Below are 69,206 nucleotides of genomic sequence, written 5' to 3'. Positions count from 1 at the left end.
CAGGAACGATAATAATAATAATAATAATAATAATAATATTAATAATAATTGATAGTTCTGCAGGTGGGTAGCTATGGTGGAATGAATTGCCTGCACGAAAGACATGATTTAATCAACCCTTGGAGCAATCCATTCTCCTGTCCTTGCTTTGAGGACCTGTGGGAATTTGGGTTTGTGGATTAACTTGGCTGTATGGAATTTTGCTCAGCCCTATCTGGACAAGCCAGAGACGGTTTTTTCTGCATGCAAAGAAAGTCTTGTTAAACTATTGTGAGGCCTGTGAAGACGCTGATCCTTTGGTCTCTGCAGAATCTCAACCACTTTGTCACAGGGTGGATTGACTGGAACTTGGCTCTCGACATGGAAGGGGGTCCCAACTGGGTAAACAACTTTGTAGATAGCCCAATCATTGTGAACCCCCTTAAAGATGAATTCTACAAACAGCCCATGTTCTACCACATAGGACATTTCAGGTAAACTGGGCCGAGACTTATCCTGTTTCCAAGGGGTTGGGGAAGGGGGGAGTGAGAAGAACTATAATGTGGTTGCAGTGAAGTGGACTCATCCCGTGGAAGGGAATTCCACAGGCTGCCGGGGAAGGTGTCAGCCTTCCCAGGTAGACCAGACAGGAAACACGACCCTAATTCTATTTCGTTGTAAGTCTACATTAATAGTATCTTGCAAGTCTGAAAGTCCAATTCTCCCCCCGTCTCCCTTACAGCCCAAGAAATTAGGGGGTCCCTCCTGAGCCTCTTTCCCCTCCCATTATGCAGCTGCGGGCTCAGCTGTCTCTTGTCTGACCACTCCCTTGGCAGCATCTCCTGGCCCTGTCTCCCAAGGTTTTTTCCATATCCCATTACATCTGAGATCAGCCTTCCCAGGTGGACCAGATGGGAAACACAATCAGATGAACTAATTCTACTTTATTGTAAGGCTACATTGACAGAATCTGAAGGTACAAATCTCCCCCCGTCTCCCTCACAGCCCGAGAAACCAGGGAGGGTCCCTCCTGAGCCTCTTTCCCCTCCCATTATGCAGCTGCGGGCTCAGCCGCCTCTTATCTGACCATTGGCAGCATCTCTTCGCCTGATTCCCAAGGCCTTTCTTCCATATCATTACAGAAGGAGACAGTTTTTATGCTAAGGATAAAAACAGTTCGTGAAATTGGATTAGGCTACAGTGTTCTCGTAAAAAATATAACCCTGCTCATATTTTTGTGCAGAGTTGGGAAGTCCGATCCATCAGGAAAGTGTGTAGGTTCCAGCAATAATGATAATTATCTCCCAGTGGGATCTATTTCAACTGCTCCTCTTTCGGCTGCCAGCCAATCAGTCATTTCCACAGTCACATTCCATTTCCCACTTCTTCCTGTATTATTAATTCCCCCCCAATTATTCAAAGTTAATCATTATTCCATGCTACTGGATACGCCCTTTCTGGAACAAGGAAGGGATTCTGTTTCGATTCTCTCCTGACTTGGTGGACCAGTTTATTTAATAAGGAACGGGATAAAGTGATAAGACAGCAAGTGAGCTGTCCAGAGAAGCAACCTGAAGATAGAATTTCTTTCCTTTTTTTAAACGCCCCAAACTTTTGTGGCACTTGAGCCAAACTCAGGAGGTCTCCAAGCTTATTATTTTCCCCCTGGATATGGAGGGTCCATTTTCGCCAACAGCGGCAGAACTGATATAGCTTGCTGATTGTAGAATGGACAATGATGGAACAGGATTAGCAATCCCCACCCAAGGATGTCGGCTAACTTCTTCTCTCTTCTGGCCAGCAAATTCATCCCCGAAGGTTCTGTGCGAGTCGCTCTCACTTCCAGCTTCTTCACTGACACCTTCCTGCTAAAAAGTGCAGCTTTCTTGCGGCCCGACGGCATTGCAGTGGTTGTGGTGTTGAACAAGTAAGTGGAGAGGATCTGGGAAGGGAATTGTCCCCATATTGAAAATGTTCAGGGCCAGAAGGTCCCTGGCATGAAGTTTGGGATATGTAATGGCATGTGGGAAAGACCTTGGGAGACGGGGTGAAGAGATGCTGCCGATGGTCAGATAAGAGGCGGCTTAGCCCTCAGCTGCATAATGGGTGGGCAAAGAGGCTCAGAAGGGACCCTCCCTGGTTTCTCGGGCTGCAGAGGAGATGGGAGAATTGGACTTTCAGACTTGCAAGATCCTGTTAATGTAGCCTTACAATAAAGTAGAATTAGTTCATCTGGTCGCGTTTCCTGTCTGGTCTACCTATTAAGGCTGACATCAATCTTGCAAGTCGGAAAGTACAATTCTCCCCCCCACCCGTCTCTTTACAGCCCGAGAAACTAGGGAGGGTCCCTTCTGAGCCTCTTGCCCCATCCACTATCCAGCTGCGGGCTCAGCATCCTCTTATCTAATGGTTCTCTTCGCCTGGTGTCCCAAAGTCATTCTCACATACCATTATGGGATAAGCTGAGAGGGTTATCTGTCTGTCTGTCCATCCGTCTTAGGGGGTATGTGGGTGGTAGCAAAAATTTGAGAAATAAATACATTTTTACAAATAACTCAAGGTGGGGAATAGACCTAATCTTCCTCCTCCTATTTTCCCCACAGCAACAACCCTGTGATTGGGCTGAGAGGGAGGGACTGGCCCAAGGTCACCCAGCCAGCTTTCATGCCTAAGGTGGGACTAGAACTCACCATCTCCTGGTGTCTAGCCTGTTGCCTTCACCACTAGGCCAACACGGCTCTTTGTTTTGCCTCTTGCACTCAGTTCCCATTCGGCGAATCCATTCACTGAGGATTAAATCTGTGAGGTTCCAAGAACTTAAACCAAGCTTTGCTGGATCGGGCCAAGCCTTATCCTGATCCGGCTTTTTACTTCTCCACTGGCCAGCCAGACCTCAGAGATGCTCCCTCGCTCCCCGTTGACCAGAATTTTTGCTTTCTTTCCAGGTCCTTTCTCGGTGTTACTTTGACTATCTTGGACGATCAGGTGGGTTATATTAAGGACCTTGTGCCAGCTTACTCCATCCAAACCTACCTGTGGAGACGGCACGTTTGAGGTCCTGAGACTTGGAAGGAAATTTGCTGGTCGCTGAGGAACAACCGGCTCTGCAGAGAAGCATTCACAGATGCAGGCACCTTCCTGGGATGAAGCATAGGGTTCCACGATGCTCCATCTGGAGCCAATGATGCTGGGACCGAATAAACTCCTGTCCTCACAACCCTTTCCTGTTCCCCCTGTAGCTTCACCGTGATTTTGTTGTTGTTGTTTATTCGTTGAGTCGCTTCCAACTCTTCCTGACTCCATGGACCAGCCCACGCCAGAGCTTCCTGTCGGTCGTCAACACCCCCAGCTCCCCCAGGGACGAGTCCGTCACCTCTAGAATATCATCCATCCACCTTGCCCCTGATCGGCCCCTCTTCCTTTTGCCCTCCACTCTCCCTATCATCAGCATCTTCTCCAGGGTCTCCTGTCTTCTCATTATGTGGCCAAAGTATTTCAGTTTTGCCTTGAATATCATTCCCTCAAGTGAGCAGTCTGGCTTTATTTCCTGGAGGATGGACTGGTTTGATCTTCTTGCAGTCCAAGGCACTCTCAGGATTTTCCTCCAACACCACAGTTGAAAAGCATCCATCTTCCTTCGCTCAGCCTTCCTTATGGTCCAGCTCTCGCAGCCATATGTTACTACAGGGAACACCATTGCTTTAACTATGCGGACCTTTGTGGTCAGTGTGATGTCTCTGCTCTTAACTATTTTATCGAGATTGGTCATTGCTCTTCTCCCAAAGATTAAGTGTCTTCTGATTTCCTGGCTGCAGTCAGCATCTGCAGTAATCTTCGCACCTAGAAATGCGAAGTCTTTCACTGCTTCTACATTTTCTCCCTCTATTTGCCAGTTATCAATCAAGCTGGTTGCCATAATCTTGGTTTTTCACCATGATTTATTGAGCATTAAATGTGAATTAAGCCAACCTCTGGTTCAGAAAAGTCAGGACAGGAAAATGGGTAGAAGGGATGAGAGTGGGCCTTTGCACATTGACCATGCTATGAGGCAATAGGGGTTTGTTTCTTGCTGGGATGTGTCCAGATTACCTACTGCAGGAAAGCAAGGTGGGGGTTTTCTATCAAGTGGTATTAAGCAACCTCCCAGTCTGTCGGACATCAGGCCCCATCATCCTGAGCCAGTGGCCATACTGGCTAGGGAGGAGGGGAGTTAAAATAGCCCAGTTTCACGAGTTTTATGGGGGAAAATGTCCATTGGGGATAACAGCATTACAGGTAGACCTCGACTTACGACCACAATTGGGATCGGAATTTCCATCCTAAGTTGTTGCAGTCGTAAGTCGAGTCACCATGTGACTGGACCCGATTTGACAACCATTTTTACAGCAGTCGTTAAGCAAATCCAGCTTCCCCGATGGGCGTTTTTTGCTGGAAAACAGCAAAAAAGTCACAAAGCACGATCACGTGACCGTGGGATGCTGCAACCGGTTGTAAACCCGAGCCGGTTGCCAAGCACCCGAAATGTGATCACATGGCCGCGTGGGGGGGGTGCAATGTTTTGTGATGCTTGGAAGTGCTTTACGGGCTGTCATAACTCTGGATCGTTGTTAAACAAACGGTCGTAAGTTGAGGACCACCTGTACTGCTGGGTTTTTGCATTCCCACATTGCACTTCTCAAATTGTGTGGAATAAGTGAGTCACTGGACAGTTCTAGCTTTATATTCCAAATTCAATAGGCAGATTTTTTGGCAAGCTCTGAAATCACAAAGCTAAATCTCTCCCTTGTTTTGCTATCAGCTCCCACTGTTGGGAGCCTGACATTTACAGACATTTTGCTCCTGACATTTACCTAATTTACACCTTTATCCACATAAAGCTGACATCTACAAGCATTTTGCCCCTATACATGGAAGCTCCATTCAGCTTTGTTGGCTAGATCGACAGATCTCCAGAAGTCAGCATGGCCAGGCTTTAATACCCCTCTTAAAAAACAAACAAACAGAAAGAAATCTCTTATGACAAATGAATCCTAGAGGTTAAACACAAATTTTCTAAAAGAAAGGACACTAATCATGGGCATTCTTCCATCTTCAACTTTTAAAGTGTACAACTGGAATATAACCTTCCAGGACAGAAGATTCCAGGCTAGAAAAAGGGGGCTGGGGGGGCTGTGATTAGTTTAGAGCAGTGTTTTTCAAACTTGGCAACTGTAAGTTGGGTGGACTTCAACTCCCAGAATTCCCCAGCCAGCATGCTGGGATCCATGCTCAGCAGCATGCTGGGTGGGGAATTCTGGGAGTTGAAGTCCACCCATCTTACAGTGGCCAAGTTTGGAAACACCGGTTTAGAGCGAGAAATAAAAGCAAATTGTTCCACCCGGAGGAAAGCACTGCTATATGCTTTGTCCTGCAGGGAGTGCTATAGCCCCAAGAATCAACAGAATTTCAAAACGTTGCTAGTCCATAAGAGGCAAGTGGCCTTGTCCAAAAAGTCCTTCAAGTTGGTCAGTCCTTAACAATCCCACCCTGAAGCCCACAGGTGCATTGGCTGATCCCTGATCCCTGATAAAGTTGGCAACTGCAAACACATTTGACTCTTGCCATATCTTATGATTGTTAACTGATAATGGTTTAAGAGGGGTTTTCTGCCAAAAACTTAGATTAGCTTTGTTGTTGTTTATTCGTTCAGTCGCTTCTGACACTTTGTGACTTCATGGACCAGCCCACGCCAGAGCCTCCTGTTGGTCGTCAACACCCCCGGCTCCCCCAGGGACGAGTCCGTCACCTCTAGAATATCATCCATCCACCTTGCCCTTGGTCGGCCCCTCTTCCTTTTGCCCTCCACTCTCCCTAGCATCAGCATCTTCTCCAGGGTGCCCTGTCTTCTCATTAGGTGGCCAAAGTATTTCAGTTTGGTCTTTAATATCATTCCCTCAAGTGAGCAGTCTGGCTTTATTTCCTGGAGGATGGACTGGTTTGATCTTCTTGCAGTCCAAGGCACTCTCAGGATTTTCCTCCAACACCACAGTCCAAAAGCATCTGTCTTCCTTCGCTCAGCCTTCCTTATGGTCCAGCTCTCGCAGCCATATGTTACTACGGGGAACACCATTGCTCTAACTATGCAGGCCTTTGTTGTCAGTGTGATGTCTCTGCTCTTGACTATTTTATCGAGATTTGTCATTGCTCTTCTCCCAAGGATTAAGTGTCTTCTGATTTCCTGACTGCAGTCAGCATCTGCAGCAATCTTCGCACCTAGGAATACAAAGTCTTTCACTGCCTCTACATTTTCTCCCTCTGTTTGCCAGTTATCGATCAAGCTGGTTGCCATAATCTTGGTTTTCCTGAGGTTTAGCTGCAAGCCAGCTTTTGCACTTTCTTCTTTCGCCTTCATCATAAGGCTCCTCAGTTCCTCTTCGCTTTCCGCTGTCATGTTCCCGTTCCGATGTTTATGGTTCCTCGTAACGTTTCACACGTCATATCTGCAGTTGCGTGCCTGCCTGGCCACGCTGGTAAATTTCCTTTGTGCTGACTTGTGATCTTCTGGAATGTATGTTTGGGTTATCTCTGCTGTTCAAGGTTACTTTCTCAGGCCGATTCTAACGGTTGCTAGCGTCTGGGGTGGGTGGTTGCTATGCTAGCCTGAGGGGAGGGTTCGCAACGGGAGCAAGGCTTTTTAAGTTTGTAATTGGCGCGCTTTTGCTCATTCTCAGCTTTCTTCATACTTTGCATACTATTCATTCAATAAATTAGTTTTCTCTAGTAACTACTGATGAGACTCCTTTTATTGAAATAGGCAATCATTACATCTGCCATCAAAGTGGTATCATCTCCATATCTGAGATGGTTAATGTTTCTTCCAGAGATTTTAACTCCAGCCTTGGATTCCTCAAGCCCAGCTTGTCGCATGATGTGTTCTGCGTACAAGTTGAATAGGTAGGGTGAGAGTATACAGCCCTGCCGTGCTCCTTTCCCAATCTTAAACCAGTCCGTTGTTCCGTGGTCTGTTCTGACTGTTGCTACTTGGTCGTTATACAGATTCCTCAGGAGGCAGACAAGACGACTTGGTGTCCCCATATCAAATGATGATGATTGGAAAGGGCTAACCCAAAACTCTCAGCATTTCAGGCCAGGCTGCCCTAATTAATGAACTCATTGATGCCTTAATTAATTAATGGCCTAATTTATCCCAGAGTTCCCAGTATTTCTGGGAAGGCCACTCTGATTAAAGTCACCACTGGTTTTCCTACAACAGGATTTTTCAAACTTGGCAACTTTAAGAAGGGTGGACTTCAACTCCCAGAATTCTTGGCAACTTGGCAGCATGCTGGCTGGGGAATTCTGGGAGTTGAAGTCCATGCATGCTGGCTGGGGAATTCTGGGAGTTGAAGTCCACCCTTCTTAAGGTTGCCATGTTTGAAAAACATTGTCCTAGAAGCACCTCCATTAATAAAACCCATCTCTTAGTCACATTTCACCAGTAGAGACACGGAATATCTTTGCAGCCTCAATTGGTATGTTTATTTGCACACTTCCTTTCCCTCAGAAGTAGCAGGAATGATTAATTTAGTTTGCACTTTTAATAATGGCAGATTTAACATGCCCCTCTCTGAATTAATTTGGAAACTGGAAGGTTTTTTACGTTTTTTTTTAAACAGATCTTCTCTAAAGGAAAATGTAAGGGAAGCATGTGCCCCAAAAGATATCTATTTAAGGAAATTTCAGGGCTTGCCAAAAAAGGGCATATATTAGAGAAAATTGCATACTGAATGTAGAGAGGAATTAAAAAAAACTTTGCAAACTTGTGTGGAAAGAGGATGTGGGAAGCAAACTTGAACAGGATCGTTTTTGATTGCCCTTGTTAGCTGAGCTGGGAACTGGAGTGAATTTTAAACTGCAACAGAGTTATATGAACCTTTTGGAGAGATTGAAACAGCTAAGTTTGCACCAGGTGGGGACAGAACCGATGAAGACGGTCAGTTTTAACCCCAACTTTCAGAAAATGCATCAACGGATGGAAATAGGTCTTACCAATTGATATATTATTGAGTCAAGTTTTTTCATGCGAAGAATGGGGCCAAACGCTTGATCAAAGTCACCTTTAGCTTTAAAGCTGTTCTGCTAAGAGCCTTGGCTGAAATATCTGGACTCAATTCCTTAACCCCCAGAGTATCCATTTCTTTCCATCGATGTCAAATCACTCTTTGATGTGGATTTATGCTGCGTCCTTGCAAAAGGCATTTTGAAATGCCTTTGTATTCTAAAAAGGAGGAGATGGAACGTGTTTTTATAAGATTTAGCTTTAATAATAAGTTGCAAGGCTGAATTAACTTTCCATTGGTATTATTTTCTCCCTGTGCCTACATTCTTTTCCCTTTTCCCCCCTTACGTTTAGTGTCATGGCTGAAACGTAGTTGCTTCCACTGTTATCCCCAATGTATGGTTCTCTTTTCTCGCTGGCTTGTTAGATTTGGCTAATAAAATAAAATTTAAACATGAAAAAGCATGTGATTGGATTAGAGGATCTAGTAGGATATGTAGCTGAACAATAACTGGATTTTGGCTCTGGAATGTGGCAAGGTGTTGGATGCTGTGTTTCCAACTGAACATGCACAGAGTTCACAGTGGCAGCATTGCTGAATGGGACAAACACATTATGCTTCCCAGACTTTGCCACACCTTTTTACTAGTCCCACACAGATTGTCTCTGTGTCTCTCTCTCCATTTCTCTCTCCCTGCAAAATAGGAAAAAAAAACCTGTCCAAGGAGCACCTGGATGATTACTGCAGCCAGGGAGAGAATTACTTGGATGTTATCACTTCAGAAAAAATCATCCATCATCCTGAGGCCTTTCGGCAGAAATGGAGGCAGAAAAATCTGACTTAATCCCAGCCCTCCACCCGCTTAAGTTTCTAGTCCTCATGGCTCCAAAAGATAAGGTTTGAAATGGTGGGAAGCTACACAAGGGGATGTTCTCAGAATAGGGATAAAGGATGTTTAGACTGCCTAATCAGGATGAATTTGTGTGTCTCTTGCTGTTGATGCCCAAACTGGGGGGTTTGGAAGGGAGCATTTGGAAGCCTCCCCACTCCCCCCATTTCAGAAGAAGGGCTTTGCAGGATCAAGCCAGGGGATCCTGCTTCCAGCTGAAGCAAGGTATTGCTTGCTCCAACCTTTGGCATTCAGTGGTAGACTGCCCCTAGCGTGGGAGGCTCCTAACTTTCCAAAATGCCTTTGTCGTTTTTAAGTGTTTAAAATTGAATGTAGAATTTTAATCTAATTGCTTTACATTTCTTTTTTTTTTAAGACTAAAGATGGTTTTGTTACAAAAAAAAAATAAAGATATTAAATAAAAGATTGGGGGAGGGGAAAACACCTTTGTCATTCAACGCACTGAAAATACATGCCTGAACCAAGAGTTAGGAAATATTCAGGTGTTGTGCCAAACTGGTTGCTTAATTACTGCTTTGCTTAGCAACCAGAATTCCGGCCCCAGTTGTGGTTGTTAAGCGAGGACTGCCTAAACCCCTTTTCTGCATAACTGCAGAAAATTAGAAGCTGTCAGCGTCTAATTGCAAAAGACGCTGACAGCTTGTAGAGGCTCTTCTTAAAGACTCCAAGCCACCTTTTCTCCCCTTCCTTTCAAACATCCAAATCTGCCATCCAGTTATGAAGAATTCTGCTAATTTTAGGCCTGTGCACATTTTTTTAAAGACCTCTGATAGAATCCCGAACCAGCCTTCTGCTTGCCTTCTGTCATTCCAAATCAGAGGAACTAGAAACTTACTTTTCCTTTTAACGTGAGGCAGTCAAGAATATCCCTGAGTTTTTCATTCCTCCCTTCTGTGAGATTTTGATCTACATTGAATTGCAAACCAGTGCAATGCTGGGGATTGCTTTGCATAAGGCCTCAGGCTGAGCATCAGCACCTCTTTCTGGCGAGGCTGGACCGATTTCCTGGTTTCACAGGCTGGGCGTGGGTGCAAAACAGCCAACCTCTTGGAGCAGGGCTTGCAAAATCGGATTCCAGAGAAACTGTGCATTCAACACTGAAGAAAGAGAATTTCCGGCTGAACCAGCCAGCCGAGATCTTGTGGCAGCTGTTTCTTGCAGTGCGGAGAGACGCAAGAGATCAGCTCCGGACGGTCTCCTGGATAGAGAGGACCCTTTTTCGGATCTTGGGTGAGAGAGGTGAGTGCTGAAGAAGGTGGAATCCCTGCTTCCCATCTTTTCCTCAGGGGGATCAGTCCGTGAAACCTCCTTGTTCAGGAGGAGTCTACCTCTGTCTATGCAACAGGGAGAGGCTAAGATCTCTTCCTGCCCCGCTTTGGGGCTATCTGGAGATGGCTTAATGGACTGGCGTTGCAGTCAGAGATAGATAAGCTTCCCATAATTTGGGGGTGTCAACCTTGCCATGCATCCCAGTAAAAGCCATCGAGGCTAAGAATGCTGGTAATTGTACTGCCAGCCATTAGCTGAGGAAGGCGGTTTAATCAAATCTGTATCTGGTTTAATTTCTCCCATTAAGGGGGAACCCTCTGGAGAGACAGATACCATGCTTTGGATAGGAACAAGAAACCTATTTTTGGTCATGTTTAATTGGGTGTAACGGACTAATTTGCAACGTTTACGCGCTGTGTCTGTGTGTGTGTATAAATAATTTCTGGAAATGTTGAATGGCATTTTTTAAATTGGGACTAGATGATGGGGATTATTTCCAGTAAAGTTTAATAGTTCATCGGGATTGGATTTTAGGAGAGAGGTTAGGAGGAACTTGTTTAAGTGGGAATGGAGAGATAAATAGTTAAGATGTGACTGCTGATGACCCTTACTGGGCTTTTGCTGATTAATAAGGAGAGCTGAAGATTTAGGGATGGGTTTATAGAAAATGGGGTGAGGTGTGGAATGAAGAAGTATTTGGTTGTATTTTAAGAGCCTGCCTGCCTGGCTTCCCTCCCTCCCCTATCCCTCCCTCCCTTCTTTCTTCCTTCTTTTCTCCCCTATCCCTCCCTCCCTCCCTCCCTCCCTCCTTCCTTCCTTCCTCACCTATCCCTTCCTTCCTTCCTTCCTTCCTCCCTCCCTCCATCCCTCCCCTGTCTATCCCTCCCTCCCTCCCCATCCCTCCCTCCCTGCCTCCCCTGTCTATCTTTTCCTTCCTTCCTCCCTCCCTCCCTCCCTCCCTCCTTCCTTCCTTCCTCACCTATCCCTTCCTTCCTTCCTTCCTCCCTCCCTCCCTCCATCCCTCCCCTGTCTATCCCTCCCTCCCTCCCCTGTCTATCCCTCCCTCCCTCCCCATCCCTCCCTCCCTGCCTCCCCTGTCTATCTTTTCCTTCCTCCCTCCCTCCCTCCCTCCCTCCCTCCTTCCTTCCTTCCTCACCTATCCCTTCCTTCCTTCCTTCCTCCCTCCCTCCCTCCATCCCTCCCCTGTCTATCCCTCCCTCCCTCCCCATCCCTCCCTCCCTGCCTCCCCTGTCTATCTTTTCCTTCCTTCCTCCCTCCCTCCCTCCTTTTTTCTGCACTTTTCAAATTTATATGTATGTATACTATTATTATTTTTAATGTATTTCTGTATTAGGTTGTTGTATTACTTTTACTTTTGCTTTTACCAGTTTGGTCTAGTGGTTAAAGCTCCAGGCTAGAAACCAGGAGGCTCTGAGTGTGAGTCCCGCCTTAGGCCTGAAAGCCGACTGGGTGACCTTGGGCTGGTCCCTCCCTCTCAGCCCAATCAGGCGTGGTAGGAGAGTTCTAGTCCCGCCTTAGGCCTGAAAGCCGACTGGGTGACCTTGGGCTGGTCCCTCCCTCTCAGCCCAATCAGGCGTGGCAGGAGAGTTCTAGTCCCGCCTTAGGCACGAAAGCCGGCTGGGTGCCCTTGGGCCGGTCCCTCCCTCTCAGCCCAACCCACCTCACACGGTTGTTGTGGGGAAAATAGGAGGAGGAAGGAGGATTAGGTATGTTCGCCACCTTGAGTTATTTATAAAAATAATAAAGGCAGGATAGAAAATTTAAAAACAAATCCTTAATAAAATTATTGAAAAAGGGAACAAGGAGCTTCCTGGGTTCTGTTTCAACTGGCCCTTTATTGTGATCCATGAGGACTAGAATCTTTGATTCTCCAGGGAGTGGGAGAACGCCAGGTTTGATACTTAAGGACGACTGGGAAAACTGTCATGCTGCTTGGGAATCTAGAGGTATCATTATCACTCTTTTGCCTGGAGCCATGAGGACTAAAATCTTATTTCATCTTTAGGGGAAAGCCATTGTCACAGGCAGTGCTGAAGGTTCGGGATTGGATTTTCAGGGAGGGCTAAAAACTATCTGGAAAATTACTGCGGAATCAGAATAAATAAAACTAGACTTAATGGCTGGTTTGGCTGGCTAAGGCCTTTCTTTTATAACTCACCATCCCCTGATGCTTAACCTGTTTACAGAAAACCTTGCTGCATTTCCCTTGTTGCAAAAAGTGTCACAATTTCCATGAGAAAACTTGCCAGCTTGCTCTCGAGTTTTGGGGCAGTCAAATTCCTTATTTTCATATGTTCTTTCTGCCTGTTGGGCTTTGGGGAAAATGGGCTTGGAGATGGCTTTTCCGCAGCTTCCAGGCTCATCACATGGAATTGGGGAATGAGGTATTTTATTTTGCTATTTTTGTGGCACAAGCAAGCCCCGGAGGAACATAGGAAGGCTGGGCAGCCCTGGACCAGCAAGACAGGCTGGGGATTATGGGAAATGACCTCCAATTCACCTTGAAGGCACCAGCCATCAAAAAACAGGTGTCCTAAAATCATCTTCTCTGGCTAAAATCTGTCCCTTCCTTGCAAGGACATTTCTCCGATTAAATTTTGGCTCCCCCCCGCCACTGATTCCTTTGTTCCCCCCTGCCTCCTTGCCTGCTGAAGAGCTTCAAAGGGCCCCAAAGCCTGCATGTTTTTTTTGGGGGGGGGTGCTGGGATTGTCCTAATAACAGACCACCTGCATGGACTGAAGTTGTCACCTAAAACATCTGCAAGAAAACAAACAGGATCAGAGCACACTAAGGACCACTCTCCCATGCAATTATTTATTTTTACATGGGTTGCTGGGCAGTTTTGTATTTCAAGGACCCAAACTGTGTTCGGGGTTCTTTGCAGATGAGAACAATCTGCAGGCATGGGGAGGAATTTGAGAGCAGAGACAAGGCTGCCATGGGGCTTCTGTGAATCCATTCCCCAAAATCACAACCTTATTGCTTGCATGAAGGAAGGAAGGAAGGAAGGGAGGGAGGGAGGGAGGGAGGGAGGGAGGGAGGGAGGGAGAATTGGAAGGAAGGAAGGAGAATTGGAAGGAAAGAAGGAGAATTGGAAGGAAGGAAGGAAGGAAGGAAGGAAGGAAGGAAGGAAGGAATAAACGAATGTTGTGAGCCACCCAGAGTTGTGTTTAAGATGGGTGGCCATCAAATAAACAAATGTGCAATTCTTTCTTCTTTCTGTTTTGCTCTCAGGACACGGCTTTTTCACACCAAGGGACCTTGGGATACACAGCCATGCGTTGGGCGGTTCTGCGAATCCTCACCTCGCTGTTGCTTCTCCAGCTGAGTTTTGCCATAACAGGTGAGCGTTTGAAAGCAAGTGTCAGCAAGTCCCGAGGGCTGCCTCCCCTTGCACAATAAATTCCCTTATGAAATGCTCTCCAGAGTTGTCATTTGGCGTGACTCCCATCAAAACAGGGTGGCAAAAGTCCATCTGGGGGATTACGGGGAAAGCACTCCGGAAGGGAGCCTCCGAGTTCAAAGGCAATACGTTGATGGAGATTCTGTCAGCCAGGTGGAATTGTCTGTAGGGTTGACTCATGGCAACTGGATTTCTTTCTTCTTGGTTGAAACATTCAAAGGCAGTCTATCTGTCATCTGGATAACTTCTAGTGCTGTGGGCTAATGTTCCTGCAGTGAAAAATAATAAACCAGCATCTTCTTTCTCCCAATTTTCACTCATTTGAAAGGGAGAACGTTCGCCTTTGAAATCTTTTTCACAGAAGAAAATTTCAGTGAAATGCTTGTGAATGGAGTGCAGGTTTCTTTATTCATTTCATGTCAAGGTGGAGTAGGGGTGTGTGTGTGTATGTATGTATGTATGCATGTATATTTCTCATTGTGCAAGCCTCTCTTGTGTAATTTGCATCCTTTTAACTTCCCTCAGCTTTATTTTATGTTTAGTAACCTCCTTTCCAAACCACTGCATTCCCACCGTCTCCAAGGGCTTCTGTTCATTTGCATGGGAGAAAACCATTGTTGAGAAAGTGAGACAGACAGGGTGGCTGCAAAGGGGTGGGCAAATGGATCACAGGAAAGCCCTCCGTCAAAAAAAAACACCACCCAGAGAAGCAGGTTTCCCCAGGACTTCAACTCCCGGAATTCCCCACCCAGCCTGTGGACTTCAACTCCCAGAATTCCCCACCCAGCATGCTCTAAGACGTGTGGACTTCAACTCCCAGAATTCCCCACCCAGCATGTTCTAAGACATGTGGACTTCAACTCCCAGAATTCCCTAGCTGGCTAGGGAATTCTGGGAGTTGAAGACCACCCATCCTCAAGTTGCCAAGGTTGAGAAACACTGCGTTAAGGACTTGTTTCCTTTGTCTTCATCAAGCAAAAAGCCAACCTCTTTTCCCTTCTTCTTCCAGGGGGATGGCCATGTACTCCCAGGAATTTTGGGCAAGGCTCCTTGGTGTGTGAATGTGGTGCCGATTACTGTGACACGTTGGGGCCCATCTCTCTTCCCCCTCTGGGGTCTTTTGTCAAGTATGAAAGTAATAAAGCCGGGCGCCGTGTGGAACGCAGTGAAGGGCTGCTCCTGAAGAATGCTCCCAAGACAGGTGAGACCAGATTAGACCCCCAAGTATGAAAGCCTTCTCTTCATTTTGTCCTCATAAGAACCCTGCAAGGTAGGCCTGGATGACAGAATGCAATTCACCCAGTTCTCGTCAGACATTCTTTAATCTGTTGACTGGACGCAGTTGCTTTTAGGCAACTTCCCAACGTCCTATATTATTTTTATCGTAACGTTGGTCTCTATTTGAGCTGTTGATGAGAAATGGCAAGATGCTTCTGCTTTTTCAGGTATGTGTATATATTTTAGCCCAAAGGAGCTGCTTTCTCTGGGGTTCTGAACTGCTGAGGATAAAGGTGATCTAGGTAGCGCCTAATACATACGGTGACCCTATTTTCTTGGAAAAAGATCAAGGACCCACCTGAAAAAGGGGTAAAACTGAAAAAGGTTCATAGGGATAAAAAAAAAAAGGATATTTTCATAAGGATAAAAAAATTAATTAAAAATATTCATTTAAAAAATTAATTGTTGATGTTTATAACTTTGCTTTCCAAAGGAAAATTCAAGAGCCGAACCAAGAAAAACTTTACAAAAAAGGCATATTTGAAAAAAAATATCTAAAATCAAACAGGATATGTCAATGTATCTTAAAACAACAGTTCAGTCTCCATATTTTTCCCATGCACATGAAAGACTGGGCATGAAGTGGGACCATTTGTACGGTCAAAGTGAGATGACCAAAAGAAAGGACAAAAATGATGTTTTGGAAAAATAAATAAATTGAAAGGACCACTTTCTGAAATAAAGGATTTATGACAATACACTAATAGGTAATTAAAAAGCAGTTTGAGGCTGGGAAGTGGGTAAATTTTCCAAACAGCAGGCATGTTCCCTATATTGGGATTCTGTTAGTTGCTGTTGACATGTAAATCCCAATAATCTGTTTAACCTTACCAACTCACCCTCAAAACATGCTAAACCTGTTTAGTTTTAATCTTGTTTAGATTTGGTGGGTGTCCAAACCCACTGCGTCACCTTAGTTGAAGACAGCTCATTTTGCACAAATCCAGAAGATGGATCAACTTGTGAAACATGTTCAGTGTGTTATGCAAATGCAGCTGTTGTAAAAATGGATGAATAATTTAATAGCCAGGTGTGTGGGGTTGGGTGGGGATGAGGGAATAAGAAAGTATAATCCTATATAAAACTCCCCCCACACTTTTCTTCCTTTCTCTAGAAAAGCTTGTTCTGAAACTCAAGACGTCCCAGAAATATCAAAAAATCAAGGGCTTTGGCGGGGCGCTCACAGATTCAGCTGCTATTAATATCCTGGCCTTGTCTCCAAAGAGTCAGAAAAACCTGCTCAAATCTTATTTCTCCGCCGAAGGTAAATAACATCAAACAGGGTAGCAAGGCTGGGCTCTCCAGTTTTAGTTATTAATTCACACTTTTGATTCAGCAGTTCCTTGAGTTATCTCAGTTTAAGTAATCTTGTTTCAGCATCTGGACTGGGGAGTGTTCCCAAAGGGAGTTCCTTGGCGTGGCTGGAAAATCTCAGTAGATTAACCAGGCCTGTACTGGGACAACTGGTCTCTTTGCCAGGGTGGCACTGGGACCAGAGGCCTACGAGGCTGCTGGCCGTGGTCCTGAAACCAAGCCAAGGCCCCATTCACAAAGGGTAGAGGTGTTGTCCAAGGTCCTGAAATGCCCCCAGTGCAGATGCAGATGCAGATGCAGGCTGATTGGGGACCTTCCCTCATCTGTTGCATGAACTACAACTCCCATCATCCCCCATTGGGGTCTAGGTTGGCTGAAGAGGTGGAATTCAGCAATTTAGACAGCTGTAGGTCTGAGAGTGGTCTGGGCCAGTGAATCCCCTTTTGCACCTTTATGCCTAACCCCACTCTCTGTGCTTCTGCTGCGCTTTTGATTCAGGGATCGAATATACCTTGGTCCGGGTGCCCATGGCAAGCTGCGATTTCTCAGTGAGGCTATACACGTATGCTGACGTGGATAACGATTTTGAGCTGAAAAACTTCAGCCTAACGGAGGAAGATATAAAAATGAAGGTACATCATCTTAAGATCGGCAGATATATGCATGTTGAAACACCCACAGTCCAGATTTGCATCTAGAATGACATTTCTCCAGATGAAGGCTGGAACAGTATATTTAATCCAAATCATTGAGTCAGATCTATGAAGTTTTGTTTTTTTTAATGGCTGTTGCACCAAGCTGTTCAGAGCCATTTCTCACCCTTTGAAAGACTTGACTGATGATACGCCTTGATTTTCCATGTTTTGATTTGGGCCAATGACAAGAATTGAATTTTTTATGTTGCCTGGATTTATATTTGATTGATTGATTGATTGATTTAATTTTTATCCCGTCTTTATTATTTTTATAAATAGGTCAAGGTGGGGAACATACCTAATATTCCTTCCTCCTCCTCTTTTCCCCACCACAACAACCCTGTGAGGTGGGTTGGGCTGAGAGAGAGGGACTGGCCCAAGGTCACCCAGCCGGTTTTCATGCCTAAGGCGGGACTAGAACTCTCCTACCATGCCTGATTGGCTCTTAGGCTGAGAGAGGGGGACCAGCCCAAGGTCACCCAGCCGGCTTTCATGCCTAAGGCGGGACTAGAACTCTCCTACCACACCTGATTGGCTCTTAGGCTGAGAGAGAGGGACCGGCCCAAGGTCACCCAGCCGGCTTTCATGCCTAAGGCAGGACTAGAACTCTCCTACCACACCTGATTGGCTCTTAGGCTGAGAGAGAGGGACCGGCCCAAGGTCACCCAGCCGGCTTTCATGCCTAAGGCAGGACTAGAACTCTCCTACCACACCTGATTGGCTCTTAGGCTGAGAGAGAGGGACCGGCCCAAGGTCACCCAGCCGGCTTTCATGCCTAAGGCGGGACTAGAACTCTCCTACCACGCCTGATTGGCTCTTAGGCTGAGAGAGAGGGACCGGCCCAAGGTCACCCAGCCGGTTTTCATGCCTAAGGCGGGACTAGAACTCTCCTACCACGCCTGATTGGCTCTTAGGCTGAGAGAGAGGGACCGGCCCAAGGTCACCCAGCCGGCTTTCATGCCTAAGGCGGGACTAGAACTCTCCTACCACGCCTGATTGGCTCTTGGGCTGAGAGAGAGGGACCGGCCCAAGGTCACCCAGCTGGCTTTCGAGCCTAAGGCGGGACTAGAACTCACAGCCTCCTGGTTTCTAGCCCAGCACCTTAACCACTAGACCAGACTGGCTGTCTGCTTTTTAATTACCTACCTTACCTACCTTAAGATACAGGATTCATGAAAGGCATTTATTTTCCCAATTTCTTTAAAAACATCCATGTAAAAGGATGTGCCAATTAGGCATTACCATCAAAGACAACACTACATTCCAATTTTCTAACTCCTCAAAAGCTGACCCTTTTTACAGAGTAATTTTAGCAGCGTGCTGCCAATTATTTTCATGATCAGCTCCTGATGATTTGCCAATAGAGATTGAAAAGGAATTCTATTTCCGTTGTTTTTTGCCGCACCCTTTCAGGTTCTGTTGTTCCTGTCCTTTGTTTATTTTTATTTTTAATTCTTTAATTTTAATTTTTAATTCTGCATTTTGTAGACTTTTTATTTGCCAAAACACAAAAAAACAACAAACAAACCCACCACACACCAAGGGGACTAGAAATTTGTCTTTGGTTTTATTTTAGCTAGGCACGGGCCATGTCCCCGTGTATATTGGGAAGGCAGTGGTTTGAAAAACAGCCCTGCTGCATGGAGTTTCCTTGGCTGAAGGCTTAGGTGGGGACAATGGGAATTGTAGTCCTCTGAAGTTGGAGGGCTCAAGGTTGGGGGAGCTGAACTGGGTGTGTAAATGGGGGACATAGGAAAAGAGGGAAGAATGTGCTCCTGAATGGCCTCCTTATTGCACCAAGATTAACCAAGGCTGAGCTTAACACGAAGGTAAAACTCTGTGCTCTGTCTTCCTGCACTCCAGATCCCCATCCTCCAACAAGCCCAGGCAGTAGCACCTCGGCCCCTCTCCCTCTATGCCAGTCCCTGGACATCTCCGGTGTGGATGAAAACCAACGGAGCCATGACAGGCCGAGGCACCCTCAAGGGGAAACCGGGGGACAAGTATCACAAGACCTGGGCGAACTATTTTATCAGGTAACCATGAAGAAAGGGGCAGCTTTCCCACAGTCCAGGCTGCACCATCTCATGGCTTTCCCAGACCAGTGGGGCAGATGGGCAGTCGTTGGGAGACTAACTGTTCTGAAGGCTCCCCAACTGCTCCCTGCTCAGATAGACTGCTCTTGCCTGATGCCTTTGACTTGCTTCTTTTCGAAGGTATGAAGAGCCAAACCTGTGCAGCAGCCCTGCTTGGCATGACCAGCTGCCCGCCTAAGCCTCTGGGCTGGCCAGATGCCCTCCTGTTTTGCATTTCCAATTGTCCAAACCTGACTGGCATGTTAAGTGTTGTGATCCTGGTTTAGGCTGTGCATGTCTAAATGCTGCTCACTGTATGCCTGGCTTCTTTGCCTGCTACCCGCGTGACTTGCTTTGTTAAATCCTACAAGCATTGTGTTTCTCAGTAGCTGGGGTACAACGCTGGGACCTAAGTAGGGTGCTCATCTCCTGCTTGTTGGCTACAGGTAGTCCTCGACTTACGACCGTTCGCTCGACAATGGTTCAAAGATACGACAGCCTCGGGAAAAGTGCTTTACGACCCTTACTCACATTTATGACCGTCATACCACCCCTGTGGTCACATGATTGCAATTCGGGTGCTTGGCAACCAGCTTGTATTTATGGCCGGTCGCAGCATCTTGTGGTCATGTGATCACAGTTTGCGACCTTTTTCGCTGCTTTCAGACAAAAAACGGCAAAAAAACGGCTTATTGTAAACCACCCAGAGTCCCCCTTTCTTGGGGGAGATGGGCGGTAATAGAAGTTTGAAAAATAAAATAAATAAATAAAAAGCATCCATCGGGGAAGTTGGGTTTGCTTAACGACCTGTGATTCACTTAATGACCGCTGTAAAAACGGTCGCAAAATCGAGTCCAATCGTGTTGTGGCTCACCTTACGACTGCAATGACTTGCGATGGAAATTCCGGTCCCAGTTGTGGCCGTAAGTCGAGGACTACCTCTTCTCAGAAGGGGAGGGGGATTTGGCATCTGGTTAGCCACTGCTGGCCCCGAATATTGGTCTAAATATTCCAATATTTAGGAATATTCCTAAATATTCCTCCTCCAGCAAGGCTGTTCTGAGCCAATGCCAGGAGCAGCCTATGAAGGTTGATTTCTGCAAGAAACGGTTTTGTCTGGATCCAGCGACTTAACCCTACTCCCTGTTCCCCACCCAGGTTCCTTGATGAATACGCCAAGTATAATCTGACTTTCTGGGCCATCACCGCTGGGAACGAGCCGACGGCCGGCGACATTATCTTCTACCCTTTCCAGTGCTTGGGTTTCTCACCTGAGCACCAGCGGGATTTTATCGCCCAGGACTTGGGCCCTGCTTTAGCCAACAGCAGCTACAAGGGCATCGAGCTGATCATTCTGGATGACCAAAGGGTGATGCTGCCTTACTGGGCCGAAGTGGTAAGTTGGCAACCACAACAGACTGAATTAAGCTGACTGTTCAAAAAAAACGTTTTAGGTTTTCGGCGTGCCAAACCTTTAATATCCTTTGGGCCCATCCCATTTTCAAACTGCCAGCATGTTGATGCCTTTTGTTTTCAATTCCTTCCTGTGGATGATTCAAGATAAGTGTGTTTAACTGTGTAAGTTCCATTAAGCAGCTGTTTATGCTGGCAGGGAAAGGTTGCTGCTCTTAATACACCAAGCTTGGAATTATTAACTATTCAATAGATTGATCACCTGCTTCAAGTACAGAATCACAGTTTTGTGGGCTGGGAAGTGAATTCGTTCCTATGTTTGCACACTTCTGGTCCAACAGCTTAACCACACCAGCTCTCCTTAGCCCACCGCCCCACATATTCCCAAAATGCACTTAATTGCACTGCTGAACAAACCCCATTATGGGTTCATAAAGTACATTGAATTTTATTTTATTTCTTTGCTGGCAAATTAAATTTATTTTATTTGCTTTGTGCCCAAGATCAAGAGAGAGAGAAAGAGAAAGAATAAAGTGCGTATGCAAGCGGTAGGCAACAGGGTCATTAAAAAACACTAAGCAATGAAATAAAATAATTTGTAAGAGAATGCAAGGTCAAATTCAAACCTCAAAATTGGTTGAATCATAACCCAACTAACTAGTCAACTGGGTTTGCAGAATGGGCAAAATCACTGAAACAAACAAACAAACCAAGATTGGCTTTTTGGCTGTTTAACTGATCTGCTAAAGCATCTTGTCTGATCCTGATCTGTGTGACTTTGCATCTTATTTAATCTGATGCTGTTTTTCCATTTCCACCATGCGGTCTAGAAAACTGTCTAGGGCAGTGTTTCTCAACCTTGGCAACTGTGAGACATGTGGACTTCAACTCCCAGAATTCCCTAGCCAGCAAAGCAAGAGGGTTGAAACATGGTTTCTATATATGGAGTTTGTTCTTGAATCACAATGTTGCAGAAAACCTTTAGTTAGGGCTTCCTAACTTTTTTCTTATAAATACTATCAGAAGTTGGATTTCTTGCAAGCCAACCTGTCCTGACTCCCAGGAAACACTCTGAGACAGGGAACTGTTCTCTAATGTTTATTGCTAATACATAACAGGAATCCTAACAAACTGAACAAGCGTGGGAAAAACCCAGCCATATAAACCCCGCAGGTTAAGGCGGTCCCAATCTGTGCCTCTTGGAATGGCTGCCCAATTCCTCAGTGCTACGCATGCGCTTAACAGTCCGGAAGGGAGCCCCCTGCTCGCCTTCCTTACTCACAACCTAAGGGTTCCAGTTTGCCTATTGCATGATGCCAGAAAATAATCCTTCGTGCTGATTATTTCTCCAGGTTCTCAAAGACCCCAAGGCTGCCCAATACATCAACGGGATCGGGATCCACTGGTATCTGGATTTTTTGGCGCCTATTGATCTGACGCTCTCCATCACCCACCACCTCTTCCCGAAATATTATCTCATCTCCACAGAAGCCTCCACGGGGTCCTATTTTTGGGAGCCCCGAGTGGTGCTGGGCGGCTGGGATCGCGGCAGCAAGTACAGTCACAGCATCCTTGCGGTAGGGCGGGGACCGTTGTCATACTTTGAATTTGCTGTTGTAGGAAAAGGGGGGGGGGCAGAGCAACAATGTTTTTGCCTTCCTCTGCAGAACCTCAACAACTACGTCACTGGATGGACGGACTGGAACCTCGTTTTGGATATGGAAGGGGGGCCCAATTGGAGCAAGAATTATGTGGACAGTCCTGTGATCGTTGACAAGGACAAGGATGTCTTCTACAAGCAGCCGATGTTCTACCACATGGCTCATTTCAGGTAAGCCCAGATTCTGCTTGCCCGTCCCGGGAAGTGCCTGCATACAGAACAGCAAGCATGTGGTGTGTTTTTAGTGACGTTTCTAGCTTGGCTTGCTTCCCCCCAACGTTTTACCCTCGCAAAAGCCCTGGGAGGTAGGTCTTGTCTGGCGTCATCCAGCAATGGTTCATTCCTTGGTGAAATAGTGGGGGTCCTCACCCAACCCATCAGGTTAGTAATCCAGAACAGGGCTTAATGAATAAGTTAGGTTCAGTAATTTGTGTGAATTGATCTGGCTGGGAATTTGAACTTGGGGTTGCGCCTGAGTGAAATTGAGGTGCTGACCTAGAGGCTGGGGAACTCTGGGGATTCTGGACAAGGACTCCCATGAACCTCTATTGTGGCAAGCAATGGGAGGCAAAATCTAAAATAGCTACATGTAATGGTATGTGGGAAAGACCTTGGGAGATGGGGCAAAGAGATGCTGCCAAGGGAATGGTCAGATAAGAAATGGCTTAGCCCACAGCTGCATAATGGGTGGGGAAAGAGGCTCAGAAGGGACCCTCCCTGGTTTCTCAGGCTGTAAAGGAGACGGGGGGAGAATTGGATTTTCAGACTTGCAGGATTCTGTCAATATAGCCTTACAATAAGGTAGAATTAGCTCATCTGGCTGTGTTTCCTGTCTGGCCTACCTGGTAAGGTTGACATTACCGGAGCACTGCGGTGCCTTGCTCTAAACACTCAGCAACCCGTGTCTTTGTAAAATTGAAGGGCTGGGCTTACCGGTTTACAAATGGTAATCAAAGCAGGCATCTTTAGCTCCCAGGGACCCATTTAGCAGAAAGCAAATAGTTCTATTATTAGGCCAGGGATGATGTGTGCTGGCATCAAGCAGTAGATCAGAGGAAGCCAAGATGGTGCCTACAGACATCAATGTGCTCCAGCCATTTCCTTTGAGATCCACCATGTTCCTGGGACAGGGAACATGATTTTTTATTATTTTCTTTTAAAAAAGGGAGCTGCAACTCGGAGAGACGTGGTTTGAGTCAACCCACACCATCACTCCTGGATGCTTCTGCTGCAACAGAGCAAGAACCTTGCAGAATAAATCCAGGAGAACGTTAACATGCGGAATCCCTTGTGCATTCCTTTAGCACAGAGCCAGATTCCCTGCCCCCCACCCCCCTTGCTTTTTAGAATAGATTTTAATTGGCCAGCAGTTAGGAAAAAGCCATGGAGTACTGCTTCATTATATGATTATTGCAGTGAGATTATTATAGGCATAGAGATGGAAAGATTTGACACCCCCCACTCTGGAGAAATGGTGGGTGATGTTGACAGATGTTGCTCAAATGGATAAATGGTTAGATTAGAAGAATTTGATTAGAGGAAAGACACTCGCTACATTTATTGGTGACTGGAAACCACTTATGGGCTTTTTGCCTAAAAATGAAAAAAAAAAAAGAATTTGAAAAACACTTTTTCCCCCGTCATCTTTTCAGCCTCCTTTTGTGAGCGATGCGCTGAGGTTCAAACCAAGCTTGGACTGGTTCTTTCCCTTTCTTCTTGATAATGCCCACTTCTGTGACTCTCTCCTTGTGCAGCAAGTTCCTTCCAGAGGGGACACAACGCGTCGAAATCCAGAAAAACTGGTGGAGTGGTTTGGAATTCTCTGCTTTTCTACGTCCGGACGGCTCGGCAGCAGTCGTGGTCTTGAACAGGTGAGTAGCAGGTAATAGGGGCACATGCCGTCACTGCAGGGACATCCATGGTGGACATGCTGCCCCCAAAAACTGGAGTTGTGCCAGCCCTTCGAGGGAGGCCAGGCCAAGAAACAGGCGTGCAAGGGAAGTAACAGTGAGCAAACCTCATGGTTAAATAGTTGGGTGTCTCCTGCAAATCATTTATTTATGTTTGTTTTTTTATCCCGCCTTTATTATTTTTATAAATAACTCAAAGCAGGGAACAGACCTCCCTCCTCCTATTTTCCCCGCAACAACCACCCTGTGAGGTGGGTTGGGCTGAGAGAGAGAGGGACTGGCCCAAGGTCACCCAGCCGGCTTTCATGCCTACGGTATCAGAGGGATGGATTACTGATTGTTCAGGTATCTTCCAGTGGATCCCAACTGATCCCCTTGTGCTTTAAACAGGATGTTTTTCTAACCCATACTTAGTTTTACCATCACAAAAGTTGCACTTTGGTGCGCTCCCATGAAATCAGATGCACTTTGGCTAATCGCAAGCAGCTGGGTTCCAAGTTCTGGGGGCGTGAACGGATGGTGCATTCCAAACACACTTAAAAGGCCAGGAAGTTAATGGATTTGTTTACAGGTAGTCCTCGCTTAACGACCACAGTTGGGGTGGGAATTTTGGTTGCTAAGTGAAGTGGTCATTAAGTGAATCCAAGCCAATTTTACCACCTTTTTGTGGTGGTCATTAAGCGAATCACCACAGGTGTTAAGCAAGCCATGTGGTTGTTAAGCAAATCACATGGTTCCCCATTGATTTGGCTTGCCAGAAGCCATCTGAGAAGGTCAAAAATGGCTATCACATGACCACAGGATGCTGCGGTGGCCATAAATGCGAACTGGTTGCCAAGCGCCCAATTTGTGATCATGTGACCACGGGGATGCTGCGACAGTTGTAAGTGTGAGCACTGGTCATAAGTCAGTTTTTTCAGTACTGTTGTAAGTCTGAACCATCACTAAACGAATGGTTGTTAAGCGAGGACTACCTTGTTTCTACCATCAACAAGCTGCCTTGCTTACACAACCCCAAATGAAACATGCGGTTTTGTATCTGCAAAGGTCTTGTTCTGCATTTAGACTTCCTCATTTTGTGTCCAAACACCTTCCTCTTTTTGCGGGATGTGGCCTTGAGTATCGAAAGCTTTTCCCGTTCCTTCTCACTGTGATCCTTCTTCCTCTGCAGATCCTCCAAGGATGTACCTTTTGGGATTTCTGATCCCGGTGTGGGCTACATTGAGACTGTGGCTACAGCTGACTCGATCCAGACTTACCTCTGGCAGCGTCCCACAGAAGAACAGGAAGCCTAGAGTTTGGTGCCCATCAAAACCCACCCGGAAGCAATTATCTGGAATTAAATATCTGCATGAGGAGGTAGAAAAAATAGCGGGGAGCGGGACAGAATCCTGGGGAAGGGTCTGCTGACTCGGCGGAAAACCCTGCATCAACCGGAGATCGAAAGGCGTGTTGATGTGGCCCCAAATCCTACCGGAACGGTGATCCGTTGAATTAAGAGCTTTTCCTCCATTATCTTCCCGCATCTCCTTTCCCGAGGTCATTTTCAGAATAAATCTTTTTTTTTTCTAGGAACACCCCTTGCTGGCTTTTCTTGGCTAGGATGAAGGCTGTCGGGTTGCAAAGAGCTGGGCTAGATTAGGGCCAACTTCCTAGAAGCCAATGCCGCATTGCAGCGGAGCGATTCTGTCCCCAGTGGGTCCTCTGTTCATCCATGGGTTATTTCTAAGCCTGGAGGTTGCATGGATCCAGAATCCTAGTCCGTTTTTAAAGCTCTTTTCCTGGTGTGAAACTGACTACAGGCAGTCCTTGTTTAACAACCATTCATTTAGTGAGGGTTCAGACTTACGACGGTGCTGAAAAACCCATTTACAACCGGTCCTCACACTTACTACCATCGCCACGTCCCCCTGGCCACGAGATCACAATTTGGGCACTTGGCAACCGGTTTGCACTTATGACTGTCACAGTGTCCCGTGGTCACGTGATTGCCATTTTTGACCTTCCTGGCCAGCTTCTGGCAAGCAAAATCAGTGGGGGGCTGCATGACTCACTCAACAACCACTGTGGTTTGCTTAACACCCGCAGTGATTCACTTCACCACCACCGCAAAAAAGGTCGTAAAATCGTGCTAGATTCGCTTAATGACCACTTCACTTAGCAACCAAAATTCCTGTCCCAACTGTGGTCGTTAAGCGAGGACTACCTGCAGTACTGTCCTCTAGACGTTCCTGGACTACATCTCCCACAATCCCTCAGCATGGCCCACCCTGGGGCTGCTGGGAAGTAGGTTTACCCAGCCTTTCGAAGTGCACAAGGTGGTCTTACGTCATCACCCATCATCCTCATCGCAAGCTGGAGGGTATCATTTGGGGACCCCCTTGAATAAAGCAGGCTGGACCTATGCCCTGTAGCCCAGACCTAGCAGCATTCTGCGCCATATATAAGACTCACTCTGAAAAACATGAGGATACTTGGATGTCTGCAGAGTCCAATCACTAGCAACGTTCTCTCCAAAACCATGTTTTTCCAAATCCCAGCAGAGCCCTGCTGCACCATTTTGTTCTCTTAGCCTTTATTTTCATAGGGATGTTTTGTGACTGCTAAGTGGAACCTCCATAGTCTGAGGCAGTCTACCTTTGGGTAAGATTTGCAGGGAAGGACCGCTGCCGGAAGTCTGCCTCAAGGAACACTTGATCTGCACCGTTTTTCCCCCCTCCAACAGAGCCTTAAAATAAACCAGGTCAAGGGGTTCCTGAGCATACCTAAACTGCAACCTCTTCTAACAAAGTAGAACCATGCTGCTTCCGCCAGGGGAGGGCAACCCATCCCAAACCGTAGCAATTCAGAATACGAAACGTGCCTTACTCGGGGGTCCCCAGTCACAACTCCATGCCCATTGAGCAGGGATTAAATTTCCCCCTCAATTTAATCCATGGCGGTCAAGAATGCCATTCACAACCTCACAGCGGGGGGGGGGGGGGAGGCTCAAGGGAACAGATGAAAACCTTCCCTGTTTCTCGCTCCCCCTGCCTCGTCCCATAGCAAACCACAGACCACCCTGCGTGCCTGTAACTGAACGGGGATTCAGAAACCCCAAGATCTAAAATATATACATATATACAGTATAAGTAGGTATGTATGTATGTATGAATGAATGAATGAATGAATGAATGAATGAACGAGTGATGTCTGGAAACTGGCAAGGCCTGTGAGACAGACGGGAAGAAGGTGGTGGGGGAGCGAAGGCCCAAATAAATGGGTCAGCCACAGCATCTCCATTGCTGTTCAGGAATTTGGCAAGGAGGGAACGGATGACGCTGCCTTCCCTTGTCGAGGGAAGCGAGCTCTGGCCCAGGCAGTAATCCAGCTTCCATTCTAGGCCAACTTGGGATAAATAAAATTGATGCCAGCCTGGCCCACCGGAGTGGAGGGGCTTGGAAGGAGGGAGAAACGGGAGGCCACAGAGGCCGGTCTGGCCAGCCGCCATCCTGTTTTTTCCAGCGTACGCAGCATGCTTTGAGGGGCTAGACAAGGTGAGAATAACGGGATGGATTTGCCCTGCGGAACTCACCCCCACAAGACGTAAGGAGCCTCCTGAAAAGGTCCCTAGGCATTACGCCTCACAGTACCGGGCTACCGACTAATTGAATGCTTCTACAGTTCCTTTTCCCTCTACCTGGATAGATGGTGCTGTCTGGGCTAAAACCTGGAGCACCTCTTGAGACGATCATGACAGGAACCTCCAGCAGCAGAGGAAGTCTATCCCTGCAGGGCTCAAACCACAGGCGGCTAGGGAGAACCCCGCCTGAGCTAGACATAGCCAAACTTTCGACGGACGCAAAAAGGAAAAGAAAAAAAAAAAAGGCATGTCTTGAACTGAGCTCCCCTGCAGGGCACTTTGAAGAAATCCAGCCTTGCGCCAAGGATCTTTACAGATAAACTGCCCCTGCGCTTGGAGGTTTCACTTAGCCGCTGAACTTTCAGAGATCCGTTCCTTTTCCTGAAACAGGTTAACTGCCTTTTTCTAAGCCGGGGTCCCGCCACCATTACCAAGCCCCCCCACAAAAAACAGCTCCCCTTTCATCCAAATAGAGCTGAGCAGCAAAGCACAGACCAGTGGCTCAAACTGCAGCAAACTCAAGATTTATTGGCCACGGCTGGGCCCTCTCCCCCTGGAATGGATAAAAAGGAAGTTTGCAAAGAGGCAGGGGTGCAGGGCCCAGCGTGGCTGCACAAAAAATAAAGTCCGTGGGGCTGAGCACGGCCCTTCGTCCCTCACTCCTCTTCCTCCTCCTCCTCCTCGGCATCCTGAAGGGTGATTGCGTGCCGGCCGGTGTGGCGTGGGGCCTGCTTCTGGATGGAGACGATCCCGCTGAGTAAGGCGTAGCCCACCATGGCCACCAGAGCCACCAGCACGGAGAGGAACTGGTTCCGACGCTTGTGGGTTTCCTCCTCGGTGTCACTTCCGTCCCCAGCTGCCACCTTGGGGATGTTGGGCGGGGGGTCCCCTGCAGAAGAGGCAAATGCCCGTCAAAAAACAGCTCGGATCCGGAGGCAAACATTGCATTAAAAAACAAAAAAGACAGGGAAGGATGGATGATCGACCCCACTGGCCCAGCTTCCCAGTCTAATCCACACAGCGCTAGACAGAGATACACTGCCTTGGATGGCGGGGCTTCCCTTCCAGGATCCCCACAGCAAATTCCTCTTCAATCTTTGCCTTTGTATTGCAAAAAGGTATCCCTAACAGAAGAGAAGCTTGGGGAAAGAGGCTCCTCAAAATTCGTATCCCCTCCCAGCCTGGATTAAACTAGGTAGTCCTCGCTTAGCGACCATTCCCAGTTACGACGGTGATGAAAAAGTAACTTCGCGACTGGTCCTCGCATGGATGACCTTCGCAGGCTTGTAAAGCAAAGTTGAAGTGAAATCGTCAGCGCCGCTGCGGACTCACTGAGCGACTGCTTCCTTTTATGACCAAGTTGCTGCCCCCCATTGTGGTCACTAAATGAGGACTACCTGTACAGGCAAAAATGGCTACGTTTGCACGTTCAAATGGTATGCTAAGTGTTAACCTCAGGAGTTTTGTTAGGGGCTTGGCACACTGCAGGAACCAGTTCTCTGGGTTAGTTTTTGACTCAGTGAATAGCGGGAAGCCAGCAAATCGATTACCCCAATCCTCAAGTTAACCATCTTGGGCAAACGCAGGCAGAGCACACTCTAACCACTGAACCATCCCTCCTTCCTTAAAAAAACAAACTAAAATCCCGTCCTCGCAAGGGATTAATTTTCAGAACGCGGCCTTGCAGTTCAGGAAACAACGCGATTCCGCAGGACTCCCCCCCAGGCAGAATTGCGGCTGGCTGCGAGCCGATCGATGCCACAAAGCCCAGGGTCCCAAAGGGGCCCTGAAATTTTTGGAATCTCGACGTCCCGGCAGCGGGATTTGACTCTCATCGTCAGCTAGGCTTCTCCCAGGCAGGGAGGCAGCGCAACAAAGCTTATCCCTCGGCTGTTACTTCTTCTGAGCTTGCGAACGGGAGACGGGCAAAAGGGGGACGGTCACCTCGTGCCCGTGGCCGAGAGCCGCGAAAGGGGATCTTTGTCAAAGCAACAGGAAACTCACCTCCGTCCCACGGAAAATACAGGCTCAAAATAGCCGTGCAGAAATTGCACAGGTTTGGGAGAGATTTCAGATGTTGCTGGAATTTCCCGTTGGGAAGCTTGGCGTTGAGCAGCCCGGCTAAAAGGCTGAACACGGACACATCCAAGGAGGCAGGCCTGAAAATAGGGAGATGGAGTGGACACTGTCAAGGGACGGATTCTCTCGCCGGAGCGTCACAGACGGGGTGCAAACATCCTTGCTCCCCCAACACGTGAACCCACTTTACAACTCCACTTGACTTTGGCCTCTGGTGCAACACTACAGCCACCTGCTTTTGTTTGTTTGTTTGTTTATTATCCCGCCTTTATTATTTTTATAAATAACGCAAGGCGGGGAACATACCTATCACCATGTCCCCGTGATCACCGGTTCACATTTATGACCATCGCAGTGTCCCATGGTCATGTGATTGCCATTTTTGACCTTCCTGGCTGGCTTCTTGCAAGCAAAATCAATGGGGAACTGTGTTATTCACTTAATGACCATGTAGCTTGCTTAACGCCCACAGTGATTTGCTTAATGACCACTGCAAAAAAGGTTATAAAATCAGGTCGGATTCACTTAATGACCGCATCGCTTAGCAACCAAAATTCTGGTCCCAATTGTGGTCATTAAGTGAGGACTACTTGTAAGTAAGCCTATTGTGGGAATGCAGCCAAAGTGGAATGAATATGCATGCCTCTTCTGGTCAGTCTGACGCATCCCTCAAATTGCAAATCCTTACCGTGAGAAATGGCATAAAAATATTTTAAATAAGTCCCCAATCCTGGTTTAAAAAACAGAACAGTGGAGTTCACACAAGATACCATGATTTAAAAAAAAAAAAAATGAGCTAGCCTGATCTGCAAAATAGTATCCCAGGAACTACGCAGTTCTACTTATTTGAAGCATTTTGCAACGCAGGATTTTTGCAACGCAGAAAGATCTCAGATAGTTAAAAGACAAGCCAGACGTTTTGAAACGAAAGGGGGAAACACGCAACATTTGAAAGCGGCCCGAGGAAACTAGACATCGGCCGCAAATCGAACGCCGGCGAGAAACGGTGCCGCAAATCTCAGAACACAGGAGAGGGAGTGCCTCTGAGCGGGTGCAAAGTGATTATCTATCCTCTAGAAAGAACGTAGCTTCTGCGGGGTTAAAAAAGCGAGAGAAGCCAGTTTTGGGGAAAAACAGGCAGGCAGATGCCGGCCTCACCCCGGAACCTACTTACGAGTCTCCAAAGAAGAATTTTTTCCTGCCGAGGCGTTGGGAAAGGAGCGTCAGACATTCGCAGCCGTCCTGATAAAGCTGTGGGCATCAAGAGAAGAGTCACCAGATCACCTCTGAGCGAGAGCCTCCGAAGCACAGCTCCTTCTCCTCAAGGCATTAGCAATCCCCAGCCAGTTCCGCCCCTTTGGCCTACAAGTCCCATCATCCCCCGCCAGGCTTAGTGGCAGGCCTCCATTCCCAGGCCACCTGGGGGTCTGAGAAGTTGGGGGGGGGGCAATGCTGTCAATGCTCTAAGCCAACTCCCTCCCAAATCTAACCTTTTATTTTGTTTTTTTTTTTAATTCATTTTATTTTACAAGTTTTTACCCAAAAATGGGCACAAAGATTGGGAAGGGGGGCGGGAACAAGCAAAATGCAAAGAAAGGCCAGCTAACAAGCAACAACCAACTAACAACAAAAAGGAAAAAATAATAATTAGCGCACCAAGCATAACACGTAGATGCCCAAGTATTAAACATTCTACCAACATTTTTCCTTTGAAGAGCATCGATTATATTTGAGTGTTGTAAAATACTGCCACGTCTGGGCCAAAGGGAAATGCATGTCATTTTTTGGCCCATCCTCAAAAAAAAAAGGGCCTTTGAAAAATGGATCGGTTACCGATCTCCTGAAACGTGCCCCACTTTTTCAAGAAAATTTATTGAGTAGGATTGCTGGAAAGCAAAGTGCCCGCCCCAAGATCATCATTTTTTTCCAGAAATCCTCTGCAACTTCCACAGGCATCCTTAGAAAATAAAGAGTGGCCCCTGCTCAGGGGGTAATTGAGATTTCTGGCTCCCGATGATTTCCCCTTTTGAGCTGCAATTGCCAAGATCAGCTACCGGGGGCAGAAGTGCAGATGCTCCTTCACCACCACACTACAGGGAGTCCTCACTTAACAACCATTCATTTAGCGATAATTCGGACTTACGACGGTGCTGGAAAAACGACTTACGACTGGTCCTCACACTTATGACCGCTGCAGTATCTGCATGGTCACATGATCACAATTTGGGCGCTGGGCAACCAGTTCACATTTATGACCGCCACAGCATCCTGTGGTCATGTGATTGCCATTTTCTACCTTCTGGCTGGCTTCCGGCAAGCAAAATCAATGGGGAACCACGTGATTTGCTTAACGACCACATGATTCCCCTAACACCCACGGTGATTTGCTTAACGACCACTGCAAAAAGGTTGAGTCGCTTAATGACTGCTTCACTTAGCAGCCAAAATTCTGGTCCCAATTGTGGTCGTTAAGCGAGGACTACCAGTACACTGCCAGGAGATACCACCTTTAAGCTCCCTCTCCAGGCCATCCCTCTGCATCCTTCCTCACCTGTTTTTCCAGCTCCTCTTCGTTGTCATGCCAGTCTTCCCCGCAGAGGGTCTGCAGACGCTCCAGCTGACGTTTCTGCATTCGACCTGGCAGGAAGAAGTTGAGGGGGAACGGAATGGCTTCCGCGTACCATTTCCGTGTGTGCTCCACGTAGTTCTTCGCATCAACCCAGAAAGTATGGATCTGCTGGAGGGAGATTCCCAACGGTTACACCTCCCTCAACCCTGGGCATAGCCTCCTTGGTTGGAAAGCCAAGGAGCTAAGTTTCTAGTCCTCATGATCGAAAGGAGAGACCCCAAAGGTTTGGGGGGTCACGGCTCTTCCAAAATCAAAGAGGGAAGATGCTGGGACCCAAATGATTGAGGAGGTAAAAGGGAAGAAATTTGCCAAATTTTGTAATGGTATGTGGGAAAGGCCTTGGGAGACGGGGCAAAGAGACGCTGCCTAGGGAATGGTCAGATAAGAGAGGGCTTAGCCCGCAGCTGCATAAAGGGCGGAGAAAGAGGCTCAGAAGGGACCCTCCCTGGTTTCTCAGGCTGTGAAGGAGACGGGGAGATTTGTACTTTCAGACTTGCAAGATCCTGTTAAAATAGCCTTACAATAAAGTAGAATTAGCTCATCTGGTCGCGTTTCCTGTCTGGTTTGGCCCACAAGGCTGACAAAGTTGCAGCCTTCGGTTGGCAAAGTTTACAATCTCAGCTTAAGTGCAAAACGGCCCACCGATGGCTGCTTAACTCACCCCAAGCAAGCCAAGCTATTTGGACACCCCAAAAAACAATAAGTAAATAAGAAACACATCACCACCTGCCTAGTCATCAAAACCATAAATCACAAGTTCTTTTTTTTTTCACTTTTACACACAAAGTCCATAAGGAGCACCCAGTGCTCCACATCCCACATGGAAGAGAGATCTCTCCGGGGGCTTTATTTTAAAAGGGGCATAATACTGCAGGTGCAATCCCAGATCCAACCCATCACTGGCCCTGGGCTCTTGAACCCACACGGTTGCCCCATCCTTGACCCACACCCCTTCTCTGGCTCCCAACTCACCAGCACCGGCAGGAGCTTCCTGTGCACCAGAGAGACGAAGGCCAGCGTGTCGGCTCCCTGCAACGCCGAGAGGTCGTAGTCTGCGTTGAATTTCTAAAGCGGGGGGGGGGGGCAGAAATCTGAAACCCAGTCGTGCTGATTGGACAAGGCCAGTTTGGGGTAAGGGAGTTGGGGGGGGGAGAACTAAAAAACAGAACTCATCTTTGATGGTATGTGGGAAAGGCCTTGGGAGACGGGGTGAAGGGACTCTGCCAAGGGAACGATCAAATAAGAGAGGGCTTAGCCCGCAGCTGCATAATGGGAGGGGAAAGAGGCTCAGAAGGGACCCTCCCTGGTTTCTCGGGCTGTAAAGGAGACAGGGGAGAATTGGACTTTCAGACTTGCAAGATTCTGTTAATGTGGCCTTAAAATAAATTCAAATTAGCTCATCTGGTCATGTTTCCTGTCTGGTCTACCTGGGAAGGCTGACGTAATGGTATGTGGGAAAGGCCTTGGGAGACGGGGCAAAGAGACGCTGCCAAGGGAACGGTCAGATAAGAGAGGGCTTAGCCCACAGCTGCATAATGGGTGAAAAAAGAGGCTCAGAAGGGACCCTCCCTGGTTTCTCGGGCTGTAAAGGAGACGGGGGGAGATTTGTACTTTCAGACTTGCAAGATTGATGTCAGTGTAGCCTTACCGTAAAGTAGAATTAGCTCATCTGGTCGTGTTTCCCGTCTCCCATTATGCAGCTGAGGGCTAAGCCGCCTCTTATCTGACCGTTCCCTTGGCAGCGTCTCTTTGCCCCGTCTCCCAAGGTCTTTCCCACATGCCATTACACCATCACAGCCCCAGGGTGCTTCGACCATCCAATTCCAGACTAGATGATCGCTCATACCTGCTTCCTAAGGTGGGTGATGATTTGCTGCGTGTCGGAAATAACCCCCTCGTTGTTCGTCTTTAGTGCTGGGAGGGATCCTGAGAAAAAGAAAAAGGGGGGGGGACCATGAGAAAAGCACTTGGAGGGATAATGAGCCCCATCAAGGCACCCAGGCCCAATTCTCCCGTCCCTCTTGAGGACTAGAATCTTGATTCGCCCCGCTTTTCAAGCAATTAAAACAGTGAGGTTTCCTAACAAGAGGGCTTTCCCCCCAAAAAAGTTACCTGTGGGGCTTCTCCATGGGTTGGTGATTTTGTGAACTTTGAGGGGTGCCCCTGTGAAACGGGCGTAAGTCTGGAAGGGCGGAAAAAGAGGCCAATTAACAAAGGCCTTTGGCAAGCCCAGCTGTTGATATCCTTGATGTCATCTAGCTTTCCCAACAGATCTGCACCCAACAAGGAAAAGCCTTTCCTTTTTCTTCCTGCGTTTCTCTGCACAACAGCCTTGTAAGGTAGGCCAGTTTGATGGGTGCTGTAGGCTGCTCAGAGCCGCCTTGGCTTAGAAGGTACGTAAGCCTTGTAAAAGAATCATAATCCCAACAATAGAAATAATAAATCTGACGGGGAGAAGGCCGTGCGTCCGGAAGAATTCTTTCTTTGCAGCCGGATCTGCAATTCAGGTTTCATTCTGCTCCGACCACGTTTCATTTCTTCATTGATTCAACTTAGAGAGCTGCACATTTCATTTTCTTGCAACGTGATTCTGCTCGGCTTGACTTTCCTCCCCGTTTTCTACCACTCAGCCCGCCAACTGTATTATTATCATTATTATTATTACTATTAATTCTGCTTTGAAACGAAACACGGGATCTGCCCCTGCTTTTGGCCAGCTGGGAAGCAGCGGCTGGGCCCCAAGAACCAGGCGGGCGACCCTCTCCCCAATTTGCGGGCGCGCGTCCCCCCATCTCCCCCGCACGCCCCGGCCGGAGAGGCTGGGGCCGGGGGTCGGGGCGGTGAGTTGCAATGCCAGCGCGGGCGCCCCGTTGGGGAAGAGGAAGGCGAACGGTGGATTGCAAACACCCAAACCCGGCTTTGCAACGCCCGCTTTGGAGAGGCGCCCCCCGGCCCCGCGCGCGCTCACCAACACCGCCAGGCAATCGGGGTCCACCGAGGGCAGCCCCCACCCGCCGGCCCAGCAGTACAACTGCATGGGCGCCGCCATCTTCCAGCCCTGCTAACCCGGAACAGCAAAGCAAAAGGGGGGGGGAAAAGGGGAGTGACTCCGATTCCGCCCGCTGCAGGCTTGGGCGGTCAGGGGCGTGCAAAGGCGGAGCGCAGCGCTGCGCGCCCCAGCACTCTTCCGCCCCCTCTGCCCCGGTTTGCAAAGCGCGGCCCCGGCGCCTTTCCTCCCCCTCTGCGAGCGGTTGCTTGCGATCCTCCAGACGTTCCTAGCGGCCTTTGCTGCAGAGCGGACACGTGTAGGATGGCAGCAAGCGGGCGCCGCGCGCTTTTGCGCGGGAGAGGCTGCAAGGCCACGCGTCTTTTCAGACAGTGGTGCAAAGGTCTTAGTTAGCCAGCTGCATGCTAAAGAACACCTGGGGTCGTGAGAACCCATGCACGCTTTGCAAATGAGGGCTTGGAGGTTAATTCCGGGGTGGGAAGATTGCAAAGCCCTGAATCCTGGGCTATCTTCTGCAACCCCAGCATATTGCCGTTTAAACTTCTAGAGCCGTGTTTCTCAACATGGGCAGCTTTAAGAGGTGTGGACTTCAATTCCCAGAATTGGGTTTCTGTTGCAGTGATAAATGCAGGAAGGAAAGCAACCCGGTTGCTCCCATTTTGCGGGTGGAAAGACTGAGGCTGGAAGACTTCCCTTTGCTAAACTGACTTGGCTTCTCATCCTGGGGAAGGATCTATCTATAGGGTCACTAAGAGTCGGCATCGACTTGATGGCCTTGAATCCCTCGGTGGGAACGCTGGGGAAAATGAAATGTCATGCTGGAATTCTGAATTTTAAGGGACGTTGAAGCTGAGGGAGCGGGTTTCTGAGATTTCAAGTAGATTTTCATAAACTCAAAGCAGGGACAAGCCGGATTCCAGGTCAGGAGAACTGATGGAGAAAAGGGTGGGAATTCTGAAAAAGGAGATACTAAAAGCATAATTGCAAATAATTCCTGGGTTGGGGCGGGATGGCGGGTGGGTGGAAAGGAAGGCCCAGGGCGATGCAGCTGCATGAAAAGTTGGTCGGCTACTCTCAAAAGGCAGGACACAAAATAGTGGGATTCGGTTGTGTCTTGAATATAAAGGGAAAACTTCCTAACGTTATGAGTAGTTTAACCTTCAAATCAAGACCTCTGAAAATAAGAGGTCTTGGGGCTGCCCAGAGTGGGGGAGGCCTGCAAAAGGGGATTGGACTAGATGCCCTCAAGGCCCCCTCTTGAAGCCTGATAAAAGGAAGGGCTCCTTGACGCCCGCCCTCATTCAACGGCAGACCTACCTGCCACCAGAGGTGGCCATCTTCACAGATTTGGGAAAAGGGACTGGCTCCCTGGGATCCTAAATTTTGCTATGCCTGGAATCTCCGACGGAGCTTCCCAAAAGCACTGGCTTGGCCACGCTAATTCCCGGACGGGCAGATCTCCACTGGCCTTTCTGCTCAGCCAGGCCACCGTATTCTCACATGGAACCTTTGTTGAGCATGCTCCAATCTTTCCGAAAGGGGGAAAATTGCAATGTGGGGAAACAAGGAGAGTCTTCAAATCTTCTCCAGGCGAAAGGGGGCTGGGTCTGTGGTTTTTTGCTCCAGGATCATCTTTTCCAAACTAATTTGCCCTAGGCAGGTGGCCAGCAAAATTCCACTGTGGGTTACATCATATTCTATTTCCTTTGCAAGCCATTCCTGCAGCATGACCTCATTTGGAGCAGACCCCAGAATCCTTTGTATCGTGTCCCAGGCAGAATTATAATTTCTAAAATGTTGGAGGGAGGAAGCGGATCAAACTACCTGCTCCTTCACAAATTTGGCCAGCAGAATGCATCCAGTCAACAGTCCCTTTGCAGAGTCGCTTCTGATTTTTCCCAAAGAGTCAAAACATCCTGATCTCCCACGCTTAATCAGGTCAAGGAAAGATCTAGCATTCCTGCTACATGTTAAGCTTGATTTTTTAAAAAAGTTGGTCAAGATGGACCTTCAAATCTTTCCCGGATGCAGAACGCAGAATGAAATTTTATATTTCTTTCTTGGAAAAAAACGGCCTAGGGTATCTTAGAATGACATCTCCCCAGCCTAAGATTCTCCAAGTGCATTGGGCTTCAAACACCCAGAATCCCTCAACCCGCTGGGGGATTCTGGGTGTTGTTGTCAATACATCCAGGAGGCCACAAATCGGGAAGGATACAACTGAGATTTTGAAAATGGATTTCCAAAAGTCGCTGTACATTCTAAAGAGATACAATAATGCAAACTGGCTGCTTTATTATTATGTTTTAAATGCCTGCTTGATACGAGTCAAGGATGTCTAGAGGACTGACAAATTTCAAATTACATTAGAAGAATCTTCAAACAATGAAGCTTTTAACTCTGACGATTTTGTTTGGCCGACTCTCTGGCTTTTGAAATTCCATGCAATGCAACTTCTAAGTGTTTTTTGTAAGGTCCAAAAACTTGTGAATGTTTTTAACGTTCAAACCTGATTGGTCTCTTATATTATGCAATAATCTAAGACAGTGTTTCTTAACCTTGGCAACCTTAAGATGTGTGGACTTCAACTCCCAGAATTCCCCAGCTGACTGGGGAATTCTGGGAGTTGAAGTCCACAGATCTTAAAGTTGCCAAGCTTGAGAAACACTGATCTAAGATTTTTAGAGGTGTCTCTCTGCCTTTGAAGGTTAGCTGATAAAGGGTTGTCTTCACTTAACAACCATTCATTTAGTGATGGTTCGGACTTACAATGCTGGAAAAACAGACTTTACAGTGGGTCCTCACACCTACAACCATTGCAGCATCCCCGTGGTCACGTGATCACAATTTGGGTGCATGGCAATCAGTTTGCATTTATGACTGTCACAGCATCCATGGTCGTGTGTTTGCCATTTTCGATCTTCCCAGCCAGTTTCTGGCAAGCAAAATCAACGGGGGACCGTGTGATTTTGCTTAATGGCCATGTGGTTTGCTTAATGCCAATGGTGATTCATTTAACAACCCCCGCAAAAAAGGTCATAAAATTAGGTCAGATTTGCTTAATGACCGCTTTGCTTAGTGACCAAAATTCCGGTCTCAACTGTGGTCATTAAGCAAAGACTACCTATAGTTGAGCCACCAGATTTAAATCACTGCATTGTCTCTTAGGACATCCGAGGCTGAAACAGATCAGCAAAATGTCAAAATATCCTAGCTAATTTCAGTCTTGAACTTGCCCCTTAGTTCCTACCTCCAATCCAGCATTAAGTAGATCTAGAGTAAATGTCTCCCCAGATCCATTAAGTAAAGATTGTGAAATTTTCCATAAGTTTAATTTTGACAAAATAAGGAAGAATCCTGTGGTTTGACTTATTAATGTATTATTGCATAACTTGAGTGAATCCCGTTTTTCAGACATCTCTCTGTGCATAGTTTTCCCTAAGTCTCTTGTCACAAAAATAAGGAAGAATCCTGTGGTTTAGCGACTCATTAATGCATTATTGCAGAAGCGTGAATGAATCCCAGTCCTATTCTCCAGATGTCTCCCTTGAGCATAATTTTCAAGCGGAACTCACCGCCACAAGATTGGGGAAGGATAAACCATAAAGGGCTTTTCAACCTGCTCCTTACGGGGTGCGTGTGTTGAAGCAGAGATCATCCTTGAAGGATTACAGTGGCAAAGCTTTTGCACGTGGCCAAGGTTGGGTTTAATGGCTGCGAGCTGCCCAGAGCCATGAATTCAAGACAGGCGGGCTGTATCCGTTGAAATAATAAAATAAAACAATAAAATCGAATAAAATCGAATAAAAAATAAGATTACAATAATAAATAAAATAAAAACAATCCAAGTTGCCTTCCCATTCCTGAGATTCCGTGATAAACGAAAGGACTAGATAAGGGCGGCGTGGCAGGTGTGAAGGAAGGGAAAAATGATCTTCCCAGAGCATGAGAAAATATCCATCAAGCATCTGTAAGCATCCTTTGTGTTCTCGGCCGGCCTTTCCTGTGGGCATTTTCTCCTGTCTGTCCTGCTTTGTCCCCAGATTTTTTTTCCCCAAGGCACGGCCACTACAGCCTGATCCAAACTGGGCCAGCGGTCCACTTTCCGAAAAAGTTTGCCGTGGAAAGAAAACAAGGCTGTTGAAGGAAGGCAAAACACATACACACACACTTTCTCACTGTTTAATATAGGGGAAAATCTAGAGAAAGGATCCTTCCCCCATTTGCCCCCTAAAGGTGCCCCATTTATTAAAGATTGGAGAGGGCACCCTCAAGCCACAAATGTTCAGCCTGGCCAGGTCTGTGGTTTGGCACGGCTCAACAGCTTGAATGAGGTGCAAAGCCGTGCTGTTGTTATGGTGGCATAGAAACAAAGCGTAAACAGATTCTGGCCAGTTGCAAATCCAGATGAGGGTTTGGCAGCTCTGGGGCCTTCCCGGCAAATTCCATTGAGGAAGGGGGGCGGCGCCCACCGGGCCTGCCCTTTTATCGTGAATCAGCAGCTGGCAAGATGCTGTGTCCATTTGCAAACAAGCAAAACTCCAAATCTTTCTGGTCTGGAATCGCTTGCAATGTTTTTTTGCATTGACAGTACTGAGCAGGTTTTTGGGACTACAGATCCCAAGTGGCTGGGCCATCAGCGCAGGAAAGCAGAACTGAGGAACTGGGGAATGGGGGTTCAAATCTGGAGACATCTGGGTTCAAAACTTACCCAGAACCTACTTCCTGAAGTAGAATATTTTATTTTCTGGGGTTGGGGAACACATTGATCCATCAACCATGCCAGCAGGCTGGCTTTGTCCATGTTAAAACCACCCAGTTAATCCAGGTTAAGGCTAAAAGCAGAGGTGGTTCATTTTTGCATGTCTGAAAATGGCATTTTTCTCCCAATCCTTTTCTGATGGAGTTGGATTTTCCTCCCTAGTTCCGCCTTCCGAAGTGTAATTCAATGTTTCAGAGATCACAGGGTTACATTGATGAGTGGATGCAAACTTTGCAAACAAGTTCAAAGAAGTAAATATTGAAATCAACGAAGCTTTGGAGTAAATAAAGCGATCAAAGGCTGTTCGGGTTGTTATCTTTTTACACATCTGTCCCAAGTTGGGGTTGTGAAAAAGGGATGTGGGGAATATTGGAAAGTGGAAATCGATGCCCAAATAGTCAAATGTGAAAAGGGAGGATTTGGCAAAACCCGAGAGAAGGCAGGGATTTTATTTATGTGCACTCCAAAGCCCAACAATTTGGGGGGCAACATGTAACAGCAATTTAGGAGTGAAGGAGGTGGGCCCTTTGAGGATGGTGAGCTAGACAAAGCCTCCTTGTTCCAAGGCAGTCTACCACTGAATTCCATCCACCTTCCCGCCTGCCATGGGGATTTTCTGCTTATGACTTGATATTTGACCCAGGGAAAAACTGTGGAAGATTATCCAATGTTTGGGCATTAGAGGTCACACAACTCCACTGCAGACTAATTCCCGTGGAGTTCCTTTTGGAGAATTTTCCAAGCCTTGGAGGCGGGGGGAGTAAATATTTTGGAAACCGGGGGAAGCTTGGAAACTTCCAAGAAGTGGGCTTAGGGAAGATTTTCTTCCAGGAAAGGTTGCAGATCATCACCACCATCCCTCCTTGGAAAGCAGACAATAATTCCCATCCTTGGAAGTTTTAAATTTATTCAATTTATTTGAATAATTTATTCAGGGATGCTTTTGTGGGGGGCGGGGGAGGAAAGGAAGGAAGATGGAGTTTAGGACTTGTAGCTGGGGGGGGGGGCAGGGGACAGCGCCCTGTAATTTCTCAAGAGCCGCACCAAGAAAACAATGAGCTCATCTTGGAAGATGCATGAAAGGCCCAGAGAGGGGGGGGGCGGAGGAAGGGGCGGGTGGAAGGATCCAGGACAGATTGGGCTGCTCTACCACTGGGGGGGCCCTGGGGGGGCAGAAGTCTGACCCCCCCAGTTTTTGAGTAGGATGGAGACTTTGGCCTGCTGCCCTGCAGGGCGTATCTCCCTCCCGTGGCATAGTGCTCCTAAAGGGGGAGGCTCCATTGCAGTGGGGACCACTAGCGATTGCCCATCGGATCTCTGAAGGAGACCAGGAGGTGGACCCCGAGGGGCGTAAATGGGGGGGGGATGCGGAATCTGACTCCGGCTCCCCGTTCCTGCCTAGCCAGAGCTACTCCCAGAAAGCCCACCGACCCTCCGCCCTCCCGCCAAGGCAGTATTCTCCTGCCCCCAGACAGACTGCCCCTGGCCATGGGGGTTCTACTTCTCTACCTCCAGAGCGGAGGGAGGCGCTGAACCCCAACCCCGGCCGGGGAGAACCAGCGGAGAGGACCCCCCCCCCCCGAGGAGGCGGCGAGTGGCCGAGGATGCAGGAAGCTCATCCATTGGGGGCGGGGGCAGCGGGGGGGGGCGAAAGGCCACTCTTGTGCCTGCCCGCTGCTGTGCTCAGATAGACTGCTGCGGGAATCCCTTCCTGGGCGCCCCCCCCGCCCCAGCTCGGGCTTGAGGGACCCCGGCCCGGCCACCCGCGCCCCCCCCGGCCAGTGCCTCCGGCTGGGCTGCGCGAGGGGAGGGGAGGGGCGGCGGGCGGGCGGTCCGGCGGGGGCGGCGGCGCTGCGGCCGCGGGGCCATTCAAAGGCAGCCGGGCGCCTCCCTCCGTCCAGCCCGCGCCGCCCCTTCCTCGGGGGCCCCGCTCGGCCGCCTCTCCCCCGGGCGCCGCGATGGAGCGGCGGGCGCCCTGCCTCCGCCGGAGCCCCCTCGCTGCCGCCTTCCTGTTGCTTTGGGGTGCCGCCGCCGAGGCCGCCCGGCGCGAACTGCAAGGTAAGGCGAGCGCCGGCTCCCGGGGGCGCCCGGTTGCAAACGCCCCCGTTCTCCGGCTCCGCTTGCAGGCCAGAGGTCCATCCGGGCGCCCGCGGGGCCCGCCGAGGAGCGGAGCGCGGCGGAGAAGCGGCGAGCGCCCGCCTTGGCTGGGGCTGGGGCTGGGGGCGAAAGCGCGACGCGCCTGGGTTGGGTCTTTGGAGTCGGGGGTGGGGGGGCTCGGGAGAAAAGCCGCCGCCGCCGCCGCCGGGCTCGCTGTCCCCATCTTGCGGGCGGAAAGACTGAGGCTGCTGCGGAGAGCGGCGGGTGTCTCAACAAGCGCGCCAACAAACCAGCAAAGTGGGGCGGGGGGGTGGGGGTCGGAATAATCGAGGAAAGCGTCTGCCTTCCACCAGGAGGCCGTTAACTTGAACGCGGGGCATCTGTAATTTCTTTTCTTTTCTCTTTTCTTTTCTTTTCTTTCCCAGAGATTGATTGATTTCCTTCCTTTCTCTTTCCCTTTCTTTCCTTCTCCATCTCTCTCTCTGCTTCCTTCCATTCCTTTCCTTTCCTTCTGGTCAAAAGAAGCCTCTGATTCCCTCCCTCCCTCCCTCATCCCTTCCTTCCTCTGTTTTTTCTTCCTTTCTCTCTTTCCTTTCTTTTCCTTCCTTCCTCCCTCCCTCCCTCCTTTCCTTCATCTTTCTCTCTCTCTTCCTTCTCTTCTTTCGCTCCCTCCCTCCCTCCTCCCCTCCCCTCCCCCTTCTTGCCTGTCTCCCAGCTTCAACATTTGTCCCCCCGTTCTGGGCGAGCCCCCCCGCCCCTTGGGCCCTGGGTCCAGGTGGGATTTTCCCCCGGGAGCCCCCCTCGCCCGGGAGCGTTGCTTTGCTTCGCTTCGCTGCAGTTCGGGAGGGAACCGCAGGTCGACCCGGAGGCTCCCGTCTGTTTCCACTGAGGCCGCGTGTTAAATCCATTCTCATAAACAAGCGCCGAACGGGAAGTCGGCTGGCCAGACGTCTCCGACCTCGCCGAGCTGTTGGCATCAGGATGCCAAGGCAGCCTTGCTGAAGCAGGCCAAGTCCTTATTTAATCCGGCGTCTTCCAAAATGCCACAAGCCCTTTCGATGGTCTCTCGTTATCGCCTCCCCCGCCGCCCCCCCCGCCCCGCAGCTCCTACCTCACAGCAAAAGGTACTCACAGGTAGATTGCTTCTGAACATGGAGGTTCTAGACCGTCTCCACAGCCACGCCCAAAGATTTAAAGACCATCGTTAAACCCCGTGTTTAATACTCAGCAGCCCGGCGCCTGGGTTAGATTACCAACTCCACAATCCTTCATCCCCTGCCACAGGCTAGCGGAAGCTTAGGCTAATCCATGCGCTCTGGAGATAATTCAGAGTTGGCTCCTTTATTCAACTGGCGATTATTTTATTCTTCAGAGGCCAACCTACTGTAGAAGTTGTTTGGAGCGGCTACCAGCCTCGTTCTCCTAGTTCCAGCCATAAAATATAAACAATCATCTTCCCTTAGTGGCATTTTAATATGGTAGGGATAATGATTTTCCCAGGGAGCAGAAAAGGGAATTTTATTTGATGGTTTCTGGAGAAATAGCAGAGAAGGGTCCAGCAAAGATGGATTTTAATTTCCAATGCAGGCAGGATAGCTGTTGAGGGCACCCCCTGGTGGGGAAAAATAAAATTGCATCTCATGTGGACTTCCGGCAGGAGAAACAGACCGGGCTGGTATCAGTCCGTGGCCAGCTGGTTTCAGAGTTGGAAAAGACTTTCAAAGGGATACTTTAAACCTCAGAGGCCCAATTCTGGAGCCTTTCTCCAAACTCTGCTCTTAAAATCCAGCTTCTGCGAGAATGTTTCCTTTCTTGTGCTTCAAGATTGGGCTTGAAAGAGGAGAATAATAATCCCAATAATCCCAAAACGGCAGCACCCCTCTGATGGTGTTGGCGCATTCCTTCCTTGCACCCCAAAAGGGAGAGATGCAAAATATGGCCTATTGGGGGTCCCCAACATGAAAAAAAAATTACAGTCCTCTTGCTGGGGAAACGTCCTGCCCTTTCCCTTAAGACCCCTTCCATCTTGGCAGATGTGTTCCTTTTTGCTGTAGGAATTTAAGCTGCATCCTTCAGTGGGAAAACTCCAGACCGGGGGTTGTTTGGATGCCCTCTAGGTTCCCTTTCCAACTCTGCTCTTCTCGACTTTGCAAAAACGCTGGATGCAAAGCTTGGCTCTCTTTGTAGCCGACCTCTCTTTTTTCCCTCCCTCAGTCATTGACCTCCTGACGGTCTCCGAACCTCGGCAGATGACCAACGTTGCCAACAAAATCCGGGCGGAGCTATTATCTGTCCATGATATGTATCTTTTATCCACCTTCCGCCTCCCCCCCAAACAAGGTGGGGTGCTGTTTGGGCTTTACTACAAAAAAGACAACAGCCGATGGTTTGAAGCCTCCGTTGTCGGCAAGACAAATAAAGGTGAGAGAGACAGCGGAAAGAAGTTGAGGAACTCTGCGGAACAGCATTTCTAGACCACCGTCTGCCCTGTTATCCTGATTATTTTAAATGGGAAATGCTGGGGATGTTCTTCTTTTCTGTCTCCTTAATCTTTTCCTAGCTTCTGACTTTGTCCCTGTGATGTTTTTCCCCCATTCCTGCAGAATTGTACCAACTGTGCCTAATTATAATTGCCAACTCCGTGCTGGTCTATAAGCGTAATAAAGATGTGATTGATTGATTGATTGATTGATTGATAACTGCCAACTTCAGGTAGTTCTCACTTAACGCCCACAATAGGGCCCAGAATTTCAGTTGCTAAGCAATGCGGTCGTTAAGCGAGGCACCACGTGACCAGACCCGATTTTATGACCATTTCTGCAGCAGTCGTAAAGCGAGCCACTGTGGTCATAAAGCAAATTGCGACGGTCGTAAAGCAAATCAATTGTTTTCAATTGATTTTTTGGGTCGGAAGCCGGCTAGGAAGCTCACAAATTGTGATCACGTGACCTCAGGATGCTGCAAGTGGTCATAAATGCGAGCTGGTTGCCAAGCGCCCAAATCGAGATCACATGACCATGAGGGTGGTGTGACAGATATCACTTCAAGGGCGGGTCATACGTAACTCCTTTTAGTCCCGTCGTATCTCTGAACCATCTTTAAATGAACGGTCGTTAAGTGAGGACTACCTGTAATGCAGAGATCAATCTTCCAATTTCTGTCATAATCCAGCTTCTTTTCTTTTATCTCAGTCACAACTAATCACCTAAATCTATCTCCCCACAAGTTTATGCCTTTATTTTTATTTACCTATTAATCACATTGGTACGCTGCCTGATTCCCAACAACTCTTCTCAGGCTGAGAACAAATTTGAATTTCCTTGGGAGGTGCTGGTGATTTTCACTTGTGGTGATAGCGCTTTGGGTCGATTTCTCCTGTTTTGTGGCTGCCTCCGCTTCTCAGTCTGAAAAATCCCCATGGCAGGGCTTCTTCTCTTTCAGAAGTAAAACCGCCAGCCCAATAGACCGCGTTTAAATGCTTAACTTCTCTGGCACAGTTGCTGTTTTACTGTTTCCCCCCATAATTGGTTTATGGTTCGAACCCTCCTGCAAATGCTTTGAATGATCAGAGGACAGCGTGGCCCTATCCACTGAATTAATAAAGGGAATTAATAAATGAAAAGGGGACGTTGAAAGCGAAAACGAAAAGCATAAGGGGATCCTGGCATGGCACTAGCATCTTCTCTTCTTCTCGCTTGCCCCGCACACAGTCCTCATCCGATACTTACGTGCGGACGGGAAGCTGCACTCGGTCAACCTGCAGAATTCCAACCTGTCCGATGGGCGCAGCCACACCATCCTCCTGCGGGTCAGTGGCCTGAAAGGCAGCACCCTTTCCCTGGAGCTCTATGTGGACTGTAAGCAGCTGGACTCCAATACGGGGTTGCCCGCAGTGGCAGCTGTTGACCAGGAAAAAAACGAGGCAGTAGAAGTGAGGACCGGCCAGAAAGCCTATCTTCGAATGCAGGTAGGGAAGCAGCCATCCCCATTCCCACATTCAGGGGACCAAGGTGTACCAACCCAGACAGGGCTGTGCGTAGGAAAAAAGATAAGTTAAAACCTCTGTCCTGAAAGTCAAATTATATTTGAAATGGACTCCTCCAGCTTTAACGTGCAGCCCCCGTAAGGATAAATGAGTAGGTTTAGAAGACAAAATAATGATCCAGATTTCACTGGATTATGCCAGGATTTTTTCCCATTTAGTGTGCGGACAGTGGAAAAAAACACAGGCAGGATGTATTTCTTCCCACGGGTGCTGTTCTTCCTGTCCCATATTTCAGGGCTTGGTGGAATCGCTGAAACTGATCCTAGGAGGGTCCTTCAGCCGAGCAGGAGCCTTGAGCGAATGTCCCTTTCAAGAGGACGAATCCATGCAGAACACGGGTAAGAGTCAGGTGAAAAAGCCCCCCCTTGGCACAGGATTTTGGAAAACCAGCAGGGTTCTTGATTCTCCTAGCCGCACGGTCCATCTTGGGCAGGGAAGTGTGAAACTATAACGGGTGTGCGCTTTACGGCATTTTGGGAAGCTATCCTCGGATCTCACCGAGGACGGGACCCAGCTTCGAACGGGGGTCCTTTTTCTGATGTTGTTGGATCCTTTTAAATCTCGCTCTCACATCTCTTCTGCCCCCCCCCCCCCCTTCATTTTTTTCTTTTCCAGTATCCAATGTGATCAATTCTCTCTTTGGTGAGTTTGAATCAGGGCCTGCTGTTGCTTAGTCTCTGCCCCGTTTCCTGCAGATAGCGCTTTCAAGGTCTGGATTTAGCACGGTGAGGCCCCTGAGCATGGGAAAGTGCTAACAGAGAAGGCATCCTCACCTTGGCAGGAACGTGGCCCAGAAGCCGAACCCACAGCAGCCTTTTTCCTTGTGCAACAGGTGAACAAACCAAGGCGCTTGTAAGGCAGCTGATCCTTTTCAACCAAATCCTGATGGAACTTCAGGAAGACATAAGAGACCAGGTACAGTCCCAGAGAAGTTGGAGATCATGGGAATATTTCAGTGCTAGGACCAAAGACTATTTTTTTTTTAATGCCAAGGTTCAATTCAGAGGCACGTACCCCCTTTCCTCCTGTTGGCATGGAGGATGGTGAGGTCAGACTAAGGAGTCTGAATTATTGAGATAACAAATGGAGGATTTAAACATGCCTTTTTTGACTCCAGGAATTTTTGAAGATAAAGAATAAGATTAACTCATGCATCTGAGCCTTTAGGAGGTGTTTTTCCTAGTTTTAAGACTGTAACCTTGAAGAGCTGGGGAGGAGGGGAATGAAATCTCTATCTCTCTTGTCTCTCTTGTCTCTCTTGTCTGTCTATCTATCTATCTATCTATCTATCTATCTATCTATCTATCTATCTATCTATCTATCTATCTAATATCTCTATCTATCTAACATCTCTATCTATCTATCTATCTATCATCTATCTATCTATCATCTATCTATCTATCATCTATCTATCTATCTATCTATCTATCTATCATCTATCTATCTATCTATCTATCTATCTATCTATCTATCTATCTATCATCCATCTCTCTCTCTCTCTCTCTCTCTCTCTCTCTCTCTCTATCTCTCTATCTCTCTATCTATCTATCTATCTATCTATCTATCTATCTATCTATCTATCTATCTATCTATCTATCAAATATAGCAACCAGCTCTGGGAAGCTCAAATATTTTCAAAAGCAGAGATATACTGCCTTGTGTCAAAGAGACAAACTCTCCTGTCTAGTAAAAATAATGGAATGCTGAAAATGGTGTGGTTTTATTTTATTTTTTAAAAGTTAAGGGCTGTCTTCTCCAGCAGCCCTGGACTATAGATTTCCCTTTATATTTTAAGTCTGATTTTAGGGATGCCACCTTAAGATCCTCCTTTAAAAGGGAGCGCAGGACTGTTACCATGTCTTAGCGTTTACCATTTGTTTGTACCAGTCCGACTGAAAGGGGGGCTAAAAAGGATTGTACGGTGTAAAGATTGTGTCCATCCAAGCATGTTAATCCATTGCTCAATCGATTAACCAGATAGGCTTGGTTGGCACAGCAAAACAGGAGGAGGAAGGAGTATTAGGTATGTTCACCACCTTGAGTTATTTATAGAAATAATAAAGGCGGGATTAAAATAAATAAAGCAATAAATATTCAATCCACAAATAAACAGACCAACGAGATCCGGTTAAATGTGGGCTTTGCAAACAAGCAAGCTTTTCTTTTCTTCCAGGTGCCCCCCCCCCCCCAGTGCTTTGATAGCATCCTGGCCCCCACTACTCTTTTATAGGTGATAAAATATTGATTATTTCCCCCCCCCAGGTCAAGGAGATGTCTTTAATACGGAACACCATTATGGAATGCCAGGCGTGCGGTGAGTTGGGAGGGAAGGGTGGGAAAATACGGAGATGCCTGGCTTGTTTGCAACAGAGGCCAAGTGAATTCTGCCACCATAATGTCCCTGGAATTCCTTTCAACCCCCCATCTTGGCTATATATTAGCCGTAAGTCGAGGCAAGGCAAAAGTGCATTCGGTAACTTCAATAAATAAATAAAATGCGTATATGGAGCGCACTTTCCTGTCCTTTGTGTGGGCATTTGATTTAGTTTGTTTTTTTCCTATCCCGGAAAGATCCGTCTCTGGGGCCTTGAATTTTCTAACTAGAGACATACAAACAAACGGGGGGAGGCCGTGAATGAAAGTCCACAGTTATGACAATTCTCGGGGGGGTGCGGGGTGAAATAGGTTTATATTTTCCATGCAAGTAGATGGGATTCACCCTCATGACGCACTCCCATATTCTGCTGTAGGAAGCCAGCTCTGGTTTGGGCTCTGCTCTTTCCATTTTAGCTTAAGGCTTCTTGAGAACTAGAAACTTGCCAGATCATCAGTGTGTTCCATTAGGCTTATTAATTCCTCTGTCCCAACGTATGGGGAATTGACCCCTCCCTTCCAATTTGCCCTGCGACAGGGTTTCATGAACACCGATCCCGTTGCAATCCGAACCCGTGTTTCAGCGGCGTCGACTGCATGGAGACATATGAATATCCGGGTTATCGTTGTGGGCCTTGTCCTCCTGGTTTTGAAGGGAACGGCACCCACTGTGCTGATATCAACGAGGTAAAGGCTCTTTGACTCATAAGATTTGGTCTTGTCCAGCCACCTTTTAATTTTACATTACAGGTAGTCCTGGCATAACGACCACAGTAGGTACTGGAAAACCGGTTGTTGAGCAGTGCAGTTGTTAAGTGAGTCACCACACAACTAGACCCAATTCTATGATCATTTTTACAACAGTGAAAACATGGGTTGTTAAGCGAATCCAGCTTCCCCAATGGACCTTTTTTGCCGGAATCACAAAAAAAATCACAATCGGGACCAGAATTTCTGTTATAAGTCGCTGCAGTTGTAAGTCGAGTCACCACATGATTGGACTCGATTTTGTGACCATTTTTACAATGGTTATTAAGTGAATCACTGGTTGTTAAGCAAACCCAGCTTCCCCAATGGATGTTTTTTGCTGTATTTTGCCTGAAAGCAGTGGAAAAAGTCACAAATCGTGATCATGTAACTGCAGGATACTGCAACTGGTTGTAAATGGGAGCCAGCTGCCAAGTGCCCAGATTGTGATCACGTGACTGAGGGAGTGGTGCGACATTTTGTGACAGTTGTAAGTGTGAGTACAGGTCATAAAGCACTCTTTCTGAGGCCGTTGTAACTTTGGACCATCATTATACAAATGGTCATTAAGCGAGGACTACCTGTACAGCTCATCTTAACACAGTCCTGGGAAAAATGTGTAACATTTTGAATTGTACTCCTAAAATATCTGGCATTTTAGAAACACCTTGGCCTTTCTCAAGCTTTGGGTTTGGAAAAGAGAGTATTGCGTCTGCAGAATTTTATCTACATTATTTTATACACATTGTTTTATGCAGATGGAAAGAAACTTCTCCTGATGTTAAGAAACGGATTCAAGACACGTGTCTCATTTCTGTATTCCAAATGAGAAAATGGAACACTGCAATTTCATAGGATCTAGATTTAAGGACTGAACTAATCTTGTTTTGAACTAACCCCCCTCCTTTGCCTAGTTCCTTTTTTCATTCTCGCTCTACATTCAGTTTACTGTAATCGCTGTGGTGTGTGTGTGTGTGTGTGTGTGTGTTAAACTGTATAATCACCAATGCATCATATTTTTTGGTTGGTTCTGCTTCACTAATAAAGAAATAAAAAATTAATAGCAAAAGCAGTCGAAAGGCTATGCCACTGGGTGGGACAAGTGTGGTGGAGAAAATCCCAAGGTCTAATTTTCCACGGTTCTTGCCTGATTCCAGTGCTTGTACGCCAACCCCTGTTTTCCTGGGTCCAAGTGCCTCAACATCGCGCCTGGTTTTCACTGTGAGCCATGCCCGCCTGGGTACAAGGGAAATCTTGTCACCGGGGTTGGGGCCGATTACGCCAAAGCCAGCAAACAGGTGAGAAACTTAAACTCCAAGTTTAAGAAACTTAATTTTTTTTCTTCCAACCCAAACAACAGCCCTTTGAGGTAGGACACATCAAGACAGGGAAGCAGTTGAGATTCCAGGAAGGCTTCTTTGTAGGGTAGAATAACTGAATTGTGAACCCGTGTCTGGTTTTTCTCTCTACTTCGTCTTATACCAAACAAAATTGAGACAGGGTTATGTCGACCTTATTACATTTCCCTCTTTCTCAGGACTTCTGAAAGACCCCCCTTAATGGTTTGCTCCTTCCTTCCCCATCCCCAAGACCAGGTTTACCTTCCTTCAACCAAGATGGGCAACAGGTTTACCTTTCTTTAACTCATGGGGGCTCAAGCCAAGGTTTAGGTGAGGGGGTGCATGCAGAAGAGTAGGATGCCAACCTCTTGGGTTCAGGATTCGAATACAGTCTGCCCCACTCCTAGTTGGCTAAGCGATTTCCTGTTTCCACCAGATTTGCACAGACATCGATGAATGCAATGACGGGAACAACGGAGGGTGTGACCCCAATGCCATTTGCACCAACACGGTGGTGAGTATTGATTGATATCAATCCAGGAAGGCAGGGAGGGGGCTGAACAAAGGCGGGAGGCCAGCACGGAACAAGTTCCCAAGGGAACGCAATTCCAGGCATCCTGCAGGAAGTCGTTCAGGCAGGCCAGACTGATAATGGTCAGTCCTGGTGGCATTCATGCAGCAAGAAAATGGGATTGAACAGTCCGGGGATCCTCGAACGGCTTGTGCCAAATGTGAAATGATAGTCACCGTTGTTAAAGGCTCTGTGCAAAGACCGTCAACAGCTAGATTTAAAAAGAGGGCTAGCGTATTTTTCTAGAGCACTCAAAATTATATATTATGGGGTTTTCCACCGTTCAAAGCACATTAACTCCTGGCGGTCTTTTAACAGCCTGGTCAGGTAGGCCAGATTTCCTCTTCCTGTTCTGTACTTGGGGGAGAATTTAGGCTGCGAGTTCACGGGGATGTTGGGAAATGTGCCCAGTTTGAAGCCCAGGTTGCTGGGCGGGTTGGCACTCCCTCATTTCGCTGGCGCCCCCTCTCCTTCCCTTAGGGGTCTTTCAGATGTGGGCCATGCAAATCCGGCTTTGTGGAGAAGGAGCCAGGCAGCTGTACCCCCCAGAAGGCTTGTGAAAGCCCCAGCCACAATCCCTGCGATGTCAACGGATACTGCCTCTTCGAACGCAATGGCGATGTTTCCTGTTCGGTAAGACTTCGCCAAGCCGAAGGATCTTCTTGGGGCAGGCTGGGACGTCCCGCTCCGAGAGCACAATCCCATTCCTTCCTGAGGCTTGTGTGAAGGCCGGTGGCTGGGTGGGAGGGGGAAGGTACACTGCTCTTAAGCATGGAGTCTCCATTTAGCTATTAGCAGTTCTAGCCCTTTACAGACCTTGGAGGGCAGAAGCAGCAGATGTTCTTTTCCTGGTGGGCTGCACTCCCCAGGAGAATCATTTCCCACCGGTGGGCAGTTCCAGAGCTCCAAGTGGGTGGGGCTACCCATTCTCTCTCCCCACCCCCTTTCTACTTCTTTCTTCCCTCTTCTGTGGCATCCTTGCTGCTCTCCGAGCTGGGTGGTTGGCTTGCAGACGTTTCATGACCCAACTAGGTGACATCATCAGTGCTGGTGAGGGTGGGGGTTGCTCCCTGTTTATATGCAGTACCTTGCCCTGCCAGGGCTGATTTGTGGGGAGGGGTTCTCCTTGGTAGTTCCTTGATCGGGGCATGGTTTTCTATTTGTCTGTTTGATTGTTTGTCACCTTGGCAGTTCCTTGATCGGGGTATTGTTTTCAGCTTGATTATTGGGTGTTAATCCCTGCTTAGCTGGGTGTTGGCTGCCGGAGAGGGTGTCTTCTGGTCTTCTTGTTCCCTTCTTAGCTTTTTTATTGTCTCTTTTGAAGGGTGTGTGAATGTGGTTTAGCTCTGTGTGTCCATTGATTTGTCTGAATGCCAAGCTTCCAGGGATTCCCTGGTGTTTGGGATGTGGCTTGGCCTAGGATGCTGACCGTTTCCTGGCTGAAATTGTGGTTGAGTCTGTCCCTGTGTGGCGAGATCAAGGCGGTTTCATCGTGTCCCAACTGCTGTTCATGGATGCGCTCGGCTGGTCTTCTGCCTGTCTGTCCCACCTACCCCTCCCCAACCCGGGCAGGGCAAGCTGCTGTATACAAACAGGGAGCACACCCCACCCTCCCCAGCACTGATGATGTTGCCTAGTCGGGCAACGAAACGCCTGCAAGCCAACCACCCAGCTTGGAGAGCACCACGGGCCCCACAGTTCAGTTCAGTTCAATTACGGTCACTGACCAGGACAAGATACAATTCTATAAAGATATACACATTAATCTTAACCCTAAAATATGAGCCATCTGATTTAAAATAATTTTAAATTTGAATTTACAAGTTCCAATTAAATGTTAAAGTACGTTTAGATCACAATGTAAATGAGCCCCTTAATCAAATTCAAAAACAATCTTATTAATTTGCATTATCCTGACGAATATTCTACCCAATATAAGTGTCTACACTTCAAGTGACGCCACAGTCCAACCCTGAGCTACAGAGATTCTCGTAGATTGGTTCCCTCTTCCTTCACCCAGGATGGCAGGCTGCTAGAGAAAGGGGCAACAGAAGACCTCTTTATCACTTGCAAACAGCTTTTAAAATTAGGCTCAAGGCCCCCTGTGGCTTGCGGGCTACTTACTGCCCATCCCTCTTTCAGGTTTACGATGGAGCTGCCGCAATTGCACCCAAATCCTGCGCATGCCTACTGACAGATTTGTGGCCTGCATCCTTAATAAAACATGCTGTTTTTTTTCCTCTGCCTGTCCAGTGCAACGTGGGTTGGGCCGGGAACGGAAATGTGTGCGGACGGGACACCGATATTGACGGCTATCCAGACGAGCCATTGCCCTGCATTGACAACAACAAGCATTGCGCACAGGTAAAACGCTAGTCCGGGAAAACCTTCAAACATACGCACTTGGTCTTGCGTATGCAGGAAACCAGCCCATTTGCTGGGTTGTTAAACTTCAGGCAATCAGTGTATATGATACCAGAGTCGATATTTTTCACTACCGTTGTTATAATTTCAATTTTTCTTTTTGTTTCGGTAGAAGATTTTATCATACCGTTTCCTGCTTGTTAGCTGCCCAGAGTTACTGATTTAAATGGGCAGCCATGTGCATTTTTGAATCATCTAAATAAATAGTAATGTAATATTAATAAACTCCTAATAATATTTATCATTTCTTACTAAATAATCGTAATTATTTGTAAAGTTTATGTTTAGAGTTATTTATAAGGAAGAATAGTAATTTTCATAAGGCTACGTTTGCACAAGTGGGATAGATTTGGTTACTGAATTAACCCATTTTCTCACATGCACATTGAGTGGTAATGAGATGAGCTGGATCTGCGTGACACATGAAGCTGCCTCCCCAAACTAACCAAGTTTAAAAGTAAGCTTAGCTAGGAAGCACGAGTGCAGATACCAGGATCCTAACAGGGCTGGTGACAAGCTTTTGAGCTCCACCCTCATGTTTCTAGCATATCCTTGCAGCTTTAAACGATGTAGCTCAAGGACTGGTAAGATGTTGTCTTATATTTGCCCCACTTCTTTCAGGACAACTGCCGGCTGACCCCTAACTCGGGCCAGGAGGACGCAGACAACGACGGCATTGGAGACCAGTGTGACGACGATGCAGACGGCGACGGGATCAAGAACGTGGAGGTGCGCCAGAACTCAATGTCTGATATCAGCCCCGTGCGCTGGGTGGGCCTCCGCAAAGCCAGCCCTACCCCATCAACAGAAAGCTGGCTATTTCCAAGGATGCTTCTGGCCTTCGCAGGCCCCCACATAAATTAAAAAAAGAGTTGGGGGGCTGCAGAATAGTGCTTTCGTTGGGAAGGATGTTCCCCTGCTTCTTTGCAAACAAGGCAAAGAATCCGCGAGGCTAGATTGATTTTAAGGCAGAGAGGGCAGAATCAGGGAGAGGTATAACGGCCAAGCTCAGATGAGGCCGTTGGATGCCAGAACTTAATCAGACCTTGTCAGCCTTCCCAGGTAGACCAGACAGGAAACACGAACAGATGAGCTAATTCTACTTTATTGTAAGGCTATGTTAACAAGATCTTGCAAGTCTGAAAGTACAATTCTTCCTCCTTCCTTCACAGCCCGAGAAATGAGGGAGGGTCCCTTCTGAGCCTCTTGCCCCGCACATTATGCAGCTGAGGGCTAAGCCGCCTCTTATCTGACCATTCGCTAGGCAGCATCTCTTTGCCCTGTCTCCTAAGGTCATTCCCACATGCCATAACAGACCCCCTCGTATTCTACAGGATAACTGTCGGCTTTTCCCCAACAAAGACCAGCAGAACTCGGACACGGATTCATTTGGGGACGCTTGTGACAACTGCCCCAATGTTCCCAACAATGATCAAAAGGACACAGACCAGAATGGGGAAGGGGATGAGTGTGACAATGACATTGATGGTGACGGTAAGGCCTGGCGGAGTTCAACAGCTCAGGGGCAGAATGGTACAAGGGACGTGTTTGTGGCCACCCAGAGATTTAGCCTTGCATTGCTACTTTCCAGAGGAGAGCACACCTGCCAGGAACACTTGTCTGGTTATGAATCCTTGAGCACTGATTGGATGAGCTTCTGTGATGTCAGAGCACTGAAGCCGGCAGGGCCAGCCCTACTGTTGGACCAAGGAGACAAACTGTCTCAGGTGGCAGATGTTGGGTGTTACGAAAGGGCAGCAAAAGGTCCATTCTTTGTGATTTAATTTTGACAGCCAAACAGAGTAAACAGATTAGTGTGCCCTAAACATACCTGATTGATTGATTGATCGATTGATACAGCTGCCCATCTCATAGCAGGGACTCTGGGTGGTGTACTTTGATTGCCTTGGGAAAAAGTTTTAAAACTTTGACTTGTAAATGTGCCGTTTGCTGTGAGCAAGGAGGATGATACCGAAAAAGACTTGGGCATGGTGAAACTGAAGAGGGAATTTTGCTAACTCCTGTTTCCCCTCTAGGAATCCCCAATGGGCTTGACAATTGCCCCAAAGTGCCCAATCCACTCCAGACGGATCGTGACGAAGATGGCGTTGGGGACGCTTGTGACAGCTGTCCAGAAATGAGCAACCCGACTCAGGTTTGAGCATCCAGGGAGCTGGAGTCAAGAGAAGGGTAGACTGATACCCACCTTGGAATTGGGGGATTTGAGGAATTGTAATTCTGAAAAACCCGGGGAGCCTCAAAAGCCGTCCTCTTCCAAATGACAAAGCTGGTCCTATCTGTTTGGAAGAGGATGGCATTTGAGGCTCCCCAGGTTTTATGGAACTACATCCCACCTTTATTATTTTTATAAATAACTCAAGGTGGCAAACATACCTAATCCTCCTTCCTCCTCCTGTTTTCCCCACAACAACAACCCTGTGAGGTGGGCTGGGCTGAGGGAGGGACTGGCCCAAAGTCTCCCAGCCGGCTTTCGTGCCTAAGGCGGGACTAGAACTCTCCTACCACGCCTGATTGGCTCTTGGGCTGAGAGGGAGGGACTGGCCCAAGGTCACCCAGCCGGCTTTCGTGCCTAAGGCGGGACTAGAACTCTCCTACCACACCTGATTGGCTCTTAGGCTGAGAGAGGGGGACCAGCCCAAGGTCACCCAGCCGGCTTTCATGCCTAAGGCGGGACTAGAACTCTCCTACCACGCCTGATTGGCTCTTGGGCTGAGAGAGAGGGACTGGCCCACGGTCACCCAGCTGGCTTTCAGGCCTGAGGCGGGACTAGAACTCTCCTACCACGCCTGATTGGCTCTTGGGCTGAGAGAGAGGGACTGGCCCACGGTCACCCAGCTGGCTTTCAGGCCTGAGGCGGGACTAGAACTCTCCTACCACGCCTGATTGGCTCTTGGGCTGAGAGAGAGGGACTGGCCCACGGTCACCCAGCCGGCTTTCGTGCCAAAGGCGGGACTAGAACTCTCCTACCACGCCTGATTGGCTCTTGGGCTGAGAGAGAGGGACTGGCCCACGGTCACCCAGCTGGCTTTCAGGCCTGAGGCGGGACTAGAACTCTCCTACCACGCCTGATTGGCTCTTGGGCTGAGAGGGAGGGACTGGCCCACGGTCACCCAGCCGGCTTTCGTGCCTAAGGCGGGACTAGAACTCACAGCCTCCTGGTTTCTCGCCTGGTGCCTTAACCACTACACCAGACTGGCTATATTCTTGCTTTCTTAAATCTGGATGACCCAGGTGAGCGTCAATTTAACTAAATGAAACAAAGTTGTGCTTAGGAGTGAAGACTCGTGAGCAGTGGGCTAAATGTTAGGCACAGGAGGATAGAAAGAAAACTCCAAATAAAATGTTCCTAAATAGAATTAGCTGACCACGCCTCCCACCATCCTCATATTTTAAGTATTTTTTGCTTGCAGATCCAAGCTGAGAAGCATTCAAGTTAACAGTCCTTCCTTTAAGATTGCTTTGGTTTTATTTTCACCCCCATGCGCCAAACTTACACACTCTAGATGCTTGCTTACTCACCTGACATCACGGTCTCTTTCAGACAGACGTGGACAGTGATCTCGTGGGAGATGCTTGCGACACGAATGAGGACAGGTAACTTTAAGCAAATTTCAGATGCTTGAAAATGCAAATCCTGTTTTAAGAACAGACTCTGTCCCCTCCAAATGAAAAGCTACAATAAAACTAGCTTTGGGGTTAGGGGTCAACATTTTAATGGTCCTTAAGCCAGCATTGAGCTGGAATCCCAACTTGTTATAGGAAAGGTGGAAGCCCAGACACTGGGGCTTGGAAACATTGAAAAAAACTGGTGAGGAAAAGGCTAAACTGAGAGGTGACCCATACTCCATAAAGTCTCCATAAAGCAGTATGGGATTTGTAGTCCCAAGCCTCTGTAGGACACCAGGCTGCTTCTGCTGCTCTTATGACAGAAGTCATTAAAAATCCTTTCCTACCAACTCATCTTTTTAGGACATATAAATAAGCCCCTTGTCTTCTTGGAGTTTTGGCTCTTGGCTGGTCAGTTTCAAAAGCCTGTCTACAGGTAGTCCTCACTTAACAACCACAATTGGACCAGAATTTTGGTTGCTAAGCAAAGCAGTCATTAAGCAAATCCAACCTGATTTTACGACCTTTTTTGCAGTGGTCGTTAAGTGAATCACCATGGCGTTAAGCAAACCACATGGTTGTTAAGCAAATCATGTGGTTCCCCATTGATTTTGCTTGCTGGAAGCTGGCCGGGAAGGTTGAAAATGGTGATCGCGTGACCACAGGAGGCTGTGATGGTTATAAATGTGAACTGGCTGCCAAGCACCTAAACTGTGATCATGTGAGTGTGGGGATGCTGCAACGGCCATAAGTGTGAGGACCAGTTGCAAGTCAGTTTTTTCAGCACCGTCGTAAGTCTGAACCCTCACTAAACAAATGGTTGTTAAGCGAGGACTGTCTGTAGTCAGTTTCACACCAGGAAAGAGCTTCAAGAACAGGAGGGATGCTGCTGTCATCCTGCTGGAACATCCTTGGAAATCTGCCGTAGATACCTCTTGTATATCTTTTGACGGTTTCTCGATCCACTGATGTAAATTTCACTTGTGCCGCTTCCCCCTTGTCTCCCCCAGCGATGGGGACGGCCACCAGGACAGCAAGGACAACTGTGCAGAAATTCCCAACAGCTCGCAGCTGGATTCAGACAACGACGGGAAGGGCGACGAGTGTGATAACGATGATGACAATGACGGGATCCCCGACTACCTGCCTCCTGGTCCCGACAACTGCCGCCTGATTGCCAACCCCAACCAGAAAGACGTTGACGGTAACGGTCCTTGTGGGGAGTGTAGATATCTTGAAACTCCACCTTTTCACAGAGAGCATCACTGCCTTCTCTTAGTTGTGCGATGCTGGGATGGAAGCCTTCCTGTGATGGCACATGGGAAAGGCCTTGGGAGACGGGGCGAAGAGATGCTGTCTAGGGAACGGTCGGATAAGAGGCGGCTTAGCCCGCAGCTGCATAATGGGAGGGGAAAGAGGCTCAGGAGGGACCCTCCCTGGTTCCTCGGGCTGTAAAGGAGTCGGCAGGAAAACTGTACTTTCAGACTTGCAAGATTGATGTCAGCCTTCCCAGGTAGACCAGACAGGAAACACAATCAGACGAACTAATTCTGCTTTATTGTAAGGTTACATTGACAGAATCTGAAGGTACAAATCTCCCCCCATCTCCTTCACAGCCTGAGAAACTAGGGAGGGTCCCTTCTGAGCCTCTTTCCCCTCCCCTTATGCAGCTGCGGGCTAAGCCGCCTCTTATCTGACCGTTCCCTTGGCAGCGTCTCTGGGCCCCGTCTCCCAAGGTCTTTCCCACATCCCATTACACTTCCCCATCAAGGCGCAATGAGGTGTGCCCATTAGGGACCCTCCTTCGGCTAACGAGTTTGCATGCGCTTATCGACCCATGCAGGCAACGGCGTGGGGGACGCCTGCGAGGAGGATTTTGACAACGACACGGTGGCCGACCTGATGGATGTGTGCCCGGAGAGTTCCGAAGTGACGTTGACCGACTTCCGGGCGTACCAGACGGTCATCTTGGATCCTGAGGGAGATGCCCAGATTGATCCCAACTGGGTGGTCCTCAATCAGGTACAAGGAGGGAAGCTGGAGGATCAGCCTGGCATCCGTAGCATTTCTAGCCATCAATTCCGAAACTGCCCGGATGTCAGCAGAGGCATAGGATCCCTTAAAAGCCTTCTCTCTCTGATGGTTGCATTTGCTTATCTCTACTTTCAGGGCATGGAAATTGTCCAAACCATGAACAGTGATCCAGGCTTGGCTGTGGGTAAGCAGACTTTGGATTTCCAACCCTTTTGCAGCAGAAAACACATTGGTGCCAACTATGCCATCCTTCCAAAGGTGGAGTGGGTGGTTGGCAGACGATACGGAAATTGCTCTGAAATGGGAGGCGAAAATGGCAGAGAACAAGGACTTGTTCCCACAAATCCCAGAGCTGTCTTCCTTAGGAATAAGGTCCCATCGAACAAACCTGAACTCAACTGACTAACATTAAGCTAACTTGCAAACTAACATGGGACTAATAAGGCCCCATTGGACTAGCAGGCTGGCCAGATCCTGGGTCCCCAGCATGGAAGCCAGTTTTAGCACAGAAGTTAAAATGCTGGATTTGGACCCAAGAGCTGCAGAGTCATTCTCTAAGCCTGGCCTACCCTATAAGGTTGTTGTGAGAGAAAGGTCCTGAGAGTCAGGCAGGTCGGATATTAGCTTGTTTGCTTTCGACTGCATGAGAAGGAGCTCTCGTGGCATAGATCCCTAAGAAGTTCTTAGAAAATACAGGTAGTCCTCGTTTAGCGACTGCCTCACTTAGTGGCCATTGGCAGTTATGATGGCGATGAAATAGTCCCTTTGCAACCAGTCCTCGCCTCGCAGGCCTGTAAAGTGAAGAAAAGCAGCGGAAATATAGTAAGCAGAGTTGCGGTTTCCCATAGCGACCACTTTGCTTAACGACCGAGTGGCCGGTCCCAGTTGTGGTCGCTAAATGAGGACAACCTGTAATGAGTTCCCTTAGTTGACTGCAAAAGTGAAAGTGAAAGTAAAGAATGGTTCCAGCTTTTTGGATTCCGGACCCCCTGAATTTTTATCCCCTTTAATTCCTGACCCCCTAACCCACCCACTGACTCCGCGGGGCAGGATACACGGCGTTCAACGGGGTGGACTTTGAAGGCACTTTCCATGTCAACACCGTCACCGACGACGACTATGCGGGCTTCATCTTTGCCTACCAAGACAGCGCCAGTTTCTACGTGGTCATGTGGAAGCAAACCGAACAGACCTACTGGCAGGCCACGCCCTTCCGGGCTGTGGCTGAACCGAGCTTGCAGCTCAAGGTCAGTGATATCGCCCAGCTTGGCCTGGGCGGGGGTGCGCCAAAGGTCATCTAGCCTTACCCGCTACCAGAAATAACATCTCTGCTTGTGAGCTGTTTGGCTTTAAAACCTCCAGCGCCACTAGCTAGCGGCTATGTTCAGTTGCTGTAGAAGTCACTCCCCTTCAAGCCAAGATGAACGGCCCCTTTTAGCCCAAGGCCCAGCTTAACAGAGCCTTCATTAAGTCTACTTAAGCACCCCCCACCATTGTTTTCACACGTTACTGCTACCCATTCATCCTATGAGCTAAAGGAAGCATCCCTTTGCAAGAGCAGTCTACCTGTGAAGACCAGCCCCTTGGCAAAGGAGAAAAAGGTGGAAACCTGGAATTAATCAAGATTGGAAACCTGTAAGAAATAAATATGAACAGGACCGTAGTTTTGGCTTCATGCTTTCCAAAGTCAGGCCCTCGTTCTGCCTAACCCCAACCAGCAGGCTGGCCCACGCCAGCCAATAAAAGGAGAAAGGAAATTTGAAACAGGACTTAGTTTGCTGGCAGATCCAAACCCATCTTAACTCACGTGTCCCAAATCTTCAAAGGTTGGAAAGATTTGGCAAAAAAAAAGGCTTTTTCTCTCTTGGCAAAACCGACGCCACAAATGCCAACGTTGTCATCCCTTTCTCATCTGGGCAGGCGGTAAAATCCAAAACGGGCCCCGGCGAACATCTCCGCAACGCCTTGTGGCACACGGGCACCACGCCGGGCCACGTGAAGCTGCTTTGGAAGGACCCCCGCAACGTGGGCTGGAAGGATAAAGCCTCTTACCGCTGGCGTCTTTTGCACCGACCCCAAGTGGGGTACATCCGGTAGGAAGCATTGGGAGACATTCTGTTTCCCGTTTGGATTTCCTTGTTTCGTGGCAGCTCCAACTGCACAGCTTGTTTTTCCCCCAAGAGAGAACCAAGCAGGGTCCTCGCCACCAACCTGCTTATCTTCTCAGCAACCCTGCGAGGTAGGCTAGGCAGAGCAGCACTGACTGATCCAAAGTCACAGAGGGTGAGATTTTTAGAAGTCCTTCTCTGCCCTCCGACTTTTTGCTTTTTCTCTGGGCTTAGCAACCTCTTTTCCACCGTTTTTTTAAAGGGTGAATGCTTTTTTTTTTTTAAACCTGCTATTCCTGCCCCCCCTTTTTTTTGAAATTGTATGATTTGGCTGGCTTGCTAGAGCCTTCTGAAACAGCGAAGGAGGGTTCTTGGGGACCATGTGACATCACATGCAGCATGATGTCACTGTGTGATGCCATCACCTGTGCAGGAAAAGCTGATTTAGAGATGAAATTAGTGGCTAGACCCAGACAGTAGGTTGGTTCTGGTTTAGCGCCCTGTGCAGACAAGGCCACTGTGGTTTTCCAACCCCAATTGATGGCTTCCTTGTGCATCCAGAAAACCCCAGCTGATGGCTAAGGCTTCCTTGTAGATTTAATAAACCCTGCCTTATTGTGATGGATGAAAACCCAGCCACAAGTTGAAGAGGCAATAAAATGACTTCCTTCCTTCCTTCCTTCCTTCCTTCCTTCCTTCCTTCCTTCCTTCCTTCCTTCCTTCCTTCCTTCCTTCCTTCCTTCCTTCCTTCCTTCCTTCCTTCCTTCCTTCCTGTCTGTGCAGAGCAGGAAGTGAAAGAGAATTCATGCCAACAGTGTCCGAGCTTTTCCTTCCAAGCTGGCACGAAACCCACTATGTTCCCTCTTTAAGCACAGGCTGGTCCCACAGTCAACAGTGTGTGTTTGTGTGTGTGTGTGTGTGTGTGTGTGTGTGGGTGGGTGTGCAAAGAAGAAAGAGGAAAGGGAGGGCTGGGCTCAGCCTCTGTCTCTCTCTCACGCACACACACCCCTTTGCTCTCTTCCCCCCCCCAACTGCCACGCATTGACAGGGCCCCCCAAGTCATTGTCTTAGTTGTCATAGCAATCCCATGCACTCGGAATGCGCTAATGCGCTTGGCCCTTTGCGGCCGGACAATGCAGGAAAGGTCGAAGGAGGGCGGGCAGGGAAGAAAGAGAGAATGAACAAGGCTGGGAATTTTTTCCCCCCTTTCTTGCTCAGCAAGGGAGAGACAGGGAGGGGCGAAGGCAGGGAAAAGCAGAGCAAGGGAAGTGTTGAGTGTCCCCCCCCACCCCGCAAGCCGGATTCCTGGAATTTTGCACCCTGCAAAGTCGTTCTCCAAAAAGAGATTGAAAAACGTGCCTGGATGCCTCCCGCCCATCGTGCGCTCAGTCATAAGCATTTCTTTTCCTCCCACTTCTGTTTCTCTCCCCCCCCCCCGCCATCCCAGGGTGCTGCTCTACGAAGGGCCCCAGCTGGTGGCTGACTCCGGGGTCATCATCGACACGACCATGCGGGGCGGGCGCCTCGGCGTCTTCTGCTTTTCCCAGGAGAACATCATCTGGTCCAACCTGCAGTATCGGTGCAACGGTGAGAGGGCAGCTGGCCCCGTGTCGCGCCACCTTGCCAGGTGGTGGTTAAACAGAGGCTGGGGGGGCGGGCATCTTTCAGGGATACCTTAGTGGTGGATTTCTGCACTGGAAGGCAGTTGGACTGGATGACCTTCCAGGTCCCTTCCACCCCTTCCAGTCTAGGATTCCTCCACTACAACCCTACAAGGTAGGACAGGCCGAGACCTAACGACTGGCTTCGGACAACAGACCCCAAAACAGGATAAAATGGAGCCCGGTCACTCCTGATTCAGCGTGTTCTGGGGACGCAGCCATTCTGTGGAGCCCAAATACAGATTTGGCCTCCGACGTGAACGCAGCGCTCGTCATTCAGTTAAAACCCGAGTTTAGGGTCAAGCGGTTGTGTGGACCAGCCACGGCCTGGCCCACAGCAGCTTCCACTGTTGAGGACACGAATCCCTTCTGTCTGATCTTAATCCAGCAACTTCATTGCTTCACTGGGGGAAACCATAAAAATCAGATGAACAGCGCCCCGCTCTGCCTTTGTGGCATCTGTATAATGTCCCCGTTTTCTGCCTCCAGTGTGAAGCCTCAAAGGTGGTCTTCCTTCATCTCTGTCCACTCTATTAGATACTGTCCCCGTGGACTTCGAACCATTCCGGCGGGTTTTGCTGGAACAGCCTTGAAGAGGGCTGGAAACGCCAACCCAAAGGGTTCCGAGTGGATCTCCCCAAGAACATGGCCAACCCGTTGGAGATCCACCCCCAATCAACGCACAGAGTTCTCCCACAGATCGGAAAACCTGCCAGCCACCCTTGGGCGTGTCTGCAAAATGTGGAGGGATTCTACACTCAGACAGAGAAGGCGCCGAGAACACACCACTGGGGCTCACTGGGGATTTCATTTGGGGCTGTTCTTAGGGGAAACATCCATCCCTCCATAAAATTTTGGCTCTTTTTTAAAATTCTGCACCTGTCGTACTTTGGGGAGGGGGGGTGAGTAAAGGAACTTTAATAGGTGGCATGAAACCCAGCTTTGAACTTGCCACACGTGGGACGTTCAGGATTTCTACCCAAAGTAGTGGGTTCAAGGGGTGAGGGTGGGAAAAGAGCCTTATTTGCCAGATCCCATGTTTTTAACCTCTTGGATCCCCAAAGCGCGCCGCCCCACGATCCACAAGCCCAGTTTTCGGCATCTCACATGTCAAAGATGTTCAGAAGGGTCTCTTTCCCCAGCTCAAGAATTAAGATGGATAGACTGGAGCTGAATCTGCAGTTTGCATCCCGGTACCCATAATTTTTGGTCCAATAAGGCATTTTCGGTCTACTAAGAGATGTCTCCACGCATCCCAATTGCTGGCAGGAGGGTTGATCTCCACGGCCCCACACTTTTAAATCTAGGGGTTACAAGCGGGCCCCAGGAAAACCCTAACCCCCAATTCAATTGGGTCTTTGCTCGCTCTCGGACACGGCTCGCTGGCCCGTCACCTGATTTGGGTTCAGCTTTCCAGCCAAAATTTGGTCCGACGTAGGCAAAATTCAATCCGACGTAGCGCTCCAGTGGGGAAGCGGCGTGGCCAGGCGTGTCCCCCGCAGGTGAGTCCAGAACAGTGGGAGGCCAGGACAAGTGCAATATTATTGGAGAAAAATCACAACATTGCACTCAGCCCCAGCCCTGCCCCCAACCTGGAAACTGGGACGCTGGGGGTCTCGGCCCCGGAAGCTCGTCGCCAGAGGGGACGATATCCAGAGCCCTGCGAGATGAAAAAGTTTGGACAGCTTAGTTTGGCTGCTTTGAAACCCACCCAACTCTTTCCCCGCAGGTCCCCGAGTGCCAAAGTTGCCCCTGGCGCTTGGGAACTGGGAATTGGGTTAAAGAATTGCCCGCCTGGCCACAGCACTCGGACGTTGCTGTGGAGATGGGTGTCCAGGCAACGGTCCAGTGAATGCCGCGCTTGCAGGCGGCAAGGAGCCGTGGCGGGGAGGGGGGCGGCCCTCTCACATTCATGCTCGAAGGCCAGCAAGGGTGGTGCCCATGTCCGTTGGGCTGAGCGGGCGATGCCCAACGTTGCAGGACGCTTGGTTTGATGGCAGAAGGTTGCCACCTGTTGCAAAGGGCTCTGCTCCTCTGCCTTTCCGATGGAAGGTTTTCTCCGCAGCAGAATGAGGGGGGGAGAAAACCAGTCTCCACTGTGGTTTTCTCGGCCTTCACAGCCCAGGAGCGAGGCAGGTTGGAAAAGGGGAGGAAGTTGGCAACCCAGCAGCCCCTTTGTGGCCAGAAGAGGGAGCAGGGTCAGCTCGGAGATGCACTTCCCTGTCGCTTTTCCAAAGTTGGGAATCTTTACTTGCCTATCGAAGGCGCGTGGAGGAAAACGGGGTGCAGGTGGTCTGACTGCTCCTTTTCCTGGGTCAAGCCCCGGCTGTTGAGGGCTCCCTCGCCCCAAACTTCGAGAAGGGAGGCCTCTGAACTCCCCTCTCGGGTGCACCGAAGTTGCTAGGGAAGGCGTGCCGGCCGCAATGCACATGATGCTTGGACTCCGGAGCCCATTCAAGCAGCAAAGTGTGTCCTCTTAAAAGGGCAATGCTCGAGGTCCCCCGAGAGACGGGAGGCTGAGCAGAGGGTGGGGATGTGTGTGAAAGGGAGGCGGTGCCCTGTCTTGACTGCCAAGCAGATTGCTCGGGGCAAGGGTGCCTCTGAGCACGTTTGGGGGGGTGCATGCACGGGTCTGGGTGCGTAACTTGCTCTGGCCTAGGGCAGAACGGTGTGCCAAGCCCGGCTCCCCGGGTCATTTCTTGAGGCATTCACTGGGAGCCCCCCAAATTATGGATGATGCTCTCGTCACATGCTGTGCTCAGACAAACAAGCCACAAAGACCAATGGCCGTGTTCGCACAACCAGCCACAGCAACAGAGTCTCCCCGGAGGCTGATGTAGCCTAGATTTGTGCAGTGGGCAAATGCTGTCACGACTTTATTTATTTTATTGATTCAGTCTGCAGTCAGACCAAGCTTGTGGTCTCTGGGGTGGGTCTCCCCTCTTTTCCGGCATCTGCACAACAACCTTGCGAGGTCGCCAAAGCTAAAGCAAACTTCACGCTTGGGCATTTGAGCTGGCCTGGGGCAGGCCTTGCGCAGGCAACGCCTGCCTTTTGCAACCAGCGGAGACCTCGGTGGAGTTGGCTGGGGATGATGGGAGTTGTGGTCAGGAAGGAAGGGCTTTGGGGGAGAGAAAGGCTTGGGGACAAGGCCGAAGCCTCAAAAGGTTCAGGAAAAGTCGGCCCCTTGCATAGCGAGTTTCAAAGCTGCTTTTTCCCTCCCCATGAATAAATTTAAATAAATAAAAACCCCAAATGGAAATTTTGGGAGATTGAAGCAAAACATGTTTATTCAAAGCAGCTTCCACTGGAAGCCGACTTACTCTGGCTGTTAGTCTCGATAGCTGCCAAAAGCCTCCCAGATTAGGAGCAGTGTACCTGTGAAAATGGCTTGCTGTACTGAAATAAGAGTATCAGGAAAGAGATGCTTTTAAATCTTGCTCGGGGATTCTGGGAAAGGCATGCTTGGTCAGTTTTTCCTCTCTGCTTGCTCCAACATTGTTTTCTTATTCCTTCCTTTCTTAAAACTTATTTAAATTTCTAAACGTTGGGGAGAAAAACATACAGTTTTACTTTAATGAAACTTGCTTGCTTCATCAAAGGTTAGCTGGAAATCTGCACCTGCTCAATCCCTCCCCAATAAAACATCATGGAAAGAGGAAAGGCACTTTGGTGCCATCTGTTGGTCATAATAGGAACTGGTGTTCCAGTGTTTGCTTTCCTCTTCCCTCCCCACTCATTTTCCTTTCATATCATTCCTATAAGCAGTTGTGAACCTATAGCCAAGGTCTAGCTTATCTCAGAACAACTTTAAAAATTTGGTAAGTGGATACCAACAACCACAATAATAATAGAACAACAAGAAGGAGACAGAAGTGGTTTAGTGGTTAAGGCAATGGGCTAGAAACCAGGAGACTGTGAGTTCTAGTCCCGCCTTAGGCATGAAAGTCGGCTGGGTGACCTTGGGCCAGTCACTTTCTCTCAGCCCAACCCACCTCGCAGGGTGGTTGTTGTGGGGAAAACAGGAGGAGGAAAGAGTATTGGGTATGTTCTCCACCTTGAGTTATTTATAAAAATAATAAAGGTGGGATAGAAAATAAATAAAATATAAATAAATAAATCAGAAGAAACAATTAGCAATAGTCTCTATCTGATCTAAAATTTTGGTCTTTGTTTAAGAAGTCAAGAGCTAAGATATTAAAGCTTTATGTTAAGAGAAATGCAAATGGTACATACAGGAGCATGGATGCATTCATACATAAGCATAGCACAAGATCTTTTCTTACCCCACAGCTACCCTGTGAGGTAGGCTGGGCTAAGAGGAAGGGAGCCTGCATGGCTAAGGGAGGATTGGAGCTGGGTCCCCCACCCCTAATCCATCACTTTCACTGGTTCTCCTTTCACTTACAGGTAGTCCTCACTTAATGACCACAATTGGGCCCAGAATTTCAGTTGCTAAGCAAAGCAGTCATTAAGCGAATCTGACCCAAATTTACCACCTTTTCTGCAGAGGTTGTTAAGTGAATCACTGCAGGTGTTAAGCAAACCACATGGTCATTAAGCGAATTGCACGGTTCCGCATTGATTTTGCTTGCCAGAAGCCAGCCAGGAAGGTAGAAAATGGTGATCACGTGACCACGGGATGCTCTGATGGTCATAAATGTGAACCGGTTGCCAAGCGCCTCAATCGTGATCATGTGACCATGGGAATGCTGCAATGGTCATAAGCGTGAGGACTAGTCGTAAGTTGCTTTCTCCAGCACCGACATAAGTCTGAACTGTCACTAAACGAATGGTTGTTAAGTGAGGACTACCTGTATACCCCTCAGCACTGCAATGCTGGATTTTCTGCTGCAAATTAGCAATTGCAGGATTTGAAAATCCAGCTGCCTTGAACATTGCTGGCCAGGGATTAGCCAGTAGGTGGCATGTCAACAATGCAAAATGTGAACGAGATTGAACATTAAACTGGCATTCGGCAGATTACGTAGCTGGACTCAGGCATCTGGACTCTGAACTAAGGACAACTTTAATTTATAAAATAACAAGTCAAGCCGAGTGGGGAATCGTGCTTTGTCATTTCTCATTTCTCATATTGGAAGGGGGTTTTAATAGGAAGGGGGAACACTCTGTAGGTGCTCAGGAGCACACTTGCCATTTCCCTCCCCCCCCCCAGCTTTTGCTTTCGAGGCACATATTATTATTTTACCCAAAGGCAAAGTTTACAGAACATGACGTGTCAGTCATAAGCAAGGGCATGGGAGGAAATCACCTAAAAATAACCAAGCAGGAAGGGTGACCTCATGGAGGTGAGGGTAACTGATGGGCCCTGGGCTGAATGTGCCTGATGGGATTTGTAATTGAAGCCAGCCAGCAGGGACTAAGCCAGCCTGGATGATCTGCTTTGGATCTTACACCGGGCAGCAACTGAACTTTCTCCGGCAAAGCCCAAAAGATTTGTACGAAGTCCAAGGATTTAGAAGGACACACCACACACTTAATGGTCTGTCTGCCACAAGGGTCAGTCGCTGACCCCACTCCCCTGGTGTGTTTTAAGCTGCAGGGAACGCAGGCTGCACTCAACCGGCGAAGCCTTCTGCCTTTCTCACCTAGCTGGGAAAATTGGGGGATGATGCTTTTTTTTTTTTTTTTTTTTGCAAAATTCTGCATTTTTGGGAGAGTGGGGGTGAGCGCCCCACTCAGGGTTTGCAGAATCACGTCCCTTGAGGGGGGGAGTCCCTGACCCCCTTCTTTGTTGCTGGCTCCAAGTCTTGGCCCCAGCCCATTTAGACGCCCTGTGGGGGTAGGGATTAAAATGGGGGTGGGTGGGGGATCAGGTACTGTCTTTGCTAGGTAGATCACCCCTTGGTGCCCTTTTCTCAGCACAACCTTGGGACTCACCCAAGAGATCTCCAAGGGCGAGGCCAACTCTGGCAAGCGGGGTGATGGTGATTATTTTTTTCATTCTCCCCCACCCCCAGCTTCCCCGTTGCGGAGCTGATTTTTAAAAAGACAAAACCAATCATCCCCTTTCTCTTCAGGCCGAGAATGTGGGTTTTTTTTTTCCAGCCTTCCTCTTCACTATTTGACAGTCAGGTATACTGCGTCCGGCT

At 48.4% G+C, this 69,206-nt stretch overlaps 4 protein-coding genes across 5 annotated transcripts in view; 3 read left to right on the top strand and 1 right to left on the bottom strand.

Annotated features, from left to right (window-relative positions):
- The window catches only part of LOC134506841 (lysosomal acid glucosylceramidase-like), a 9,716-nt gene extending 6,630 nt beyond the window's left edge, over positions 1–3,086 (top strand). Inside the window, exons 8-10 of the mRNA XM_063317204.1 lie at positions 310–473; positions 1,781–1,906; positions 2,925–3,086. Coding sequence (XP_063173274.1) covers positions 310–473; positions 1,781–1,906; positions 2,925–3,033 — 399 coding nt within the window. The 3' untranslated portion in view covers positions 3,034–3,086. The remainder of the gene's footprint in view (positions 1–309; positions 474–1,780; positions 1,907–2,924) is intronic.
- A 10,409-nt stretch (positions 3,087–13,495) lies between these two features.
- LOC134506840 (lysosomal acid glucosylceramidase-like) lies at positions 13,496–25,262 on the top strand. Its single transcript, XM_063317203.1, has 10 exons — positions 13,496–13,562; positions 14,632–14,823; positions 16,015–16,164; positions 16,713–16,846; positions 18,773–18,945; positions 20,143–20,380; positions 21,750–21,974; positions 22,065–22,228; positions 23,812–23,928; positions 25,139–25,262. Exons 1-10 carry the CDS (start codon positions 13,496–13,498, stop codon positions 25,260–25,262), a joined length of 1,584 nt encoding a protein of 527 aa, XP_063173273.1.
- Positions 25,263–28,097: 2,835 nt separating this feature from the next.
- On the bottom strand, positions 28,098–35,377 carry MTX1 (metaxin 1). 2 transcript variants are annotated; one of them, XM_063316832.1, is made up of 8 exons: positions 35,266–35,377; positions 34,410–34,479; positions 34,144–34,223; positions 33,270–33,362; positions 32,220–32,405; positions 30,843–30,919; positions 29,594–29,748; positions 28,098–28,478 (listed from the first exon to the last, which is right to left on the bottom strand). In XM_063316832.1, the coding sequence occupies exons 1-8, from the start codon at positions 35,344–35,346 to the stop codon at positions 28,246–28,248; spliced, it is 975 nt and encodes a 324-aa protein (XP_063172902.1). In that variant the 5' UTR covers positions 35,347–35,377; the 3' UTR covers positions 28,098–28,245. The 2 variants fall into 2 exon arrangements, with proteins under 2 accessions (XP_063172902.1, XP_063172903.1); XM_063316833.1 differs by having other exon boundaries at positions 32,220–32,402; positions 35,266–35,371.
- A 6,618-nt stretch (positions 35,378–41,995) lies between these two features.
- On the top strand, positions 41,996–63,920 carry THBS3 (thrombospondin 3). The gene is made up of 23 exons (XM_063316788.1): positions 41,996–42,124; positions 44,378–44,584; positions 45,874–46,130; positions 46,444–46,546; positions 46,824–46,850; positions 47,041–47,123; positions 48,471–48,522; positions 49,120–49,268; positions 50,486–50,626; positions 51,105–51,182; positions 51,720–51,872; positions 53,493–53,603; positions 54,285–54,392; positions 54,998–55,157; positions 55,700–55,818; positions 57,226–57,278; positions 58,301–58,494; positions 59,134–59,312; positions 59,460–59,508; positions 60,375–60,571; positions 61,245–61,417; positions 62,880–63,019; positions 63,631–63,920. The coding sequence occupies exons 1-23, from the start codon at positions 42,025–42,027 to the stop codon at positions 63,684–63,686; spliced, it is 2,889 nt and encodes a 962-aa protein (XP_063172858.1). The 5' UTR covers positions 41,996–42,024; the 3' UTR covers positions 63,687–63,920.
- The last annotated feature ends 5,286 nt before the right edge of the window (positions 63,921–69,206 follow it).

The sequence above is a fragment of the Candoia aspera genome, chromosome 17, assembly GCF_035149785.1.
Source record: "Candoia aspera isolate rCanAsp1 chromosome 17, rCanAsp1.hap2, whole genome shotgun sequence".
NCBI lineage: Eukaryota > Metazoa > Chordata > Lepidosauria > Squamata > Boidae > Candoia > Candoia aspera.
The sequence above is the reverse complement of the archived record's forward strand: the minus strand, read 5'-3'. Positions and strand labels throughout refer to the sequence as shown.

Bases quoted from the DNA above. Each gene is read 5' to 3' on its own strand.
- THBS3 (XM_063316788.1), top strand. From the start codon at position 42,025: ATGGAGCGGCGGGCGCCCTGCCTCCGCCGGAGCCCCCTCGCTGCCGCC. The intron at 48,523-49,119 runs GTGAGTTGGGAG...GCCCTGCGACAG, and splicing joins TATGGAATGCCAGGCGTGCG to GGTTTCATGAACACCGATCC. The intron at 51,873-53,492 runs GTAAGACTTCGC...CTGCCTGTCCAG, and splicing joins ATGGCGATGTTTCCTGTTCG to TGCAACGTGGGTTGGGCCGG.
- MTX1 (XM_063316832.1), bottom strand. From the start codon at position 35,346: ATGGCGGCGCCCATGCAGTTGTACTGCTGGGCCGGCGGGTGGGGGCTG. The intron at 33,363-34,143 runs GTATGAGCGATC...CCCCCGCTTTAG, and splicing joins TCACCCACCTTAGGAAGCAG to AAATTCAACGCAGACTACGA. The intron at 29,749-30,842 runs GTAAGTAGGTTC...CCCTATTTTCAG, and splicing joins AAATTCTTCTTTGGAGACTC to GCCTGCCTCCTTGGATGTGT.
- LOC134506840 (XM_063317203.1), top strand. From the start codon at position 13,496: ATGCGTTGGGCGGTTCTGCGAATCCTCACCTCGCTGTTGCTTCTCCAG. The intron at 16,847-18,772 runs GTACATCATCTT...CCTGCACTCCAG, and splicing joins AGGAAGATATAAAAATGAAG to ATCCCCATCCTCCAACAAGC. The intron at 20,381-21,749 runs GTAAGTTGGCAA...TTATTTCTCCAG, and splicing joins TGCCTTACTGGGCCGAAGTG to GTTCTCAAAGACCCCAAGGC.